Here is a 72089-nt window from a genome sequence, read left to right as displayed (position 1 = left end):
GGGTGAGGAAGGAAGAAAGAGATTTAAGGAACCCAAAGCAAAAGCAGTTGTTTAAAAGTATGCCACCACACTTTCATGTCTTTTTTTTCCCATTATTAACTGTTATGTTTAATTAGAGTTGCTTTTCACAAACATAGGTGTGAAGTTGCTTGCTGAAGCATGGGGAACTTACCAATGGCTGTACTCCTGAATAAAAAAGGAGTCTCAGTAGCCATTAACTGCCACCAGCTAGGGCTGGCATCACATTAGTTGGAACATTGAGTGGTTTGGTCTTGTGCAAGTCTTATGCAGAGAGCTGAGGTGAATAGCTCAAAAAACACTTCCTCAGCTGGGAGCCCAGGGTATGTGATATGACTCTACAATATTCCTCCATGGATATTAGCAGCAGCAGCAACCACAGCTGTATAGATCTGCAATAGTAGAAAACTGTATGAGCCAAGAAACAACAGTGAGAAACTTTGACTTCAACAACTGTTGAAAAAGTTTTAAAAATTTAACATGAGAGTAAGGTTTATATTCATATTTTATTGACTATGTTTGGGAATGGGAGGAAAGTTGGGTGGGAGAGGCTAATTACAAATATTATTTCAATTTTGAAAAAAAATTGAGATAAGTAAAATAGTCTGGAAGAGAAGTTTAAGATATTGCTCTGGTCCAAAGACCTTAAAGATTGTTAAGGCTAAAGAATATTATATTAATAAGTAAAAGAGGATGGGACAAGGATGAGAGAAAGAGGAAAAGGCATTGGAATAAAAAACAGAAGTATATAAGTTATATGTAAAAAGTATAGTAGAATGTGCTGTGGGGACAAACAGACACAAGAGTCCTAAAACCTAACTGAGGAATATACGCAGAAGCAAAGCTGTAGGGGCTGGAGGGATGGCTCAGTGCTTGATAGCACTGTCTTCTCTTTCAGAGGAGCTGAGTTCTATTCCCAGCACCCACATGCCAGCTAGGAACTCTTTGTAATTCTAATTCCATTGAATCTGAAATGCTCATCTGGGCTCCATGGGCACTGCATGGAATGTGCTATACAGACATATGGTAGACAAAACACCCAGAAGGATAAAAATAATCTCAAAGACATTTTTAAAATTTTTTTATTAATTTATTCTTGTTACATCTCAATGGTTATCCCATCCCTTGTATAATCCCATTCTTCCCTCCCTCCCATTTTCCCCTTATTCCCCTCCCCTATGACTGTTCCTGAGGGGGATTTCCTCCCCCTGTTTGTGGACAAATGGATTGAGCTGGAAATGATCATAATGAGTGAGTTAACCAAGAAGTAGAAAGACTCAAATGGTATATACTCAGTTACATCTGCATACTAGCCAAAGGGGCATGTCCCATGAAAGCCTTCACTTACCAGGAAACTGGGACAGAAGGGAGGACATCCTATTGGGACTCTAGATGAGAGATGCATGGGAGAATAGCAAAGTAGAAGGATCCAGAGAGTCCTAGAAACCTACAAGAAGAACATTATGATAGGCAGATTTGGGCCCAGGGGTCCCGCTCAAACTAAGGCACCAGCCAAGGACAATACAGGCAGTAAACTTTAAACTCAAAGACATTTTAAAGCAAAACAATCAATATATATAATATTGGACATATACACATACATATGTACATACACACGCACACACACACACACACACACACACACACACACACACACACACACACTAACATATGAAAGAGTGCAGCAGGAGAGATGACTCCACAGGTAACAATGCTTGCTGCTTCTGCAGAAACAAGGTTTCCATTCTCAGTGCCCACATGGTAGCTCATAACCTTCGGTAAATCCAGCTCCACGATATTCACTGCCCTCTTCTGAGCTCTGTAGGCAACATATGTGATGCATTTAAACACATGCAGGCAAAACGCTCAGACACACTAAATAAAAATAAATGAAAGTCTTAAACTAATATGAAATAAGGAACAAAAATAACACAGATAAAATTGCTGACTTAGTTGTGCTGAGTTGTAACGTGAGGTTCTCAGACCCCTATGGCTGAGAGTTTCACATTACATGTATGTATACCAGGCTGTTCTTGGTGTCATGTAAGAACAAGTAGGGGGAGCCATACATATTTGCAGCCTCCCTATTCTATAATGAACAGACGTGTGGGGGAAAAAAGATCATAAATTCTTCCTGGTGGCTCCTTCTGACTCCGCACTCCACCTTGACCTCTTCTGTTCCTATAGGTCTGGTGGGCATTAGGAACTGCACTTCTTGTGCAGTTTCTACTATTGTCCCCAGACTGTTTAATTTGACTGGTATGGCACTTACTCAAAAGGATTTACAGCACCCTCACTGTTCCAGCCTGCTTTCCTGCAGCAATCTCCTTGAGCTTCAAACGTTCATTTGCAGACCTTGTCTCCTGAAAAAATGGAGTTTATTATGTATCCCTTTGATTTTCCCTGAGTTTCAGTGGTAAGGCTTCTGAAACCCACCATATCACTCAGAAGCCTTTGGTGTATTTTTATCATACATACTCCTGCTTACACCCAGAAGCTAATGCTGACACAAATGATTTTATATATACCTTCTTAAAAGGGATTATGATATGGCTGCTCCCCCCTTTTCATTTTATTTTATTTTTTGGACAGGATCTTGTTACGTAGCCTTGGCTAGCCTGAAGCTCACTATGCAAACCAGGCTGTCACTATACTCCCAGGGATCCACTTGCCTCTGGCTTCTGAGTGTTGCAATCAAAGTAGTGTGCCACAGGGACACTGTCACTTTCTAAACAGCTGGTGGGAGAGAGCTCTTTGCTATTTCATTTTTAAATTAAAACATTTCTAGTGTAATTTATTCATATTTCATCCCAATTGTTATCTTCCCATTCTTACCCTCCCTCCCTATTCTCCTCCCCTAGACTGCTGACAGAAGGGGACCTCTTTCCCCTCCCTACCATATGACTACAGCCTATCAGGTCTCATTTGGATAGCCTTCTTCTCCTTCCTCTGTGTGCCACCCGGCCTCCCCATCAAGGGGAAGTGATCAAATCAGAGGCACCAGCGTACATGTCAGAGGCAGTCTCCACTTTCCCCACAGTCGTGAAGAGTGAGCTGTCCACTGGCTGGATCTGAACAGAGGGTCTAGGTTCACTGCATGCATTCTCCTTGGTTGGTGCAACAGTTTGTGCAGGCCCCCCTGGGTCCAGATCCTCCAGCCTTGTAGGGTTCCTGACCCTTCTGGATCTTTCCATCTCCCCATTCTTCCATACCACTCTCACCTGGAGTCCAGCAGTGAGTCCCAGCATCTGTCCCAATCCCCCACTATGTTAGGCTAACATCCACTTATAAGTGAGTATATACCATGTGTGTCTTTCTGGGTCTGTGTTACTTCACTAGTTCCATCTATTTGCCTGCAAATTTCAAGATTTCCTTGTTTTCAATAGTAGCTGAGTATTATTCCATTGGTAAATATACCACAGTTTCTTTATCCTTTCTTCAGTTGAGGGATATCTAGATTGTTTCCAGATTCTGGTTATTACAAATAAGCCGCTATGAACATAGTTGAGCAAATGCCCTTGTTGTATGGTGGAGCCTCTTTCTGGGATATGCCCAGGAGTGGTATAGCTGGGTCTTGAGGGTAGCACTATTCCCAATTTTCTAAGAAAGCGCCAGGTTGATTTCCAAAGTGGTTGTACAAGTTTGACCTTGTACCAGCAATGGAGGAGTGTTCCCCTTTCTCCACATTCTCACCAGCATGTGCTATCACTTGAGTTTTTGATCTTAGCCATTCTGACAGCTCTAAGATGGAACCTCAGAGTCATTTTGATTTGCATTTTCCTTATGATTAAGCACTTTGAGAATTTCTTTAAATATTTTTAAGCAATTCGATATTCCTCTGTTGGGAATTCTCTGTTTAGCTCTGTACCCCATTTTGTAATTGGGTTATTTGGTTTGGTGGTGTTTAATTTCTTGGGTTTTTCATATATTTTGGATATTAGCCCTTTGTCAGATGTAGGGTTGGTGAAGGCTGTAGGCTGTAGATTTGTTCTGTTGACAGTGTCCTTTGCATTACAGAAGCTTTTCAGTTTCATGAGGTCCCATTTACTAATTGTTGATCTTAGAGCCTGAGCTGTTGCTGTTCTGTTCAGGAAATTGTCTCCTGTTCCATGAGTTCAACTATTTCTTCTAACAGATTTAGTGTGTCTGATTTTATGTTGAGGTCTTTAATCCACTTGGACTTAGTTTTGTGCAGGGTGATAAATAAGGATCTATTTGCTATTTCAATAATGGCCTCTGTAGTTCTGAGAAGGAGGCCTCAGAGGCTCTATTTTGCCTTCCAGCATGATTAAAACCGAGTTGTTACCTTGACACTCATATCATCCTAGTGTAAATGTCCAGTGGTTTCAGAAACGTTTAGTTTTTTCCCTGGTTTTAACCAGTTCCATTTCATGAAACAAGGCACAACTTTTGACAAAAAAAAAAAAAAAAAAAAAAAAAAAAAAAAAAAAAAAAAAAAAAAATCAAAAGTCATATGGAACTGAAGCAATGAAAGTAAGGCTATTAAATATATTTAATCCACTGTACTAGTATGAGGTCAAAAATGCTACCCAAGGTCCCCTTTTGAAATATCAATTAATTCTTTGATTGCTATAATATTCTCTGTTAACTTCTTTGTGAATGTGCTAGCAGTAGCTTTCTCAGCTGCCAAGTATATGATCCTTTTCTCTTCAATGTCAAGTCAATTTTGAAATTGTACAGTCAACTAGATGGTAAAATTTCTTTACAGCTTATCATTTTCACATCTAAAATTGTTAATGATCATAAAACGGGATTATTGGATTGGTTTGTGTGATTGGAGACTGGATAGTCTAGTGATGGCTGCCAGCATGTTGGAGAGTCAGAGAAACTTGTAGCTGCTCAATCAAGTGCTAGTCCTCTCAAAGAAGAGGGACCAATGATTCTGTCTCCATTGAGGGATGAAGTTCAGAAAGCTACCTGATGAGTCTTTGGTATGAGCCCATCAGGGGATTATAAATCCAGGATCAGATGTCCCACAGGGGCAATGGCAGCATTGGTAGATACACCAGAAGAATAGAGCCTGTATGGGTTGGTTTCTTTCCACTTTTGCTACACACACACACACACACACACACACACACACACACACACACACACACCCTATTATTGGGGCGTGCCACCTGCATGGGTTGTCAGTTCTCTCACAGACACATCTAGAGGTGTGGTTTACTAATGGTCTAGGCATCATTTGCTTGGATCAAGCTGAAGGCAAGATTAACCATTACAACTTCTCTTAGTCTACAAAACTTCCCATTGTCTTTAGCAGCCAGACTCTTAAACCATATTCCTTACCACTTACATTTTAGGCTTTAACCATATCCGATATGTTATCTTTTCCAAATTCATTCTGATGTAATTTTGTCACCTTTCCTCATGTTGCAAGAATGAATGCCCACCAACATTTAGAGAAGTCTAAATACCTCAGAAGCCATATTGTGACTGGATGGCATTTCTAATGGCTATTTTGAAATCAGTACATACTTATTGTTTCTGTTTAATTGGCATCTATTCATTGTGTGTGATCTAGGTTTATTAAAGATAGTTTTATTCATGTATATATTTACTTATCTTTTTAATGTGATATTGCAGTTCCCTCTGTCTGACATCAATACAATGCACATGGTATAATTATCATGTTAAATTTAATGTTCTCTATTTTCCCCCTACCCTATTTTCCTATAGTAGACTGGAGAAAACTTAGTATTGCAGTGCTCAAAATTATGAAACTAGTTAGAAGTTGCCAGACATAATATGATTGGATGTGTAGCTCTAACTCATCTTGTAGAATTACTGTAAACCCTTTAAAAGTTACGAATCCCACCCCAAATTGTGTTTCCTAATGTTTAAGAAAAGTCTTTAAATTCTGTTAACTAAACTGTATGAATCAAATCTCAGTTGTCTGTGTAGCTTTTCTAAACACAAGTTCTTCTCTCCACTCTTTCCATGGAAAAGCACAATTTTGTTCTGAGAGATTAAAGTGGATCTCTGTGCATGATCCTTGAGGAAGTTCTAAATCTGGCTTGTTCCATTCTAGTGAATCAACTTAAGCACAACGTACTTGAGGACAGAGATCAGCCAGCATATTTTGTCTTTTATTCCCACTGAGTCATGCTGTGTATAACAAAGGCCACATGGCTTTCTACACAGATCCTTGTCCCTCTCTAGCACACAAAAGAAAAGTAGAATGCAGATTCCAACTGTGGTTTTATTACTTACATGTACTTGGTACTGAGATTACTAACAGAATTCATGTTCAGACATTCAAGCAACCAGAAAAAGAAGAGATTGCTACACTGGAACAATTATGTTTTTCCCCCTCTTTGATTTAAACTTTTAAAAAAAGAAAGATTTATTTATTATGTGTACAGTGCTTTGCCTGCATGTACACCTACAGGCCAGAAGAGGGCATCAGATCACATTATAGATGATTGTGAGCCACTGTGGTTGCTGGGAATTGAACTCAAGACCTCTGGAAGAATAGTCAGTGCTCTTAACTTCTGAGCCATCTCCATAGCTCTGATTTAAACTTTTAGTGAAACTTGTTAGCTAAACTAGTTTCGGAGCTGGAGAGTTAGTTCTATGGTTAAGAGAACTCATTTCTCTTGAAGAGCACCAGCGTTCCACTCCCAATAGCTCCCATGGTAGCTCATGACTATCTATAGCTCCAATTCTAAGATCATTCATGTTTCAAGAGATCTGATGCATGCACTTGGTTCACTTATGCACAGACAAAATATTCATACACATAAAATAAAATGTAAAAATAAATTTAAAAGTAAGTTTTAAATGAGTATGTGTATGTGTGAATAAGTCAAAAGCATACTTTAGTAATAAAATTATAATGAAATTTAAAGGTATAGTTAGAATTTAAATCTTGCCAAAGTAATAGCTTTTAATCTGGAAAAAAAGCTGTAATCTCTTTCCTGACAATACTGTGACTAGGTACATCCACACGGTATTGAACCTATTAAACATAGTTTTAGTGTATATCTTTTAAGCCAACAAATCAATCCTGTATAAATTTTATCAATAATCTCCAGTTTCCACGGCTTCTGGTAACGATAGTGAAGGATTTGTTAATAAAAACTCTCTCAAATAGCAATTATAAAATGTAAATAAAATATTAAATAAAATATTAAATAAAACTCTAGCTATCAGGGGCTAGAGAGGCAGCTCAATGAATAAAGCCAGATGACTTGAATGTGATCTGCAGAACTCAGGCAAAGTAGAAAACTCACTGCACAAAATCAACCTCCACATATGCACCATGACATACCCCCTCACACAGAATAACAATAAAGAAATAAACAAATTTCTGTTTTAAAAAAATAAGAGTAAAACTCTTCAAGGGTACTGTAAGGACTCTGGATACAGAGAGATCTCTGAGAAGAACTGAGATTTGTCTCTGCTACTTTTATCCAAAGCATTCCCCTTACTCCCACTCCCTTCAGACTGCTATGACAAACTAGCGTAGGGTAGGTGGATTAGAAACAATAAAACTAAAATATCTTGTGATTCTAGGAATCATGAAGTTCCAGATCAATGGGCATAGAGGTTAGGTGTCTGGTCAAAGGCCGCCTCCTTGCTCCTAGATAAAGATCTTTTTGCCTTCCTGACACACCTTCCAAACATCTCGCCTCCAATTACCTTCCTGGGGACTAGATTTCAACATCTTACTGTGAGGAGAAAACAATTTATAGCACACGGATGTAATGAGAAAAACTCTTCAGCGTTGTTTTCTTGGCTCATGGTAGCAAAGAGTGAATCTAAGAAATCATAATGTAAAAGGAATTTAGAAAGCAAGGGACACAAGAGTAAAACATCACAGAGGAATGTAGGCTCTGCTCAGCCTGCTGCCTAGCCAGTCATGCAGAGCAGAGAGTAAGCAAAGGACAGACTAGAGCAAAGCCAACCATGGAAGCCTTTGCTGCAGCAGATGGCTTTCTCTGAGCTAATTTCATTGTTGGCATTTCTCAGACCAGGTGCTTGTCAAGTGGCAGATAATTGTGGAAACCAAAGAAAGCAGGCCAAAGCTGGCTAACAACTAAAAATATAAAGGAGATTTTCCAAAATGTCCACAGGAAAAGTGGGTCTCCACTGTAGAATAAGCTTTTTGTCCAAATCCCTAAACACATGCAATCCAGGAGCTAGCACATTAGAACTGCTGGAACATAAATTTGAAGCGACGGCAAGTACTGATGCAACAGGAAAGCTGCAGTACGCAGTGTGCTCTAAACAACTTAAGTCTGCCTGACAAGAATGTGGTCCAAATGAATACGGACTTGGTTCTCCATATTTTATCTACCATGTCCAATTCCAACTGTATATCACTGGACCTACACAGAAACAAGGAATTGTGAGCCAATTCAAAGATTAAAAAGTAGTACATGGAAATTGACTTGAGATCAAAACAAACTACTTAGCATACATTTTCCAATAAAATGAAAATATTCATAGATGTATCCAAAGAATTAAATATGTGTGCTAACAGAAGTGGTGTTTCAGGACAAACTCTACTGAAATCACCTGGTTACATTTTGTCTTAGTTTTATTTCTGCTGGTGTGGTAATTGACAAAAGCAATTTAAGGACATATGAGTTTATTTTGGCTCACAATCCAAATTACAAGCCTGTTATTCGGGGTAAGTCGGGATGGCAAGAATGAAGCTGCTGGTCGCATCCACAGTCAACAGCATGAATGCATGTATGTTTGGGCTCAGTTCACTTTCTCCACTCTCTTTTTGTTTGTTTGTTTGTTTGTTTGTTTTTGTTTTTAGAGACAGGGTTTCTCTATGCTATCTTGGCTGTCCTGGACTCACTTTGTAAACCAGGTTGGCTTCAAACTCACAGCAATCCACCTGTCTCTGCCTCCAAGTACTAAGATTAAAGGCATGCTCCACCACACCCGGCTTACTTTCTCCACTCTAATGCAGTTCAGGATGGCTTGCTTAGGAATGGGACCATCCACAATACTAAGGTCTTCCTACCTCAATAATGCAGTGAAGATAATCTCCCATTTACCCACCCACACACTAACCTGGCAATCCCTCATTGATACTTCCTCCCCCAGATGATCCCAGATTGTTTCAAATTATGAATTAAAATTAACAATCACAATTTTACAACTTGACAACTTGACACACAAAAACATACCATAATTTAAACAATACCCTCCATCCTTATAAGCCTATGACCACCTTAAGATATAAAAGAATACATTACAGTCTCACTCAATCATTCCCATAGTTTTACAAAAATTTAAAAGTAAGTTTCTCAACTATTATTCTTGAAATTAAAAAAAAATCTATAATGGCACAGAACAGATATTTTATTCCCAAATGTAAGAACTAGGACATAAAATCATCACAGAAAAACAAAACTAAACTCCTGTGGGATAAATACCAAATCCTGAAACTCCATGTCCAATATCTGGGGTCATGATACAATCAGTTGGGCTCCACAATGCTTTAGCATCTCTACCCTACACCTTCTGTGATAGGCATAGTGGAGCTCCACTCCACAGCTACAGGGTGTTTCACTTGTTTGTTTGGTTTTTATTTTTGTTTGTTTTGTTTTTGTTGGTGGTTTTGTTTGCTTCTTTTTGTTAGTGACCCACAGTCTCAGGATCTCTGATATCCTGGAGCCTGTACACAACTGAGGTTTTTGTTAGGGTTCAGAAATAGCTATATACTGACCACTTGAGCAGCACACTAGATCAATGGAAGTTTATTGAACACTGAACAAAGACTGGTCAGGCAGGGACACAATCTGGGTTTGGGAAACAGACAGTGATGGCAGTCCATGTCTAAGACAGATTTTTTTTGTTAAATAAGAAAAACCATAACTAGGTAGCAATCAGGTAACCAGGTGGGAAGCAGGAAGGGGGCAGCATTAGATCATTTTGACTAGATAAACATAATCAGTTTTGTTCTGAGGGCATTGTATCTAGGTAGCTAGACAAAGCATTTTAAGCTGATTGGCTAGGATATAGTCTTAGAGACTTTCCATTTTCCCACCATTCTAGAAGAACGGAACATAGCAGGATATTGTGGTTTTGTTTAAGTAGAATGTATGTCATTAATTCAAGCAGAACATTTAACACATATTGGATTGTAAGGAAAAAGCTATTCAAGTTCTCAGGCAGGCAGAGCCTGAGAACCCGAACTTAATTTCACCTTATGAGCAAAATGGAGACTTAAAAACAAAGTGGCTCCTGTTATGCTAAAAACGAAAGCAGGTATTAACAGAGGAGCTACAGTTATGCCAAGAACTACAGCAGATCTGCAGGGGAGGGGGCTCTATAGAGTTTAAGCAGGTTACAACTTTTAGTTTCACAAATTTACTAAACAACCCTTTACTTTTTTTTTTTTTTTACCCAGGGATTTCCAACCCTGCCAAACAGTGTCTGGCTTCAGCTACTCTTTTCAACTTTAAAAACTTTTTAAACTCCATAACTTTTTAATTCCTGCATCTTGTATGCCTTCAAACACTAGCATGAACAATTATCATACTGCCAAGTTCTGCTTCCCGGGATGGACCAGCCAACCTGTATCTTAAGATTAGAAACCATTCTGCCACAATGTCAAAATAAGTTCATTCCTATTTCCCGCAAAACTTGAATTGATCAGGACGTTGTGTGTGAAGGTCAGAAGACAACTTAGGGAAGTTGGTTCCAGCCTACCATGTTGGTATCAGGAATAGAAATAAGGTGGTCATGCTTAGCAAAAGGCACACTAACTACTACCATGTTGCAAGCCCTTGCCAGCATTTCTGCCAAAACAGAAGCATACACCTTGAATACAAGTAGTTTGTAAATTCAATGTTTAATAAAATTATTTTAAAAACCAAATATTTTAACTTATAAAACCACACTCAAATGGCTTTCTATAGCCTCTTTTATCTGTGTATAAATGTATTTTTTCTTCTTCACAAATTCAAAAAATTCTACTGGAATTTTTCCATTAAATCAAATTTTTTCTGTTTTTTTGGGGAGGCACTTAAATCAGATTAAATCCCATACTAAGGATCTCAAAGCAGCAAATATTAAATAATTTTCAATTAATTTAACAGATAGAAGCATCCTTCCTGAACACTCAGAATAAACATTCTCAAAAAGAAGTGGGATGAGACACATTTTGTTCAGAGCAGAACCCCACATATGTAATGGTCAGCTTAAATAGGCATAAGATTGAGATGAAAAATGGCTGCCTTGGGGTCTCTCATAATGAGGAAAGACACCATGGCCACAGCAACTCTTACAAAGCAAATAATGTAATTGGGCTGGCTTGCAGGTTAGAGGTTTCGTCCATTATCACCTTGGCAGGAAGCACAGAGGCACACAGACAGACATGGTGCTGGAGAGGCAGGCAGCAGGAAAAGAATGAGACCCTGGGCCTGGCTTGAGCATCTGAGACTTCAAGGTCTACACCCTGTGGCACACTTTCTTCAACAGAGTTACACCTACGCCTACAAGATCTTTCATAATGCTAATTCCTGTGAGTCTATGGGGGTCATTTTCATTCAAACCATCAAACTCAGGTGATAAAACACATTATAAATGTTATTAAACACTAAAAAACAATGTTGAAATCCTCCTGAGAAATAACTTATTAGTGAGAGATTTTTCTGGTAGTCTCCATATAACTCATGTGTTTGTCAATGTCAAGCCCAGAGCTTAAAACTAGAGCATATGGAGGTAAGCCTCAAGAGCACATAAGAATCCTTTTCTCATTTCTTATCCACGTTTTTATCATGACACTTCTTTATAGAATATTTCACTTGAAACATTTTTGCATTCCTCATGAATAAATATCACAGTCAGCAAATAATAACTAACTCTCAGAGCTTTCACATAGAGCTGCCTTCTGTGAAGGACTGTAAACCACACCATCAATGGATCAAGAGGTGCCTTGTGCCTTGTAGAGCGTCTGCAGTTTGTAATGCTGTCAAATCTGCTCTTCCCACAGTATTGGAAGCTAAGTTTTCTATTTTACCCATAAAAATAAGCAAACAATCGAATAAGTCAGGTTTGATGATGAGTCTCAGCTCAGAAACTGAACTACCAGATTTAATCCCAGTACAATTAATCGTAAGTGTAAAGAATTGCCAATTAGAGTACATGATCTCAAGCCTTAAAGAAGACAGTTTGGACATTTCCAGTGATAACTACCATAATTAAATCTGTTAAGTTTGGTGTGTAAGGAATAACATTTAAATATCTTAAGTCAAAATGATTATGAAGTGACAGAGCTATACATTTGCGTACTTGAAGCAATTATCAAAGAGTCCACAGATAATTAAGCCGTAACGTCTTTACACTTAAAATAACTTTTAAGGATCAAGGGATATAGCTCAGTTTGTAGAACACTTGTTTGTGGTTCGGAGCCCACGTCCTGCTTCTTCCGCGGGAGCATCCAGGCACCATAGATGCTGGACTCGACGGAATGAAGCTTAGTTGGGCTGGTGGGTTAGGAGGATCTTGGTTCAGTGCTGAGTGCCTGAGGAAGGGAGAAAGCCTCCCTCTGATAGACTCTTTCAATGACATACAGCTCCGTTTATTGAGGGGCCTAAGGACTATATAAACCTTGGGAAATGAGCTGGGGTTTGGGGGTGAGTGTACACCATTGACAGGGGCTGAGGTGCTGGGAATGCCTCATTTGAATGGAGAGGAACTCCAGGTGCTAGCTTGACACATCCTTATGGGGAAACCTGAAACCTGGTCACCAGACTATATGACTGCCTTAAGGGTGGCAGAAGTGGGTGTCACAAGACTACATGCACCCAGACATAGAGTCCCAGAACAAGGAGGGAGCGGTCTTTACTTCTGCCAGTCTCAAGATGAGATTTTCGAGGTTTGCAAACATCTTGACCTCACTCGTGCTCCAGACCGGTTTCCCCGGTTGCATTGTGCACCTGCCCCACACTTGCTTAGCAGGCAAGAAACTGGAGTGTATGGTGCATACTGTAATCCCAACAACTGGGAGATGGAGGCAAAAGCATCAGGAGTTCAAGGTTTTCCTCATCTACACAGAGAGTTTGAGAGTAACCTGGGATAACATGACACTCTGTATGAAAAGAAAAAAAAATCACATATTAACAGTATGTTGTTTTTACCTGTTGTATATACAATTATTTATGTAATTGTGAAAGGATCCATTAAAAAACTAGCTAAAGTAGAACTGGGCTGGAAAGATGATTCAACATTAACACTGACTGCTACACCAGCCTAATGACGAGAATTTGAAATCCTACCACCCTTGTAAATCCTGAATACGTCAGCCTGCTTATAATTCCCATGCTTACTTGGAAGGTTTGGATTCCTAGGAATAGACAGATGTCCTTATTTGTATGTTCTAAGCTTAACTGAGAGACTCTGCTTCAATGAAGGAGAGGGATACAGGAAAAAGTCCTGAAGTCAGCCTCTTGTCTCACATACACGTGCGCACACACACACACACACATACACACACACCCATACTCTCACAGAAATTCAAACATACAGATATACATGTGTGCAAACCACACAGACACAAACTAAAAATTAGCAAAAGGGAATCTATTCATAGAATATTGAAAAGTGAATTAGGAAGGACAGATGTTTAATATTACCAATTAGGAAAGAAAATCAAAGGTAACAACAGGAATAATTTGTAAATGAACTAGCAGAGTTTAAAATGCAGAAAATACTTAAAAGCCAAAAAAATACTAAATATTGGCTCTCTAGACAGTATTGATAGACTGATACAGCATATTTGAAAGGGGATTTGGCAATATGTTTTAAAGTTAACTTTTAAAAAATTACTCATTTTTAGTATTATTGTGTATATACTGTGCATGTGTGTGAGCATGATTCTGCATGTGCCACAGTGCATAATTTGAGGTCAGACAACATTTGGAAGTCAGTTCTCTTCCTATCATGGAACCTGGAAATTGAATTCAGGTTGCTGTGTTTGCCCTCAAACACCTCCCGTCTCAACCATGTTGCCAGTCCTAAAGTTAGCTTTAATTAAAAGAATGGATTCAGCTCTCTACCATTTCATAACAAATAGGCAAAATATCTCAGTCTGTACATAGTTTAAAATCCTGGGGATGTAAAGATGGTTCCATGGTTAAACATACATAATGCACTTGGCTAGAAATTGAGTTTGTTTCCCAATCTCATATTACGCAGCAGTTCATAACTGCCTATAACTCAGCTCCAAGGGGTCTGACATCTCTGCCTTCCATATGCACCTGCGCACAAGCACACACACACACACACACACACACACACACACACACACATTTAACTGAAAATTACAAAGCTTTTTTTTTTTTTTTTTTTGTCTTTTTTAAGATTTGGCTTCATAGTTTAATGTGGTAAACACTTCCAAGAGCTTTCCCTTTCAAAATTTTTAAATTTAAATGTTTTTAAATTATAATGAATACTACACGTTTACTTTGGCACTAGGAATTTATGCATATTACATGTTATTGAAGGTTTGGAGCATTTGAAAAAAGTAGAACTTAATATGATCATTATTCAACTAATACCAGGGTTATGTTGAGATGTTTTATGTTTCAAATCTTTTACATTCTTTTTTTTTTTTTTTTTTTAGTTATTGGCACAGTAACAACATTCTTTCCAATGATATTCTATTTCCTTAGTTTTTCATAACCTATTTGCCATTTCTTGAACTTTTTTACTTTTACACAAACATTTGGGGATTTTTGTTTGGTTGGTTGGTTGTTTTTTAGTTACGTGACATAGAACCGAGGATGCCTCTTCAGCCACTGAAGTCCTGCGATTACAGACACAGTGTAAAATGGCTCTTTCATTTGTTCGTGTTTGATAGTAACACTAGCTTATGTGGATTTGTACTCTGTGTTGAAGATATATGTCTGAGTTTGGTTTCTATTTCTGTGGTAAAATACTGTGATCCAGAACAAGTTGGGGAGGAAAGAGCATATTTGGCTTATGCGTCTCAATCCCTATCTATCATGAAGAGAAGTAAAAACAGGAACTCAAGGAGAAACTTGGAAGCAGAAACCCAAGCCAAGGCCATGAAGGAATATTCTTTATTGCTTGCTTCCCATGGCTTGCTCAGCCTGATTTCTTATAACTTAGGACCATCTGCCCAGGTTGTCACTGCCCACCATGGGCTGGGCTGTCCCACACCAATCAAGAAATGTCCAGCACAGCATTCATAGGGCCTGCACAAGTGCAACCCAGATGAGGCCCTAGTACTGAGATGGGTAAATTGATATACTCCGGTGCCCAACCAAAAAGCAATTTCCAATTGACAACTACTAACAAAGGAAAATTTTTTTCTCCAAGTTTCTTCTTCACTGTGTATATGAAACAAAACAAAAGCAAAAACAAAACACCCAAAAGCAGACATCATTGCCCAGCAGTAGGTGGCCAACAACACAAAAACAAGCTCAAAAGTATTTTTAGAGATTTTCTCTCTTATGTATTATGACTTCGAATTTTGTCTTTTTATGAGTTGCATATGTGTGTGCACATGCACTCTCATGTGCATATGTTTGTGTTTTTGTGCTTTTTGTTTTACCTTTTTCTGTTTCTGTTTGTCTTATTTTATTCCTGTTTATGTCCTTTTTATTTGCCTTTTTGTTTTCTTAAGAGAGAGATAATGGTGGGGACGTGGTGAGGATCTTAGAGGAGATATGAGAGGAAAAACCGTCATAAGAATATTTTGGATGAGATAAACTTTATTTTTAATAAAAAACCAAACCAAACCAAACCAAAACAACAACAACAAAAAGGAAGGAAGGAAGGAAAAGTGAAAAGGAAAGAAAATGCCTCCATAGCCTTGCCTAGGTCAACCCAATAGAGACATTTCCTCAGTTAAGGTTCCTTGTCCCAGTGCCTCAGTTTGTGTGGCAAGTTGACAACCCTAACCAGCACAGTGTACAATACACCTTTTTTAAATTCCTTACTCTGTGAGCGTGATCAAATAATTATTATCTCTATTGTTTTAAGGTGTTTGTTTTATAACATTACATATTCTTTTTTTTTTTTTTTTTTTCAAGATAGGGTCTCTTTGTGTAGCCTTGATTGTCCTGGCCTTGCTTTGTAGACCAGGCTGGCCTTCAACTCACAGCGATCTGCCTGTCTCTGCCTCCCAAGTGCTCGGATTAAAGGCATGCGCCACCATCAACATTAAATATTCTATGTGTACTTTGCTCAGTATGTTCCTTCAGATTTTTTTGTACCACGAGTGCATTTTGAAAGTCAGTTGCCCAGGAGAGGATTTTTCTTTTTCTAACTTTCATTGTGAAAATTAATTTTTTGCTGAAAAATTTAAGTTAGAATATAATTATATTATTTCCTTCCTTCTCTATCTCCTCTCAAAGCACTCCCATGCTGCTCTAGTCACTCTCTTTCTCTCAAAATAATGGCCTAGTTTTTCATTATTAGTGTTCTAAATATATATTTATAAATTTATAAATGCAACTTGGTGAGTCCACTTAGTGTTGCTTGTACGTGTATGAATTTAAAGCTGACCACTTTGTATTAAATAACAAATTAAACTGCTTATCCCTGGGGTGAACTACTTGTTCATCTCTCATGGCTGTCATTACTTGCCAACAGATTCTTTGTCTAGGGGACAAGAGATATCCCTCTTTCATTTTAGCATGTCTATTGATATTATCATTACTTGAATCTTGTTTAGGCAGCCATGTTGTTGAGGTATCATTGATGTAGCCTCTTTCTCATTTCCAGGAGAACTAATCTCACAGCAGGCTTCCTCATCCTCTGGCAATAACGGTACACATGGTAAGATATGACCATGGGTGTAATAAGCACAAATGCTTTTGTGGTCACCAGTAGGTGTCTGGTTGGATTTAACGCCTATTATGTAGAAGAAAGACCTACAAAGATAAATATGACTTTCTTTTTCTTTCTTTCTTTCTTTTTTTCTTTCTTTCTTTCTTTTTTGGATCTTCTATCTTATATAGCTACCAAAGGTACACAAATACACATGCATGTGCATAAAGAACTGTATTAAAGCTTTGCAGTATTAGGAAGGTGCGAGGACCACTGTCTTGATTTGATGAATGCCACTACCCAATTGCTGTTAAATAAGTATTAGCATCATATTTCAAAGCTCCATGCTTTGTTATAAATGTGGGTGGAGGTAAAGTCTTCATAGATTTTTGCTAAATCCTTTGGTGAGTGTTTAATGAACTGAATGTAAGTATGATTATAAATAATATCACTAGTACTTATTTCTTTGCCTATAATTTTCTCACAGATTCATTTCATAAAACTAATAAAAGAACTCCATTCATATTTTATTGACTTTATTTTTAGTACCTATAAATCTAAAAGAAATAAGTCACCATCATTTGTCTACTGTCATATCTGTAAGATCTAAAGAAGGTGACACATAAGCATGTACGCATTTTTGAAGATAAGTCAAATAAAATATGGTACAGCAAATTGACAATACGTTATAAAGTAGTAGTTTCTAGTTAATTTTCTTTGTATGTTTGTTGGTTTCTAGAAGAGAAATTGAAGGAAACAGATCCTAAATCTTCTGGTCATTTTGGAGATTGATTACTCTGAAGCATCTACAATAAATTTTTCTTTTTGTTTTTAAGCCCAGTTATATTAGCTGTGCTATGGTGATTTCAAGGACACAATAAAAACAACTGCATATGGGTCTTTTTAATTCACTATTGGCACTGTCTTCAAGAATTTTACAACCTCCATAGGAAGTTAGGGTATGAAAACCACAAAATATTAAGTTCAAGAATAGTTTATATAAACAGCTCAAAAATAGCAAGAGGCTTTCCAGAAGCTCCTGTTTCATATCTGCCCACAGCTTGTTGCCCATAACTTTGTCCCATGGTCATGGCTAGCTACAAAGGCAGCTGCAAGTAGAAATTACATCTGTGTTGTCTGCAGAGGATGTCAAGTGCAAATTTAGTTAAATGATTACTGGACTGAGCTATCTATGTTATACATTATTAAAGTATATGTGCTATAACAAACAACCAGCCACAACTTCTCAGATGTAAAGCCTCCCTTTAGCCATCTGTTGTCAATGATAACAGCATCATTCATTAAGCCCTTATGTGTACCAAAAGGTATACTGAGCAGATTATTAATTGTTCTATAATTCTGAGTCAGGTTTCCTACAATCATTTTATAGAAAGGAAAGCTGACATACAAAGAAGTAAAGTTCCTTCTTCCTCAAGTTCAATATCCAGAACACCAAAAGCAGAGACAATTTTTTGTGTTTTATAATATACTCTTAGTTGTAAGTTATTCTTTTACTTAATCCCTTACATAGCTTCTTTTGATGTTTTATTATTTGAATTTTAAATGGATTCCATTTATTTGCTTATTTAACTTGCATTATTATTTAAACCATCCATGCTGTACCATAATTGTGGACCAGATAACTTTCTGAAGCATAATTTATGAAGATGATTTAGCACGTGTCTATCATATGGTACTAGTTGCTCATAAACATCTCACCTTTCCTGATTTCCAAAAAGAGTACTATTCCATGTCTTTTAGAAACCATCTCTGCCTTAATGCTACAAAGTTTCAGAATTTTTCTTTAAAAAGTGTTTGTTATCGCCTGTATTATCTTTACAATGGAAACAACTTTCCAAGGGTTTAAAAAATAATATATGCTAATATTTTTTCATATAATGTTTAATAGAAATCATAGTGAAAATGATTTTGAGAAAAGTAATCAAGTGACAATAACCTGGAATATAACATGGGTAAAGAAGAAGCAGATCTTCCAACTCCTTAGACCCTCATCTGCACCTAAGGAAAAGTACAGAGCTCAGCACCAGAAGTCTATTTGATTTATAGGTGGATTTTGTTGAAGTAAATATAATTCTAGTAAATTACTCTAAGAACAATGTAAGAACATCAAAAATACATATATTGCCTGAGTAGTGCAGGCCACTCCTGGGTAAATCATGAAATAGCACAGTCTCTGATAAAGTTCCTCCCACATTCAGTAAACAGATTCTGCACATGCAATTGAAGATGGGAAGAAATGCCAGCTTTGGACAATGTTGATTGAATACAGTAAACGTGATTCCAGTGCTGGCTCTCGACTGGCCCAACTAGGCCTTGGGCTAATCAGGCTACACAAAATAATCCACAATGATAGTTGAGAATATTGCAATGTTGGTTAGTATTTAATGAAAAATGGTGTACTAAGCGTTTGAACAATGATAACTATGATTACATAAAGATACTGTGAGACTGATGCACCTGTCAATGAAATCTGCTCAGCACAAAAACCAACCATTCTTTGTTGCACATTCTTTGGTCACAGCCCCCTTCATTCTCACAGCTAGCAATATACTTTAAAATATTTTTAATCATGCTCTCATATGCTCTCATTTTAACAGACACCATTTAGATCATCCACGATCATCATTCACCTTCTCAATGTCTTCAACTTCACAGCATCTTCAAATTTCCTTCGGCATGCAAGGTCACCCACTCAGAGGCTTCACAGATAATGATACAAATATTTATGGGGGTAAGAGTAAGGGCATTTTCTTCATTATAGAGAAACATATTGGACAAGTGGTCTCACTGATGTCAACATAACATCTGACTTGTCTTTACATCACTCTAACACAGCACAATCACTTTGCGGTGCTTCTAGACCACACCAGGCAAGCATGTAAAAGTACGTCAATAAAAGTATTTACTGTGTGAGAGATACTTTTGTAGGTGATGGAAAATATAACATTGAATAAAATAATATTCATATTCCCACAATCCTTAGCTTTGGTTTGGTAAAGCAAAGAAAAGCTAAAAAATTAGAATTGGGTGACAGTAACAGCTAAGAGTACAAAATACAGAGTGTTCTGGACTGCTACAGAAGAGGCCTTTTTATAAAAAGTGACATTTGATTGGAGACCACAGAGAACTACAGAAGTAGAAGATGTCCACAAAGAACTCTTCAGAAAACACAAATGAGAAGGCCAAAGGTTCCAAGGCTGGAATATGTTTTGAAACTCTTTGGAGAAAAAACACTCCTTCAAAAAAGGAGTGGCCAAATGTATCGACCACTGCTGATAAGTTAGTAAGGTTCAGTGTCTCCAAATTGTCATTTGTTTTATCATGATGGGTTTGACCATGTTTTGATAGAGTTGGGGAAACAAATGCTTTAATTGAAGTTATCTGTGGTTATCCATGTGCCTTATAATCCACCCAACTGCATCTCTGAACACTGAAGAATATTCATTTAGAACTCTAAAGTCTGACTCCATGCAGTGGAAAATAGTACCAAACGTATATTACCATTGGCTTACCTAAATTGCTTTTGTTTAATTGCTTCAGTTTTATTAAAAGACTAGCAAATTTATAAAATATATTAACATAAGCCAGGCATGTTCCAATTTCTGTGGCAAACAGTATAGACAAAATAGTTTGGAAAACACTGTTGTTTTAATTTCTTAGCCCATTTCCTCATGGTGCTAACAAAGATCAAATATCAAAAGCTCAAAATCAGAGGTTGGTAATTGAGATTCCTTTCTTGAAAATGAGACATTTCTACACATTCATTCTCTTGAGACTAACGAACATTACTAAGTAGTCTCTTTTAAGTGTGAGTCCTGTTAGTGATATTAGGTGTGAAAACATTGTTGCTCTATAACTTATTCTAGACTATAAACCATACAATATTTGCTAGATTTTTTGGGAGGAGGGGGGAGCAGCCAGATGTGGTACTTGTAGTTACGCCTTTAAAGCACTTGGAGGTTGAGGAGGAGAATAGAGACAGTTGGCTCTCTGAGTTCAAGGCCATCCCAGTCTACAGAGTGAGTTCCAGGACAGCCAGGGTTACACAGAGAAACACTGCTCCCCCACAGGAACAAATACTAAGATTATATAAAATACTGAAAGTCATTATTCACGGAGTGTAAAACAGTCTATAAAGTATTCGACCCCTGCTCCTACCAGGTTATTTATAAAACACAATGTCTAAATAAAAATGATTCTATATATTTCTCTCACATTGTGCTCTTAAGATTTTTCTCATGTCCTTACTAAAAAAAGTGATAGTAATGGGTGATATGGACAAGTAGTTGGAGAACACGGTTTAAAAAGGAAAAGAGAACATTGCCAGATTGAGTTCACAGTCTGAAGCTGTAGTCTGAGAACAGCAACTTCCTTGTGCATAGCTTGTTCTAGGCAACTGTTGGGACTTAAAGTTGTTAGATTTTGCTCTTGTGTGTCATCTATTGCTACGTGCCAACTTCATTCTTGTTAAGGATAGTTTCTTAAGCATGCTGCAGACATATGGTTATATAGTTCATTACCTTCTGTTTAAAACCCATCAGTCTTGGTTCGAAGGATGTGTTCTCTCTGGAGTTACAATGTGTACTCTTGAGTTTTAATATGATAATCTGTGCTAAGAATTTCTTGGTTTGATTCCAGATTAAAACTAAACAAAACAGCCAATCAAACAGCCTTTACTAAACTGGAAGTAATAGTATACAGAAAATGGAACTATTTGAGGAATAATTGGCAAATGGCTAGTTCCTGACTGCCTTACTCTGAATATGTGATTTAAAGAAAGAGCTTGGTGGTTCAAACTGGGAAACCAGGAGACATTCCTTGGAAACTGTCCTGGCTTTGAAATAATGTATAACTTTGTTAAAATACTTTATTTACTATACAAACAATAAAATATCTTCATATCTTCTAGCATATAGAAATCTCAAATCATTTAAGAAAACAAACAACAATAGGAAGTTATCAGACTTTGGTTTATTGTAAAATTTAGCAAAGTTTTTCATATAATCCCTGACCCCTCGCTCTGAAAACAAAAGCAGAAACAATTATTGCTTATTCTTTCCCCTCTACTTTGTCTGTGCTACTGTGAGAGAAGGGAGAAAGATTATTACAATAAATAAAACAGAGATGTAACAGAGAAAAATAAATCAGTCTAGATGAGAAATATTAGGAGCAACAGAAATATGATTAAGCCGTTTAAAAAATAAGCCTCTTTAAAAAGGTTGCCTTATTAAAACAAATCACACCAAAAATATAGCAGCAGAGAAGAAGGATACATACAAGTTAATTGCACACAAGTCCCATGCAAAAAACTGGACCATTAGCCAAGGCAGTAGTACTCAGAATCCAACTTGGGATGCTTGTGCAGAGCCTGTGAGTCCTCTATGATGGAGCTGTCACTGAACTGATCCAAGTCCGAAGGGGTCTGATGACCTGGTACATCATCTGCCAAAGTGTCCAGGTAGCTCCCTACTGAGATGCCATCCAGCCCGTCGCTGCCATCATGGAGACTGTTGTAGCTACCACGTAAGGAGGTACTCTGACTCTCCAGCAAGCTACAGAGGCTGCCACTGAGACTGCTGCCTCGACTGGTTATGGTGGCCTTTTCCTCAATCATCCACTTGATGGACTCGATGCTCTCATTGATGAGGAGCAATTGGCGCATGAGCCTTACATCAGTGGCTCTGAGGTTAACCTGTGTCAGAGAAGAAGAGAAGAAAGACATGACAGTTATGCTATGTTCTAGAAAAACATCTCAAATTAGCTCATATCCTACGTACTGTAGTTCACAATTTTAAGTTTACAAGATAAAAGAAAATGTTCTTGTTTCACTCTCTTTGGAAATTGTTGACTCCTCGTAGAAGTCAGAATCAAGAACTCACTTCCTGACATATGCACTGGGATCCTAACCAGCCAATGAAATGCAATCTCCATTGTATTCCCCAGTTACGCTCTCTGAACACACCCATCAAATGGCAAGTTCTCTGTTAAAAAAATGCATTCTTTTTCTGGATTGATCTATGACTTGTCTGTGATAATATGGTGCTGAATGTAACAATAAGGAAAGTGAAGAAATGAAGCAATCCTCATTGGTTTTATAGAAACCTCTGCTTATTAAATAACACACCAGGCCACATGAAAGAACAGCATCCACTAGAAAAATCTATTTACCCTGTACTACAGGCATTATCACTTTCTTCTTTTACAGAGAACTGAAATCCACAGGAAGAAAAAGTTAAGAATAAGTAGAGACCAACAATCCTTCTGACTGCATCTAATAACAAATGATAGTTTGCTTCTAAGGAGAGCCAAACTTGGCAGCAGAGACCTGTCTGGCCACAAGAGGGCCTACTTACACTCATTACAGTTTTGAAAATAAATTCCCACTCTTCCACTTAGGATAGTAACCCCAAAAGCTGGCCATGCCAAATCTCTCTTTAAGACATAGAACTAATTCAGAAATGTAAGTCTCTAGACTTATTAAAGGTATTCATTCTTAAGCTACTCAAACGACAAAAAAGGAGTCTATTGTCACCAGAAATCTGCTTTCATCCCAAAGGACTTCCTGCTGAGGAGTTAATCCATAACTGAAGGTGAACTTTAGATTGAGTGAATGTGTGAACAAACGGGGCAGGATAAAATCTCTACCAGAGAGCAGCTGAGGTCAATGCTCTGTGAGTACAGGACGTCTGCCTCTGTGTTCTGGGCTCAGTCCTAAGAGACAGCCAGTCAAGAGATACAGAGAAGACAGAGAAGAAAGAAAAAAGTTCCACTCTAAAGTACAATGTTCAAGAAATAATGAAAATATAAATGGAAATACAAGAATTACAAAGTACACTTTTTAAAAAGCTTGAATTCACTCAGATATTAAAGCAACTTCTGCAACTTCTTAGCAAAAGCTTAAAGAATAGATCACATAGACAATAACAGGTTAAAATTAGTTTCCTCTATCGTATTCTCAAGCAGAAAGGTATGAACTCAGTAAGTGTCCAACCTTTGTTTATTTCTTATTATGCTACTTCAGTGACCATGAACTTGCAATGACTATGACCAAGATGGAGGCTTTCTGAAAGTCTTTGTATTCAAACTCACCCACATACTGTATGAGTCATGAGGACAGAGTTCAGATTACAAGTAGTACAAATATTTACAAATATCAGCAATGCACATAGGTCCATTGATGAACACAGAAAATCAGTGAGTTAAACTTCTACAAAATTCTTCAATAAGTCCTTAAAGCTGAAGAAATCTCCCATGCCATTACAGGCATGGGGCAAGATGAATATGATCATTTTCCAACCACTCCCCACATGGACAATAGATGCCCATTTCCACATGCCTGCTTTGCCCAATGAAAATAGCCCAACTGGGTTGAGCTCTGAGCATCCACCAATGGACCAACACTACTCTTCATTTTTCCAAAGCCTCCTCATATTTCCAAGTGGATTGTTCCCAGCTTACTGACTCTAGTCTCCACAAAGCTTCTATAGTACTTCATGTTTCTATCTTACAATGTTGCTGAATTTTGTGCTGTTGCATACTGTGACTGATTTGTGATATATATGAAAAATATATGCATGTATATATTGGTCTTCTCAATTAAGTAATAAATCCCTTAAAGAAGCCTTCTTACTGTTCTTCTAGATTATAAAGAAGTCTTCTATATGATATCATAAGCACTTTGAAAGAATTTTGTCATATATTAAGAATTTTGACATGTCAGCCCTTAAGATATTAACAAACTCACACTTCCAGAAACTACCTCATTTGAGGGTCAATATATACTAAGAATACATTTTTCTGTCAGCAATTTTGGTCTTGTATAGTGGTTGCATCTAACAGACTTTTTTTTTTTTTTCATTTTATTGAGCAATAAGAATGAAAAGGAAGTAGGCTATGCAGAAACAAAAGCTTCCTTTGGCCATGAGATTACTTAAGTAAGGAAATCTGTTTCTAAAAGCAAAACATTCAGTGGCTGTTGAGTCATGGTTGGGGAGGGGTGTGAAGGTAATGTGGGTAGAACCTGTTGATGCAGATAGTGATTATAGATCTAAGTGTCCTTCAGGACAGTAAACAGTGTTTGCTCAATTGCTGAGTGTGCTGGTTTCTGTGACTGGCTGCTGGTCTGTTCTACGAGTTCTCATCTGTCACTCGGGGCTTTCTTCCAGAACTAATGTGTGGTTATGATATTGATGAAGCCTGGGAGAATGAGCAATCCACCAAGAACTGAATCACACTATGTTTTTCCTGTCTCCAGTGGCTGCCCCACCTTTTTCATGCTATGATTCATCTTAGTCCTTGTGATGGCTGCACCAAGAACAAAGTAGCTTTACCACAGTGGCAGGAACCTATGGTTCTCTCAGCTGGGGTTTATAAGACCTGTAAGTTTACTCTGAGGACAATGAGAGTTGGGGCCCTCCTCGATCTCAGAGGCTCATTACTACAACCGTGGAGAAACTGTTCCTAATTAAACAAGCCCAGTCTTCAAGCCCAACTAGACTGAGTTTTATGGTTACTGTTTCCTGCATAATATTTATGACTTGTTGGAATCGATTTGCGTATTACTTGTGCGTAAATGAGTTCCCGAATACAAGAAACCTTGCCTTATCACCATTGCTTGCTAAAACCTAACAGAGTGCTTATCACACTCAGTCAAGGTCTGTACAATGACTGGATGCTAGTTATGCTCCAGATTGAATCCCTGGTCAGAAGCCCGGAGCATTGTGTGGGCTGGTGGTATAAAATGTGAAAGGATGAAGTCTTTTTATTAATTTATTCATATTACATCTCAATTGTTATCCCATCCCTTGTATCCTCTCATTCCTCCCTCCCTCCCATTCTCTCCTTACTCCCCTCCCCTATGACTGTGACTGAGGGGGACTTTCTCTCCCTGTATATGTTCATAGGGTATCAAGTCTCTTCTTGGTAGCCTGTTAGTCTTCCTCTGAGTGCCAGAATGGGGAAATAGAAGAATCCAGAGGGTCCTAGAAACCTACAAGAAGAACATTATAATGGCTGGATCTGGGCCCAGGGGTCCTGATCAAACTATGGCACTAGCCAAGGACAATACATGCAGTAAACTTCAAACCCCTACCCAGATCTAGCCAATGGATAGGACATTCTCCACAGTTGAGTGGAGCGTGGGGACTGACTTTCACACAAACTCTGGTGCCCCTTATAGTCCTGTTTCTCTTCATTCCCAGGAGTAGCTGCTACAGTCTCTCCCTGGCTTAAATACACAGAGTATAAGATAACATCCCAAAGGGAAGCGGACTTCAAGCTGTGAGTCACAGCACACATAGAGATTTTGTTTGCTCAGGGGTGGTAACTTGTTCTAGCACAGCCCAGGTGTTCTGTAAACACCCAGTGAAAGTAATTGAACCAAGAGACCAAACAAGCTCCACATCTCCTTCCCCAGTACAAGTGTCCGGACTGACTGATTCAAAGCCATGTCAGTATCCTCTCCGTCTGGCCTCACTCTCCACTCCCTGTTCCAATCTTTTCAATTCCTGCTGTGTGGTTGGCCTTTGTGCTGAGTCTCCCAACCTTCAGGTTTGTGCCAAAAGGCCTTTGGCCTCTGGGGAAAGTGCTGAAACTTCATGTCATCTCAGACAGGTGATGGACTAGGTTTATATAGCATTTAAAATAAAGAATCCAGAAAGAGCAATGATTCCTAAAAACTCATTTTCAGGATTTTTTCCCAAGCAATCCTTTTTAAAACCATTTTTTTTGTTGTTGTTGTTTTGTTTTTTTGTTTTTTTTATTAATTTATTCTTGTTACATCTCAATGTTTATCCCATCCCCTGTATCCTCCCATTCCTCCCCCCCCCATTTTCCCATTATTCCCCTCCCCTGTGACTGTTCCTGAGGGGGATTACCTCCCCCTGTATATTCTCATAGGTTATCAAGTCTCTTCTTGGCAACCTGCTGTCCTTCCTCTGAGTGCCACCAGGTCTCCCCCTCCAGGGGACATGGTCAAATGGGAGGCAACAGAGTACGTGAGAAAGTCAGATCACCCTCTCCACTCAACTGTGGAGAATATTCTGACCATTGGCTAGATCTGGGAAGGGGTTTAAAACAACTCTGAGATTCCATCTTATACCCATCAGAATGGCTAAGATCAAAAATTCAAGTGACACCACATGCTGGCGAGGATGTGGGGAGAGAGGAACACTCCTTCATTGCTGGTGGGAATGCAAACTAGTACAGCCACTTTGGAAATCTATCTGGTGCTATCTCAGAAAAATGGGAATAGGGCTTCCTCAAGACCCAGCTATTCCACTCCTTGGAATATACCCAGAAGATGCTCCAGCGCACAACAAGAAAATTTGCTCAACCATGTTCGTAGCAGCCTTATTCATAATAGCCAGAACATGGAAACAGCCTAAGTGTCCCTCAGTAGAAGAGTGGATAAAGAAACTGTGGTACATATACACTATGGAATACTACTCAGCTATTAAAAACAAGGAATTCCCGAAATTTGTGGATAAATGGATTGAGCTAGAAATGATCATAATGAGTGAGTTAACCCAGAAGCAGAAAGAATCAAATGGTATATACTCACTTCTATCTGCATACTAGCCCAAGGGGCATGTCCCACGAAAGCCTTCACTTACCAGGAAACTGGGACAGAGGGGAGGGCATCCTATTGGGACTCTAAATGAGAGACGCATGGGAGAATAGCAAAATAAAAAGATACAGAGGGTCCTAGAAACCTACAAGTAGAACAATATGATAGGCAGATTTGGGCCCAGGGGTCCCGCTCAAACTAAGGCACCAGCCAAGGACAATATAGGAGGTAAACTTTAAAACCATTTTTAAAAAATACATTATTTATTTATTTACGTGTCTGTGCAGAGGGTGAGGGTGTACAGGTGTCCTAGGCGTGAGTGCGAGTCATCTGAGAATCAGTTCTCTTTCCACCATATGGGTCTCAGGCATCAAAGTCAGGTCACTGGGCTTGGCAGAAAGCATAGTTCCTGACATTGACCAGAATCATCTCACTGACCCCACACAGTCCTTTTTGTATGAAGGAATGCAACAGCCGTAAATTAGCAGGATGGAATCTGAGGAAGAATACAGTCAAATTTTCAATTAACCAAGGAATTGAGGGAGCTGGAGAGATAGTTGCGTGACAGAGAGAACCGGCTGCTTTCCTACAGGGCTAGAGTTAAATTTCTAGCATCCACAGGATGACTTACAAACATCTCTAACTGCAATTCAAGGAGATGCGAAGGCACTAGGCCTATGCATTATGCACAGATACACATGCAGGCAAAACTCCCACACACATAAACAAAACTAAATGTTTTTTAAATCAGAGCATTGACACTAAGGTGTCGTATGAGGAACACAGTAAAAGATCCGTGTCCACCCTTGGCACCATCTATCTATGATCTGTGGATAAACGAGATTGCTGTGTAGGGCTCCGATTCCCCAAACCTAAGGAGGCTCATGAGGGTCCACTCAGCTCTCTATGAGCCACAAGACTTGACAAGAATGGCAAAGCGAGTTCCAGGAAACACAGAGGAGCTGTGATCACCAAGACTAAATTCAGCTTAAGAACACACCTTTGAGCCGGGCATGGTGGCGCACGCCTTTAATCCCAGCACTCGGGAGGCAGAGGCAGGCGGATTGCTGTGAGTTCGAGGCCAGCCTGGTCTACAAAGTGAGTCCAGGATGGCCAAGGCTACACAGAGAAACCCTGTCTCGAAAAAACAAAACAAAACAAAAAAAACAAAAACAAAAAAACTACACCTTTGGTACTTGTCTCTGTTTCCTACTGAGGTTTCATTTCAGGTGTTACTTTATGAGGAAGCATTACTGCCTTTTTTTTTTTTTTCCCCCAAATCCCAGGTTTTCTTTCCATTCTCACATGTTGTTTTTATTCTTTGAGGCTGTGTGATTGCTATGTCACTTTTGCTATAGGGAAATGATAAGGAGACAGAAAATTTCTGCCCTATAGCTTCAGCATGAAGTGCAGCTAGAAAACAACTTGCAGTTAAAAATGGAAATTCAAAGTCAACACGGATTTTAATTAGCCTAACAGAAATTGTATGATAATAATAATTTGGATTCTACCACTTAATCACATTTAAGTTCCTGGGCAAACATATTGGTTTTTTATTTGTTATTATTTTGTGAGTGTGTTTGTATGGTGTGTGTATATATGCACATGTTTACCATATGGTCTTGTCAAACTCAAGGACTAAGTAAGGTACATCTCATAAAGTGCTCTGTTTTCACCCTTTCATATACTAACATCAAGTTGAATAAACAAATAAAGCATGTTCCTACTGTAAAAGCCACGATATAAATCGCAAATATTCTGAAAGCTATACTATGAATTAAGAAATGCTTTTTGCAAGTCCATCATGAAGTTCATGGGACAAAAAAAAAAAAAAGAAAGATTAGATGTGCCTTCTTTGGAGAGGTATTTTGATTCAATTCGATTTTTATTTATTCACTTTACATGCCAATCGTAGGCTCTTCCCTCCTTTCTTTCTGGTCCCACCATCTCTCCTTCTTCCTCCATCCCCTCTCTCCTATCCCTCAAAAAACAAGCGCCCCACCACCAGCCCACCCCAGCACATAAGAGTCCCATCAGGACTGAGTGTGTCCTCTTCCTTGTGTGATGTTATGTAAGCTCGCCTCCTAATTTCCAGCGAGAAGAAACAATAACCATCTGTTTCTCTCTTTTTCCCTCTCCATTTACAGTTGGAGAAAGTATTTGATTGTGGGCAACCCTCTTTTATAGTCATATTTATCTCCCATTTTCTTACCATACTTATTTTTACATATATTTAAATTTTAAGTATGAACTGAAAGGATATTGGAAAGTTGCCTGGAATATTGCTTTTTCAGCAGCTTATGTTTGTTTATTGTTTCAGGATTTCCATTACTGTAGTAAAACTCCACTACCAAAATATCTTGGGGAGAGAAGGATTTATTTCACCTTACACTTTCATATGACAGTCCATTAAAAAAGAAAGTCAGGTCAGTAATATGGAGACAGGAACTGAATCAGAGGCTGTGGAAGAGTGCTGCTCACTGGCTTGCTCCTCATGGGTTCTTCCTCCTTATACGCCCCAGGGCCACCTCCCCAAGGATGGAACCACTTACAATGGGCTGGGTCCACCTACATCAATATGATGACGCCATTTTTTTTTAAATTGTGGTTCCCTTGTCCAAAATTACTCTAGTTTATTTTATTATGTAGCCTCCTGGCATTCAATTCTGTTCCTTCTTCAAATTCACCACATAACCATTTGATGATCACAGGAGATTTTCTGCCTACTCATGCTTAGATGATCCAGATGTTTTATTAATAATGGTATTATATAGCATTTCTATCTATCTGCCATTCTTGGCAGATCCATGAGGACATTGCTGTCTCTCTGTCATCTGGGAAGACACTATATAAGATTTCTATTAACTGACTTTTGTTTAGAACCTTCTGGAGAAAAGCCTGTGACCACACACATCATTTTTATTAGGATCAAAATTTAGAGCATAATTTGTTTCTAACTAAAAAAAAATGGGTTCAGTTTTATTTTGCCATCCTTCACTTATGTTGTTCACTGGTAGAACTGAACAGCTTGTTCTTCTCTCAAAGCCTTACAGCTGGGTAATTTCCCTAATGACCATATTACTGACAAAAGCACTGATGACACAGAAAGCTGAGTTTGATCATTTAAAAAAGGTCCATGTGATTTTGCTTATCTTTCTTATCCCATCATGTATATTCTAACATACTGAAAGTCAACTTTACCAATTCATGTCTGAAGCATCACTGAGGCTAATGCAGCAGACTGAAAATTGCCCGAGCCAAGATTCATTTTGAGTGAGTTAGCAAACATATTCTGCATTCACAATAGAAAAGCTGATTCACACAAAACATAGATCAGAAGTATGACCACTAACATAAATAATTTACATATCCATTTTTCCAAGTTAGACCTTAAAGCAGTATTTCCAGATGAGGTTTAAATAAGTGTTGTGCTTTTCTGTTGTCTGTAGTGACCAGCATTATGATCTAAGAGGAAGATGCAGGGTGGTATAATGCCATGTGTCCAACAGCCAAATCACTAGCCAATACATACACTTATTTACTGGGTTGCCCAGTTCCTATATGCTGGCTAGTGTTATGTCAATTTGTCACAAGCTAGAGTTATATGAAAGTAGGGAACCTCAACTGAGAAATTAAGATCCTGTTGTAAGGCATTTTCTTAATTAGTGATTGATGGGGAAGAGCCCAGCCCATTGTGGGCGGTTCAATCCTTAGGCTGACAGTCCTTGGTTCTATAAAGAAGACTGAGTGCATACCTCCATGGCCTCTGCAACATGGAAATGTAAGCCTGTAAGCCAAATAAACCTTTTCCTCCTCAAGTTGCTTTGGTCTTGGTGCTTCATCAGAGCATCAGAGCGGTAAGACATCCTACCACTATGTTGAAATAACTGAGATAATCAATTTATGAAGTGTTAAGTTTATTTTGGCTTGTGTTTTCACATATCACACATTGAGCATGTGACAGAATAATACCTCGGGAGCGGGGGGGGGGGGGGGAGGCAGGGTTGAAATGCATATGAAGGAGACCCATTTAACCCACAGTGGATGAGAAACAGTGAGAAACAGGCTGGGATCCCACTACCTATACATAGAGCCCAGTGACTCAACTTCCTTCTAGAAGACTTGCACATCTTAAATATTTTGCCACCTCCGAGTTCTGTCACAAGTCAGGAATCAAGCCTTGGACACATGGGTCTTTGGAAGGCGTTTAAGACCCAGACTCTGCCATATAAATTGGGATAATATGAAAAATGTGTGATACACTTTCAGTAACATATAAGGTAGCTTTGCTATAAACTCTTGATAGCCGACTGATTCTCAAAGAATGTCTTACCCGTTCTTGCTGAACACTTGGATGTGTGCAACCTACACAGATAGAATTGCTCCCATTTCACTGACTCTTTTCCCAACAATTATTTATCCTTAAATACAGCAGTTATCTGTGGCTAGACTTTCTCATATAGTACAAATTATATTCATTAAAAGTAAAACCTATGTAAGCCTGGCTATGTTACTGGTCTATCAATGATGTTAGCAATTTCTTTGGTGAACTGTAGGACTCCTTTTGAATACACAGAGATTTTATTTTCCCTTTCACTGTTAGTTGAGTAACAGGGACATTTCAAAATGTATTTATTTTGTATTTTATATGCAGAATTTGTTTCTTGTCTGCATGCACACCAGTGTACCACTTGCATGCTGGGTACGTGCAGCATTAGAGATGGTTGTAAGCTTCTGTGGTGGGTTCTGGGAGTTGAACAATGTCTTCTGTAAAAGCAACCAGTGTTTGTAATTGTTGATATTTGAAAGTTTAGTCTTAAGAATTAAAATCATCTCTCACCTTTTAAAGTCTAGAATCAATTAATTAAAATCCAGGGATTTATTTATACTGTTTTCCACTTTCTGTGTATGAACTCATCTATAATGGATAGTTTCAAGTTAACAATATGATGTCAGCAAACACGGTTGATAAGGTGTCTAGAAAGTCTTATGGACAGTGTTTTCATCTCAGATACAAGCAAAAAGAAAAGTTTACTTATGAGAATTTCACAGAAGTACTGAATTTATATCATGTCCACTCTTTGCATCCAACTCCTTCGGCGTCCCTGCCCCTACCTTCTCAAAATCATGCTTTCTTATTCTTTAATTATTGGTGGTATACCTATACACACACACACACACACACACACACACACACACACACACACACACACACACAAACACACACACACACACTACAACCTCCTAACTCCATTTAGTGTTAATGTTGTCATATGTACTTCTGTTAGGGGCCAGCCACTTGGGATTGGATAACCTACCAGGGGGCTCACCCATGGGGAAAGCTTCTTCTTCCTGTCTCCACAGCCACTAACTGCCTGAAGCTCTTCATCATTTTTTTTTTTTTTTTTTTTTTAGGTCTTACTTAGGTAACCATATTTTCATATTTCATGGTGCGGCTTCCCTCTCATGCATAGAAGACACTCACTTCAAGACCGTAATTGAAAGTAAAATGCAGTAAAATCATGAGGAAGTGCTTGAGAACTTGCTACCTTTGAGTATAGTGTTGATTTGTAGGCTTACCTACGTAGCTACAGTTTTAACAGTGATTCTGAGAAGAAGTTCCCAAAGCTTCTGCAAGGTTAATAAGCAGCTCATGCATGCCAGTAGGTGTTGGTTTTAGAGCCACTGGGAAGATATAAAGGCTTTACTTAATCTATTGTAATCTGTGATAACTATATTTAGACTCTTTCATTTTATACCTCAGGGCTTTTACTTCTCTATGTATGATTTAATAACAGAGTGTATAGTTTTATTTCCCATTAGACAGAACTTGTGATAAATGTAAAACATAGTGAAAGTGTTCATGTCAAGGATGCCAAGGTAGTACAAGGCGATAATCCAGGCATTTGGGAGGCTGAAGCAGGATGATGGTGCCACCTGGGCTATGTAGCAAGACACTGTCTCAAATACAAGAAGTTTCTTATGGAAGTGGCCAAGTTCTATATCATGTCTGTTCAGACATGAAGTAGATGGGACAGGATAATTAAAGTGCTGAAATTCAGTTGAGCATTTCCATTTCCATTTTTGTACTGTGATGATTCGGTGGCTATATTTCTAAAATATGTTCAACACTTCTGTGTCTTGATATGTAGAATCAAATAAATCCAGGAAATGGGTGGTCATTACATTACCATTATAATCAATATGTTGCGTGGTGCAGAGTTTTTCAAGAATGCATTTAGGGTTGTCAAAAAAAACAGAGCTATAATCTTCTATTTTATACTTAACCTTTTTATAATAACATTTCAATAGTAACATTTATTTCTTTTATAATGTTATGTATATGAATGCTTTACCTGTATGTATTTCTGTGTACCATGTGCATGCCTGGTGCCCACTGAGCTCAGAAGAGGCTGTCAGATCCCCTAAGGCTAGAGTTAAAAACAACTGTGAGCCAGTAACTATGTGAATACTGGGAACTGAACCCAGATCCTCTCCAAGAGGAACAAGGGCTCTTAACCACTGAACCAGCTCTCCAGGTACCTATTTAATTTTTTAATGTCATCCATCTTTATATCTTTTGGTCTCAGTCCTAATATCCTTTACATCTTCCGTATCCTACCAACTCTATTCTCAGTCTGATAATGGTATCCAAGTCATGCATGCTGGAGTAACTTTTGCTTTTCACATATCTGTTGAATAAGAGACAAGGAAATTTCCAGGAAAACTTTGAGTCTAGTTAAAAAAAAAAAAAAAAAAAAAAAAAAAAAAAAAAAAAAAGGGGAAAAAAAAAAAAAAAAAAAAGCCTCGCCACCAACAACAAACAGTAATTAAGTAAAATTGAGAAAACATCTTCTGCAACAGATTGAGGTGAATAGGCCCTGATGCTAGGAAAAGGCTCTCCAACAGTGGGGGCAGGTGTGAATTGTCAACATGACACAATCCAGACTCAGCTCGGAGATGGCCCTCACGCATGGGGAGGATTGCCCTGATTAAGATAACTGAGGTGGGAAGACCTGCCCATTGTGATGACATCATTCCCTGACCTGTAGAACTTGGACTGTATAAAGAAAAGACTGTGAGCTGAGTCACAACATGCATTTGTTGCTCTGTGCTTCTTGACAGCAGTGAGCCAGATCCAGCATGCTGCTGTTCTTGTGATGGAACAACCTGGAACTATGCATGAGCAAAATAAACTCTTTCTCCCTCAAGCTGCTTTTTTTTTTTTCAGTGTATTTTATCACTGCAACAGAAAAACAAAGGCAGCAGGCTTTGATATGTACACGGGCTTCCTCCTAAGAAAGTTGCTAAAATATAGACTCTGCTTACTAGTTCCATCATGCTGCATTTCAAACAAGGTCTCACTTCATACTAACGCATAGGAAGCCTGTAAAGTACATCTCCATTAGTCTATCTCCTGACTTACAGCCTTCGGTAATCCTTGTCATTCACTATAGATCAGGCCGGCTGCCTGGTTTCTAAAGAGTTACAACGCTTACAAAGAACGTGGCTTCTCCTTGAAGAAGCCTCTTGCTAGCTGTGCACAGCCCTGTTCTGAGATCCACATAGTATCTGAGCTCCAGGCAACAGCTGGCCAGCGGGAAAAAGCTGACCACCACCACCACCACCACCACCACCACCACCACCACCACCACCACCACCAGCATCTCCACCACCATCCCAGCCCCTTCCTCCTGTACCTCAGTGAGCCTAGAGGCAGATTCTTCCAAAATCAAGCTCTGAGATGACTCCAGCCCCCACTCCCATCTGTGCCTTGCACTTTGATGGGTGTCTGTGAGAATCTCTGAGCCAGGGACATCCAATTAAAATGTTCCCAGACTCACAGAAACTCTGAAACAGTTTGCTTTTTGATGCTTCTGAATTTGGGGAGCATCACTAATAACAGGCACTAATAAATGGGCCATACTTGGTTCATTAAGAGCCCAGAGGTCTTTGAGCTGTTGTATAATTTGGGAGAATGGCAGACTACTCTGTCTATGGAATGCTGTTTTAATATCTAACAGTTGGGTTCTTAATGAACAAGTAAGTGGCTAGGTATTTGTTGGTGAAAGCAAAGACTATTCTAGGTAAGGCAAAGCCAATATTTAAGTAGCTATCTGGATTTCCCACAGGGCAAACTTTCTTCACCAGAGAACGCTATTTCTTACAGTGAGGAGTGGTAGTGGGAGAAATGCTTTATAATTAGTGACACACTAGATACACTCAATGGAGATTGCTCACATATTAATAGTTTTGAGGATAAATAAAAAGTTAATAATTATCCTAATTATCTGACCTAAACTTATATCATAATATTCAGATACAATGTGAAGAGTTTGGAACAAACTAAAAGATGAACATAGTGACATTATTGCAGTTTCAATATTTAGTTTTCTTCAGTTGTGATTTTTCTTTTTGAGATGGTTCATTTAAGTTGAAAGTACACTTCAAGTTGCTCTCAAAGGGGAAGAAATATGGGAGGAACGTATGATGGGATAAGAGTTCCCTGTTGAGCAGCTTACGATACACCAAACTTTTTCCATGTTAATTCATTTTTTTTACAATGGGTCCCTGTAGAATGATCCTTTTGCACAGGGAATGTAACTGAACCATTGGTATTTCACTGGGCCACTTATTTTCAACCATTGTTAGTGATTTGGCCCCCTCTGACATCCTTTATGGCACGTGAGCCTTACTTAGCCTTGTCTTATTTTCCATATAGTGCCCAACACTGACTAAGTATTTTCACTTGGGGACTTCAGGCTGGACTCTCCAAATGGGAGCAGTGATCTCAGCACTGGGCAGAGGCGATGATTGGAAGGGCAGCCAGTAAACCACACCTGGAGTATTCCCACCCTCACTGCAGTGCCTTGACTCTGCTCTCGTGATTTATGCAGTCTCAGCTTTTAAGAAAGGTTTGGGGAATATTAAAAATGTATATCATTTGTCATAAAATTCCTATGCCATACACTTAGGTAGCTGCCTTAAATATCAATTTGTCAATAACTATGTCAACACCTCCCCACACACAAACAAACACACACACACACACACACACACACACACACACACACAATTGCTGAAGCTGACTATTCTCATCATGGTTTCAGTCTGACAAGTTACAAACTGGTCTTCACCACGAGGGAAAAAAAAATTGAACAAACTTCAGGTCAACAACATTTTTAGAATAACCAGAGAAGTGAGGTCACAAGGCAAACTGCAGCCTGGGACACAGGTCAATGAAATCATTGTGTACAGAAACAGAAGTCCAGAAGTAGAAGACCTCAAGCTAGGACCGAAGTCAGAGCAATGTTTTAAAGGACAATCTGTGAGTTGCTGGTGGCCCAGTGGCCCCGACATGTGAGTTAAGAATGGTCTCAAGACCTCCACACTTCACAGTTTCACCTTCAGGAGTCCTGCCGCTTTCTCATGATCTCCTGGGTTTCCAGCAGGAGAAGAACACTCCAAAGTACACACTTCAGACCTCTCTGGTCTCCTTAAGCAGGACTCACCTTAAAGCAGAGACTAACAGTGTTAGATCTTTCCTAAGAAATAGCCTAGTTAAGAGAAAGAAACCATTCAACTCCTCCTCATGACAGAACACTCTGCCGTCGCCTGCCATCCCAGCAATCCTACTGAAAGTGCAGGTGGATCTCTGTGAGTTCGAGGCCAGCCTGATCTACAAAGCGAGGCCAGGACAGCCAAGGCTACACAGAGAAACCCTGTCTCGAAACGCCCCTCCAAAAAAAAAAAAAAAAAAAAAAAAAAAAATCCAAAAAGACTGAAAGTGCTTCAGGCTTCTGATCCTAGTAAACACTGTCTAAGAAAGGTGAGGGATAATAGAGTGGACAAAGGAAATCTCAGTCACTGACCCCCACAGCTAGGAAAAAACATTGAACAGAGCCTGACTCATGCCCCACTTAGAGGACTCCAAACTCAGCTCCTTTTTCATTCCCAGGAGCCACACAAAGCCAAAGAAAGGTCTAGAAACAGTACAGAAGAGCACAAAACCAAGTGAACAAGGTTAAGAAACTGCTTCTTTTGCAAACTATTTAAACAAGAGAAATCTGAACTAAAGTACCTAAGTCCTGGGCGTGGAGGCAGGTGGTGGGGGTAGGAAAAATCTATATTACCAGAGGGAATTGCATAGCCACAGCATTACTCTTAACCAATGAAGGAGAATCAGGCTGAAGTGCACTGACCGGAAAGGCTTTCAGAGTCCAGGTTGAGACAGCCAGCCTCTTCTGCAACCCACTGGCCATATACCACTTAGCCGACTTTGGTTTTTGAAAGGAATAGCATGGCGTGCCTGGTTGAATTGCCCAAAAGAGCAACTTTTTATTTTGTTTTAAGAGACTGGGTGTCTCTGTGTAGCCTTGGCTGTCCTAGACTCAGTTTGTAGACCAGGCTGGCCTCAAACTCACAGAGATCCTCCTGCCTCTACCTCCTGAGTGCTGGGATTACAGGCGTGCACTGCCACCACCACCCAGCAAAAAGGCAAATTTCAAAAGAGCTATAAACAAGCTTAACATTAGTATTGTGGAGACATTTGAGTGTGTGACACTCTTTAATACCCACAGAGGTAACTGAGACTGTCAGCCCCAACTGAAGAAGGTCACAATCAAGAAATAATCCTTAACACCTTATTTTTTGTTCTCTATGGCTATCAGAAAAGATGAAAATAAATTACTACTATTATTTTTACCATACATCTAGACTTCCTTGTAAATAGACTTCTGAATCTAAACATCAAAATCTGTTTTATGAGAATGATTAAAATTTCAAAATACTCTCAGTGATATGCTAAAATAGCTTAAGGGTATGGCCTGATTATCTGTGGGGATATTATTTCTCACTATCAATTTTTCTCAGACATAAGTTATAGGTGAACTTGGAAATTTGTGTCTCAAAGATGTGCAAATATATGACTTCTGCTGGGTAGCAAAAAAAAAAAAAAAAAAAAAACATCGGTAATCTCAAAATCTTCAGTTTTACTGTTTCAAGGGACATTTGACAGTTGTATCTCTAAATTAGGAATTTGGACTTCTGATTTTTCCTGAGAAAATATACAGCACATTTCTCTAATTTGATTTTCCAACTAAATGCCATATCAGTTTTTACATGTTCCTTCTAAGTTTCATATGAAAGTCAAATTTACAAGTTGCTGCTGGCACAGTCAGAACCTGCTGCAAAGAAGCACTCTAAGCTCTCCCCTACCTTTAGATCTTCTCATATGGAATTGCTTAAGATGCTCCTGGACTCAGAAAAGCAATAGAAGCCTTCCCCCTGGAGTAGGTTTCTTGTGGGCGGGTGTTTTTGTTTGTTTGTTTGGATGTTTGGTTTTGGTTTGTTTGCTTTATTGTTTCCAATCCTGACTCCGTAGTTCTGTGTTTTATTTGACTCTGTGATCACACCATGTCTGTTTCACAACTAGATAATGGCAGGGTTTAATTACGTAATTGAGTATGCCTCAAAAAGAAAACGTGTGTAAACAGCTACTTCGGTAGCTACTGAACATCGAGGCCAGGAAGAATCTCCCACTCTCTATATCTTTGGGGGCACGCTGGCAGTCTGGTCTCATCACAGGATAACTTGATGGTCCCTGTGGGAAGACAGAAATCTGTTCAGGAAGTCTCGGGGTAATAGAGGATAGGGCCAGTTGCTTTCTGTTGTCTGCTTGTCAATTTGCTAACATCTGTGAAGAAAACATTCCTTTTCAACTAAAGTAAAAAATAACTCTTTAAAACTGGTGGTCTATGTTTTCTAATGTCAGCTGCCCAAGACCATGGAACTGAGATTGCAAGTCCTGTAGGTGGGTGTGGTAACTGAGAACAATTTTTGCTACTCACTAAGAAAATTAGTGCTAGACATGCAGGACTAGCAAGATGGATTAGTGGGTAAATTCCCTTGGTACATAGACCTGACCTGAGTTCACACCCAGAAGGCATATAATAGCGTACAATATGCATGCATACACACACACACACACACACACACATACACATACCATATAATAATAATAATAATAATAATAATAATAATAATAATAATAATAATAATAAAATAATAATAATAATAATAATTTTGAAAGACTATGAGGGGCCTGGAGAGATAGCTCAGTGTTTAAAAACACTGGTTGCTGTTCCAGAAGGCCTGAGCTCCCTTTCCAGCACCCTCATGGCAGCTCACAATCCAGACGCAGGAGATCAAAGGCTGTCTTCTGACCTACACAAGCACCAGACATACATATAGGCAGAACACTTGTACACATAAATTAAAAAAAAAACCTTTTTAAAAAAGTGTCCTAATTTCAAAGTATAGATATATATTGTTTTCAAGTACATAAGGGAGTATTTTAATCAAATAACTAAATCTACTCCAAGAACCTTTCTGATTTCCCCTGCTAGATATAAGCCAAAATTCAAGGGGTAGAATTTAAAAATGTCTTTTGTCATCCACCTCTTCTTGCGTTCCCTGCAAGGGCTCTGGGTGAATGGCCCTTCATGAAGAAAGCTAGACAGCAGCCAAAAAACAATCATGCTGTGACCCAACAAAAATGTTTACAAATAACAGCAGAGCTAGATGGAGGAACTGGGTTTCCCAAATCCCAGCTGCAAGGAATTAAAAGGAGGAGGAAGAGGAAGAGGAGGAGGAGGAGAAGGAAGAGGAGGAGGAGCAGGAGGAGGAGGAGGACAGAGGAGGAGATGCTTTCTGAAGAACTTTTCCTCTAGACCACTGGAACTCTGCCCCTTGGAGTCTTCCTTCATCTACCCTGTCCATCCCAATGGCCACCCTCATTGAGCTGTTGAAAGAAAAGGCTTGTTGTATGTCTCTATTTCCTGTTCTTTGCCTTTTTTGAAGAAACATGTTCTTTGAGGGTATCAGCTGATAGCTCCCCAAAGGAATCTGATGAGAACTCACACAGACACAGGTAGTTTCAGCATAGCATAGACAACGTGAGGAAGCAGAAATATACAAAGTATGACAGTGGCATAGCAAGTGCCCATTAAGTTTGTGTCCCTAGGCCTTCAATTCATTGTTAATCTTAATTTATTCATTCCTTCTGTTTTGTTCATTATCAAAATTTATTTCAATTGCCCGGCACAGGATTTCACTGAATTTAATACTTCAAGAATAACTAAGTAAACTCGTAATTGGGGCAAGAACAAGGTGGCTTGCCAGAGGAAGAAGTAGGTTGCTTTTATTTCTTTTGTATTTATGTCTGAATATCTGCCCTAAGAATACAATGAAAATCCCAGACCAAAGTACCTTACTTCACACCCAGCACAGGAGACCAGAAGGAATGAAGTAGAAAACTTCCCACATAGGTCCATGCAAGCTAGGCAATCTGCAATATGTCCAGCTGTCTCCTCAGTTCTGCGTAGTTCAGTCTAGGTGCTGTGTCTGTGCAGATGTCATCAGATTGCATGGGATAAGGGTTTAGTCTCACTTCTAACACTGGTCTCCCATGCTTCTGACTAACCAGCTAGGTACCAACCAGGTTCTTGTGATTCTGCTTCTTGGTTAACAGTTTGCTAGTGCCTCCCACAGAACTCAGTGCAACGTCTTCCTTAGACTTCCCAGCTTTTTATAAAAGATACCACCAAGGAGGCAATGGTAAGTAATAAGGTTCACAAAGCGTCCATGACCTTTCAGGTGCTCCACTCTCCAGGAGGCACCACAGGCTGACTGAAACCTGTCCTTTTGTGTTTTCATGGAGACTTCAGTGTATAGGCTTGCTCAGTTACTATCACTGACCAATGTAACCTGCATCTCTTTACTGGTCCCAGAGTTGGGGTTATGGTCTGAGGTACCAATCATGTAATGATGCTTTGGTCTTCCTGTGGTGACCAGTTCCTATGCTGAAGCCACCAGGGGGCTGGTAGCCTTCAGTCACCTCACCACCTTATGAAAGATGTTTTTTTTTTTTTTTTTTTTTTTTACTTTGGAGATTGCAAGGATTTTAGGAGATTTATGCCAGAATGCATAAAGGGAGAGCAGTCAGATTTCACAACATCATGTGGTGATTCAGCATCTAGCACGGACTAAGTGTTGTGACAATCCCACAGTAACTTTCATTAGCTGCTGACATATTTCTACAAATAGCTTAATGGCACCTAAAGTGCCACCACAGAACATCAGTGACCTAAGTCATATGTTCCTACTTCATCATATATATATATTTAAATGAGCCTTTTGCATGGTACCATTTTGAACAGTTATTATTCTAAATAATTCTTACTTATTCTAAATGAATTTGGAACCACCGAAATAGCCGTAACCCAAATATATTATTTCGTTCTAACTTAGTTTTCTTCAAGAATTTCACTTTTAAAAACTAGAATTTCATTTTTGAACATTAAAACAAGTTTGGGACATGTAAGGGTTTGCTCACTTTTGAATATGAAATGATGTGCCATGTGCATATACAAACAGATCCCTTTCCAGCATAAATGGTATGGAAATAAATGTAAAATAGAAGTGACAGTCACTTTGCTCTTTATCTATTGCTGTGATGCTTTTTAACCCAAACATCTCCTGATAGTGTGGTTGAGGGCCTTGCTAAGAGCCCATAACCTTGATGTTAGTTTTGTTGCAAATAGTAGCACAACCTCCACTTAGACCACCTAGCCTTCGCATGCTCTTGTTGTCCTGCTTGATAGTGAGGATACTGAAGATCATTTCCAAAGTTACCTCCAGCCCTAACTGATGTGGATCTCATAAACAAAACAAAACAAAATGAAACAAAAAAACCCAACTCATTAGAAGTTCATGACCCCTGTAGAGTCTGCAAAGAAAAGAAAAGGATTCTTCACTTGCTCCCTAAGGCAACAGAATGACCTGCCATTGATTCCTGAAGAAACTGCACTGGAAAAGAGTTTATCCATAAATAACAATTTCGCAAGATATCAAATTCTTTAGGCAGGAAAAGCAGAAGCACCAGTGACCATCATGCACAGACACATGCACTGTTCCCAGTGTAGGACACAGACAGAGCAGGGGACACAACACGTGGTGATGTGTGCAGGGGAGTAGACTCACCGTTGTTGGGCGGAAGAAGTCATGAGTTGAGGATGAAGAAATAACCACTTGCCCAGAGATGCAACAATCCATCTCTGCTTAAATGCTGGCCATCCAACTGGCAGAGCTAGGATGTAGAGTGTGGTGAAAGGGAAGTGTAAAAGTAAGGTGGTGGGGTGTCATGGAGGGCCTGTGGTGGGGAAGGTGCTGACAGCAGATTACAGGGAGATGCTCAGAGCATTTTCCTACATAGTTCCTGATCAGAGATTTGACTCTGCTGGGCTGCAAGCTGCTAAGTAAACTCCCTCGGAAATCAAAGTCCACTGTGCAGGGCCTTATGAACATCTCAAGCCTATTCTTTCTCATGGGTAAGAATGCACTGATAACAGTAGCAGAGGATATTAGAGAAAACTGTAAGAAATGGATATAAGAACTTCTGCTTAACTTGACACAGGCTCAATTGATTTAATCATGTCTCTATAGAAGAAATGCTGACTCTTTAAGTACTGTCTTCTAAACTGCATGTAATTACCTCATTCTCCTGAGTTCAAAGTGACAGGTCCACTCTGGAGGAATTGTGATGGGAATAGAAAGAGGGTTAATTTGCACATGTGAAGCACTAGTAGGTGGCTTCCCTTTCCTCAGCTAGAGTCAGCAGGCTGCTTTCCATTGCTCAGTGAGAGTTTTTTAATTAACTTATTTACTTTTCACCCTGATCCCAGCTTCCCCTCCCTCCTCTCCTCCCTGACCCGCCACCCCCCATCCCCCATCCCCGCCACCCCTCACCCCTCATCCTTCTGTTCTTCAAAGGATGCATCTCAGAGTTTTAAGACCAGGGCAAAGTGCTTGTGGAGTATGACACTGAAAGGCCTAGAACACTGACACCAAATTCTTATTCTGATCTCCATTTCCTCCCCATAAACTCAGTTCTTAAATTCTTATAGAAAATTTGTCTTCCTCTTGGGTTTTGAGTTGTTCTTCCTTGAGGAGGAGGGATGTTCTTAAGTTTCTCCAACTTACGGGTTCTTTCTTTCTTTCTTTCTTTCTTTCTTTCTTTCTTCCTTTCTTTTTTTCTTTCATAGACACAAAATAGTCACGTGACTTCGAAATACAGTAAAACTCATTGTTCCCAATTTTAATTTCCAAACACCCTTTAAGTTTTTTTCATTTTTGAAAAATATTCTTCGTTGAGCACTATGGCATATGCCTATACCCCAGCTACTTAATAGGTTAAGGCCAGAGATGCTGATTTGAGAACTGCCTGAACACCCCAGCAAAATCTAGTTTCAAACAAAAAAGTACACATAAGATTTCCTCTTAAAGTAGCATCCTTACAGCAGTCTAATGAAACAGATACAGAAAACTTCGTTGTTGTTGTTGTTGTTGTCTTGTTTAATGATCAGAGGTGAGTTTAGGAATACATTTTCCTTTGGGGGACAAAGTAAGTTTCTATGCTGAAGCTCTGTTAGAAGCCATGGGTCACAGAGTGCTCTGCAAACTTCAGTAATTGTTAATTCGCCAATCTCTACCTTTAAGTATCTCAATGCTCTTAGACATATTTAAAGTCCTAGCCTGATGTGAGGTTTCCTCAGGAAGCACAGCTGTTACAGCTCGTGAAGTTGTTCAAGGTTTTTGGATGAATGGACCTACAGGGATGTTTATGTAATAATTATAATTAAGAGATTACATTTTTTACTTAACCAACTCACTAGAAAAATATTATTATATTAAAGATAAGACTTATGATCTTTATCAAGCAGCAAAAGCCCTAAAATGTTTCTGTTGCTTTATGCCTTGGAAACCACAACTATCTTTATGCGTAGAAATTAACTAGAATAAGAGGCTTTAATTTCTGTTTGAATTTGACAAGAGAGAGCTTTACAGACATTACTTAACTATGGAAATTACTAATGTATCATATTCTAATAATTTTACTAAGGCATTGTTTCCACATTTTGTATTTTGCATAAATACTTCCTTGAAATCTAAACAGAATTAAGGAGCAATAAATATATTTTTACTTTGGATTCCATGATTTGCTATTATATTATTATTATTGTTATTATTATTAATTATTGCTAAGCCCTTATGAATTTCCTAATGTAGTGGGGTGAAACAGAACCTCAGACAGCTTGATATCATGTTAAGACAAACAAGCTTAGTTTTGACTTCAAAGGGCATGTTAGAATACCATTCTCCCATTAAGTAACTTCATGTCTGTCACTGGACAGGTTTCTTAATAGTTTTTCTACATCAGCTTTCTAATCCAGAAATCGATGGATTTCCCAGTGTTTGGTGCTGGAATTGAATGAGATACTGTATGTATCCTGTGTTCAACAGAATCTAGCTGCCCCCTTTACTTTGAAATAGGTCAAACTACTAAGTTGCCGATGTGTGGGATCAGGTAACTCACAGCTCTAATGTATACAAGGACTACAATTAATAATCCAATACGGCATACTGGAAGTTTGCTATAAGAGTAGATTTTAAATATCTTACCACAAAATTTTCTTAAAAGGTAGCATATGAGTTATGTTAATTTGCATCACTACAGAGTCGCTTAAACCATATAAGTGCAGCATCGTGTTCACCTTAAATGTAAGCAAACATTATTACGGCTTAAATTTTTTCAACACTTGCCACATTCGAGGACGTTAGAATATATTTGTTTGGTTGGTTGGTTTTTGGGGGTTTGGTCTGGTTGTTGCCCAAATGAGCAGACTCATGTACCCTAAAAAGTTTGTAACCTTTCCTAAAAACGTATTCCTCTTTGACCAACAAAAAGCCAACACACCTGGGCAAGACAAGTGGCATAGGCGTGGCTAAGGTTCTCAGGCTGTTGGGACAGAGAGGTCCTTGGGAAAGGAAGCAGTTAGAGACCAGAAGAGGATTCTGGGAAGGAGAGATGAGAGTGGAAGAAACTAAAGAAGCAGGCTGCCATGAGTAGGTGCAGAAAGAAACACATTGCTGGAGTGGATGGAGGATTTGGCCCAGATGATGAACATTCACGAGTGTTTGGGATTATGGATGGGAGGTAGCTTGATAGACATTATTAGAAGCAGATGGCATGGGACTGGGGCAAGGAAATATGGGAGGTAGTTTAGAGGACTAATATCTGCCCTGCCCCAGGTGAACCAAGGCCATTTTAAAATATAACAGGTATCTGTGTTTTTATTGATTAAGAATGGTTTAGAAAATACCATCGAAGTAATTATAGCCTAATAATAAACATTTATGAGACCCCATCTTTAAATTAACAGCAACATTTGTTTGCTTGCTTACAGACTGGCTGGCCTGAAACTTTGTGTAGACCAAGCTGCTATTCTGTGATTAGAGGCCTACACCACCACACGTGACATGAAAATGAAAGTGCAGAATTTTATTTCTGATAAAAATTTTGTTGCTTATTTGATCCAAAGTGTTATTTAAACATTCACCTTAGTATAGTCCAATCAACTTGGCACCCTCACACTTTATAGGCAGAGGAACTTGACAAGCAGAGGCAGGTGGATCTCTATGAGTTTGAGGCCTGCCTCGTCTACATAGAGAGATACAGGCCTGCTAGTCTATAGCGTGCAACCCTATTAAAAAAAAAAATGAAAGTAGAAAGGAAAGGGGAAGTAAAGAAGGAGAGAGGAAAGAAGAGGGGGGAAACGAAACTGAGCAAAACAAATAATAATAAACATATCCAATCCGTATTACTTAAGTGCCTATAATTTTCATTTATAACACTTAAACCTAAATGTCTGGTACCAGCGATATTACATTGCTCTGCATGTTTATGTTTGGAGCTGGTTGATAAATTTCCCAAGTGATTATTCCAATGCAACAATGAAAAGATAGCCCACAGATAGGCATAAAAATTGTAGATTCCTAGTGATAAAGAAACCAGAGATAATGGTGGAGTTGAAACGTGAACAAACTCAGGATTGATGATACACTGGAAAGGTAGCTTAAATTCTTCCAACATATTAGAGGGAAACCTTAATATTGCATAAAGACAATATTGTCTCAAAAAGAAACAACTTGACAACTTGGGTATAGAGCATTCATGCACAATTCTACCCTGTCAAACATGAGACCAGGCTTGGTTTAAAGGAAATTCAACAAACAAGAAGCAAGACTCAGTCCTCATAGCTTACTGATACAAAGGGGGCAATAACAAAGGCTTTTACAACTACTGATTCAAAAAAAGGTGGCTGAGAATGCAAATACACTTCTGCTTTCTATTCTTGGCCTCTAATATTGCTAATTTCTGAAAATTACTGCTGCCAGATTAAATGTCTGGCAAATAGCTGTCCTAGCAGTACAAATTAGCATATATTCAATGTTAATTCATCGCCTCTAGTTTAGAAGGACCACAGATGAGGATGATAAAAGCAGATGCCTGACATATGGCAACAGATGGGTCAACACATTTTTAAAGAGCTGCTGGGAATAGAATGATTCACTTTTCTCAATTCACATCAAAAAAGGTGAAAGGAGGGGAGCAGAAGCAATCCAAGTAAGATGGGCTTAATAGGCTTCTAATTTTCCTACAGTTTATATGTCCTGCAAAACTATGGGGCTTGCAGTTTGCTAGTGTGTTTCATGACACAGCATTGGTCTTAACCAGGTAGAAATATTCATTAACAAATACCAGACAACTATAAATAAGAACTTTCTACATTGCAGATATGTCAATTGGTGGCAGGAATTATTAGAGCAGATGGTATGTGATGAATTCATCAGGACACGTCCAGACCTCAGTCCCTAATTCCATGTATTTGATTCTTGCTCATGTGATTACCTAGCCTCCTGTGACCTGGGATACTCACCATTTGCAATTTTATACTTATGCATGCCTGTTACTATAATACAGACACAGGAAAGTTTAATGTTTAAAACTCTCACTCAAATATAACACTGTAGAGACACAGGTAGAAGTCAGCCCAGAGAAGTAACATTAAATTACTTTTCTGAAGTAAGGGAAATTTCCCCTATTGCTTGGAGATGGTTCCACAGTAGCGGAAAAGGGAGTAAGAGTGCTCACACAGTGAAAATAAATGGCTGGATTTTGTGAGATAGCCTTCTTCATCACATAGTTAGCCATGATGTCAAATTATATGCTTTCTCTTAGCTATAAGTTTTTAAAGTGATGTTTTGTTAGGTGGATTTGATTTCTCTCTGCTAGGTCAAATTAAAACAAACAGACAACAGCGACAACTCTTACACAAAATCCTTATAGAATTTCCAAAATTAAAGCAAAGCATCCACACCTCCCCTACGTTTGAACACAGGAACGAAAAGGCAAAGTACAGCAACAAAAGCTCACCTTTCACACAACTGCTCAGGAGAATATGAGATGCTTTTACGGCAATTAAGGTCTTGGCAAACACAGCTTCACAATCTAATCTGTATTGCATCTCGGCTCCTCTGACATCGGTAAAGCCACCTGCTTTCTGTGGTCAGCGTCTCTCCTCTTGTTCCGGAACATGATTACAAACTGGATGTGGAACTTGTCTCTTAATGTTTTGACTGCACTGCTTCTGTACAGCAATCGGACTGTGATTCTCATTGCCATTTTTTCCCCCTAGTAACAGCAGGATCAGCTTGCTGGGCTGATTTTGCAATTATCCGAGTCCGCTGCTGGGGAAGTAGGGCACAGGAGCACCTGCAGTGATGTGCTGAATTCTGCAAGGAGGTGAAGTTCCCTCTTGTGCACCTCCAGCTCAGGGCAGACATAGGGAGAGTTCTGCCAGCCATGCACCGCACAGGCAATGAAGGGCTGTGTTCTTTTCCTATTGGTTTTGCTTTATAATCTCATAGAGAAAATTTTAATTTCCAAGGTAGCTTTCATACAGACAGAGATATATCCCCAATAACAATAAACAACAGTACAGACAATACAGACACAAAAACAAGTAGTGTTTAGGCAGTGTTAGTGTCACACATTACAACTAATTCTTCAAGGCATTTCCTTTCACCTAACCTTAATGAAGTCCCTAAATTGTAGATATTATCTTCAAATTGCAACTTGGTCAAAATCATTCTGCTAGGTATCAGTGGGGGTGAGATTCAGGCCTAGTTCTTAGCAGCTCTAAAGCTTAAGCTACTACTCCTCCCCATGAAGAAACTCTGAAATCAGCTTGCATGTACTCCCTTACAGAGATCAATTCAATCCGACAATAGAAAACTCCACCAAGAATTTGAAAATTATGTAAAACCAGTGACATAGATTGATATAGATATATATTCTTTGGGCTAGGAATTTCTTGAACATAACATGAAATGTAGAAAGTATTCATCAAATTAAAATCTAAGAAACAAGTTAAATATGCGGCATTGTAGGGCTGCACACAGAAAAGAAACTTTCAGGTAATACAATGACGGCTAAGACAGCCATAATAGAGTAGTCTGTGAGATGGCTCATAGCTTTTCAGCACTGACTGCTCTTCCAGAGAACCCTGGTTCAGCTCGCAGCACCCACAGAGTGGCCTACAGCCATCTGTAACTCTAGCTCCAGACCATCCTGACTGCCTCCTGACCTCTATAGCCCCCAGGCACACAAGTGGTGTACAGTCGTACATGTAGGCAAAACACTCGCACACTGTTTTTAAAGGACAGTGACATGGGGAAAACTTAAAAACAATATCAAGCAAAAAGCTGGGCTCCCATAAAAATAAAGATAGAAAGGATATCTTCTACAATAAAAACAACTGCAGAAGAAAACACCCAAATAAAATTAAAATGCCACCAATACAATAATGCAGCCTAGGAAGTGTAATAATCATCTTTTTGCTCCTACTGTTAGCGTAGAATTATGGATCTATCTCATCAAGGTGAGCAAAACATTTAATTTTTCCTATAGAAAACTTCAATATGGAACTAACCCAGGCAATTTTAATTTATTGAGATTGTATTATGAAACCACAAAACCATTATGATAGTGGGATTATGGTAATAGGAAGAAAACAAATATTTTTTAAATATTTATATCATATACAAGTTTAATAGTCCACCTTTTTAAAATTCTTATTCCAAAAATATGCTGTTATTTTTTAGTTTACTGCATATTTTATTCCTCAGTAATCAAGTGCTTTCTTGATTATGGCTAGCTCAAACGTATGTCTTTTAAAGATACTAGACATAAAATGCATAGAAACTATTTGTTTCTGAAAGAATATAAGAAATTGAGCAAGCATGAAAAATCACCCCTACCTGCATTCTATAACTTCTATAAAATAGCAACTATAATTGGTCCTTATTAATTACTCAGCCATACTCAAACTCCTTAGTTTGGCATTCTCTTATTTAGGCTTATTCTGTTTTCAGGTTCTGGCTATTATGAATAAGGCCGCTATGAACATGGTTGAGCATATGTCCCTGTTGTGTGCTGGAGCATCTTCTGGGTATATTCCAAGGAGTGGAATAGCTGGGTCTTGAGGAAGCCCTATTCCCAGTTTTCTGAGAAATCACCAGATAGCTTTCCAAAGTGGTTGTACAAGTTTGCATTCCCGCCAGCACTGAAGGAGTGTTCCTCTCTCTCCACATCCCCACATGTAGGATTATTCTACTTTTTTACTAATCTCATTTTCACTAACTCTTAACACACAGTCGCACAACTGTTGTGATCATTCTGGTTTGCTCAAGTGACTTAACCAATCACACCTCTCTTAATCAGCTAGTACCCTTCTAATCGCCTCCTTACGGGGCAAATCTGTCCTATTGTTAATCTATTCCCCCAGTGCTGAATTCGTGGACTCTGCTAAATTCTAAAGCTGAATAAATTGCATGTGGTTTGAGGTACGAGAGAATATGTTATCTACTGAGAGATCAAAAAAGGAACAAAATCAAAACTGAAAAACTAAATATAACGTATTTGATTGTTTGTCCCTCAGGATAGTAAGTCAGAGTTAAGTACATGAAATGTGGGAGCTAAGATTGAAAGGGAGAGATGAACCAGGCTAAGGGAACTGAGCAGATGATAAAAGGCTAGAACACCAGAAGAGTCTGAGGAATGGATATGGGGCTCCAGTTAGGAGTTAAGATACAAGACTGCAGAGATGGCTCAGTGGTTAAGAGCATTTGCTGTTCTTCTAGAGTACCCAGGTTCAAATCCCAGCATACACATGGCAGTTCACAACTGTCTGTAACTCTAGTTCCAGAGGAGCCAATACCTTGACATAGATATATACGCAGGCAAAACATGAATGTACATAAAACAACAATAAATAAATGTTAAAAAGAATTTAAAAAGGAATAAAGATACAAATGCGTAGCTCCTGAACCCATCAGCATATAAACAGTTATGTAATTACAATTTTCTTTAGAAAACAATAAAAATATACTTATTACAAATATCTTTAAGATTCAACAAGAATTTTTAATACCATAGGAATTAAATTATTTAATAGTAACCCCATGTCTTATCACCAGATTCACTTGTAAGTAACCTAAAATCCTTATCCCCAGTGTTATCTGTACTCCTGACGAGGCTTATCACAAGAATCAATATTGCTGGCACCTAAAAATATGTGCCGTGTCTACTTCATGCCTTTTTCTGAAATATTTCCTGAGACTGAAATGTGGAGCCCCACCTAGAGAACATGTTTGCATTGCTAAGTGGTATGCATGTGAGTTTTCATCAGTGTCTGGTCCAAGAAGAAGTGAAGATTTGGAAATATGTGTATTCACTATAGATTTGTATGAAGAGTACTTAGCTGGAACACACAGATCCCTAACTGGGACAAAACTAACTCATGTAGAAGGTCACAGAGGAGGCAAGTAGATTCTTGCTGGACTCATTTTCAAGAGTGCGTCACTCTGACAGTTTGGCTTTACTTTCTTTGCTCTCACATGAGCTGGTATATCGAGCAGCACCAAATACTCCACACACAGGGTAACGAAAACGCAGGTAGACAATAAGATTTTTCAAGTTGTTCCACCTTATTGCAACAAAACCAAGTTAGTGATTAAAACAAAAAAACAAAAAACGAAAAACAAATAGTAACAGTGCATTCCTCTGTAAGAACTGGGTGAAATCCAAATGGGATCCATTTGTCTCCGAGACTGAATGCAAACAAACATGACCCAACACTTCATGTGGTGAAACTGCAAAACATTCCCAGTAGTGATGCTGGACTCTTGGAATCAGAATGTAAATGGAAATGCATTTCCTTTATTTATATTGGCCAGGCTCTGACAGACACCTGGAACAACCAGTTTTGGAAGTGGGAAAGCTGGCCCGTCTTTATCAGTGTGAACTCACTCCATTTCTGAATCTTCATTTCCAAACCAACAATGCAAGCATTTGATATTGCTGCTAGGAGCGTTAATTAATGAGGAATGGTTATGAGCAAGCGTTATAGTGCAGATGATAATCCCTTTGGCCCACTTGATTACTGGTGCCAATGAAGATGATGGTTCGATCTAACAACCAGACTCAGAACTTGTAACCTGAACCTGAATTGGTGCGGACATCTGAGAAAATCTTGTGGCAAGCGCAGCAGTGCAGGACAGAGATTTCATTTCCCTTTGGTATAAGATTTCTATGGCATGTGTGGGTTGATATGTGGTGGCTTAAGGTTCCCCAGGTTTCTAAAAGATGGCCACTGAAGGACAGGAGATGAAGAAGAGAACTGGGAATGCGCAGATCTACTGCCACTTCCCCCCCCCCCCCCCCCCGCCACCCTAGTTTGAGTCCTGGTAATATGGCATAAAATCTGGGTTAATATTAAATCCAACGTCTACTAAAATAGAACTCCTTTATTCCTGTTCATTTTCTCTCCTGGCAAACCCACATACATAAAGCCATAAATGGCTTAATTATACAGACTTTCCCTCGCATATTTACTACAGCCATTCCCAAGCTAAGTTTTTAGAAATTTCCAAATAAGGGATAATTGACACAAGTGCAGTACAACAAGGCATACACAAAAGGCAATTTTTAAAAATGAAATAATTAAGTTATAAAGAAGAACTTAGAAAGGATAAGATTTCACTTCATTACCCAGGGTTTTCAGGGCCACAGCCTTCGGTAAACTATAATTTGTCTACTAAGAGGATGGTTTTCGAGTTAACTCAATAAATGTATGTTATATTAAATATAATCCTCCAAGTAAGACTGAACTTCACAAACTAAATGTAATGTAGTAAATGTTGAGAGGGATAGTCTTATTTGTTTCACTCCCTCCTTGACCAGCAGCTACAGGAGCAGGCAAAAAGCTATTTATAGGCACACTTACAAGACAAGTCCTACATGCCAGGAATACATGCTGTAACCATTGTATTGAGATACAGGCCACAAATGTTACATCTGTTAACTAACTGTAATTGTATAACCTGGAGGATGATGAAAGTGCTTTGAGAATTGTGGGTATGGAAAACACAAGAAAAGGTGTTTTGTGGTGAGAGTGCTGCTAACAACTTGCTTCTTTTGTTTGTTGTGTACAGCCCTCTGTGCTCCTTGCCTAACAAAACCAGCTCAGAGAATAATCATTCTGTCTAAACACAAGGTGATATTTCTCCCTTATCTTTTATTCAAACTGTAATTATTGAATACCTTCTGTAGAGCAAAATCTTCCCATTAGAGTTTCTCATGGGTCAAAGGATCTAGTGAAGAGACAACTTTCTGGGACAGAACTGTCATAAACCGAGTAGGAAGCAAACTGTGGGCATGCTGTTCGTGACACCTATGGGAGGTTCTAGACAGATCAACTTAGATCGTCCAACTCCGTGCTTCTCAACCTTCCTAATGTTGCCACCCTTCAACACAGTTCCCTTTGTTGTGGTGACCTCCAACCATAAAATTATTTCATTGCTACTTCATAATTTTAATTTTTCTACTGCTATGAGTCATAAAGTAAATACCTGATATGCAGGATATCTGAAATGTAGGATATCTGATCAACTCCTGTGGAAGTCATGACCCACAGGTTGAAAACCGCTGACTGAAATCTGGTCCCTTGTAGGCTTCTGTGAGATGGGTCTGAGCAGTGTTGTGTTACAGAAACTTCTAAGAAGTGAATCTGAATTCAGTGGGAGTGAGATATGTCAGTAATTGTTTCATTATTGTGCAAGAGCATACACCTGCCACCCATGAATGTCTGCCCTGGGGAAGTTACTCACTAAATTATTGAAAAGTATAGCAATGCAGCAATAACAGACTTGCAGTCTTTAGAGATTTAAGAGTGATTAGTGGTGTGTGTGTGTGTGTGTGTGTGTGTGTGTGTGTGTATGTACATGTGTGTGTACATGTGTGTGTGTGTTTTGGTTGTGCTGTGTAGAAAGAGGGAGAAGGAAGAAAATAAGGTGGACACAGGTAAGTTTTAGAGGATTCTGGGTAAACACAATACATTGATTTGTGCCCTTTTTTTGTTTTTATTTTTGTTTGTTTTGCAACTTTTAAGAGAAATCTAAAATATTTAAAAATAAATGGGTTTCAAATGTCTGCCGCGTATTTAGAAGTTTTCCTGTAAAAGATTTGAATTAGAAAGACTGATTTATAGGCAGGAAAATTCCATGCAGTGGTACTTCTCAGAAGGCAAAGATTGATGCCTTTGGGAAAATCAGTCTTCACACCACTTTGTAAGGACAAAAATATCCAGAAAGAAATACACAGTGACTGGTTTAGTTGTAATATTATATTATGTGATGGCCACTTTAAGTCTTTTTAATTAATATGGTTGCAGATGAACACTCACATACACAAATAGACTGATTTATCGAAACTCCTACCAGTATTATGACTCTAGGAGACCATTCAAGAAACCTAGTGTTCCTCTTTCTACCTATTCATCTTACCCATGTGAAGCTTGCTTCTGTGAATATCACCTCAAGTTTGCTAACTGTTTCAAATGTTTCAGATAGAATGTGCCCAAGCCAGTGTGCCCTCATAACATCCTGATTCCAGACTGAAGCCTGAGCCAAGGACAGTCAGAGAGTTCATACCCTAATGCTACCTAGCTCTAGGGACAGCTCCAACTCAAGTGAGGCCTGTCAAACTAAATGATTACCATGATCACTCACTTTCAGCTAAATAGGTACAAACCACACCATGCATCCATCTCTCTCTCTCTCTCTCTCTCTCTCTCTCTCTCTCTCTCTCTCTCTCTCTCTCTCTCTCTCTCTGTGTGTGTGTGTGTGTGTGTGTGTGTGTGTGTGTTCCAAACCACATGAATTCTAACCTTTTTGTCTTTTTGCCCTCAAACCTTAAAAGCTCATTACAAAGCAGGAGAGGATAACAGAATGGGAAATGTGCACTCTGTGTCCAGGCCAAGAACATCACTCCCTTCCAGCCTGTGCTCTGTCAGCATTCCTATGCACAGTAGTGGCTGAAACAGGCTGTCGGGTAAGACAGAGTGTGAGCTACAACCGAGAACAAATTCTCCAACATTCCTTCCAAGCAGGTAGAAAATAGTTATTTTTATTTCCTTATGTCTATTACCACAATCACAGAGATCAGAAGTATGTTGGAGTCTCTGGTCAAGAACCTAGTTCCAAGTGAATGGATTTGGATAGTATCAGGTAAAGGAGGCACTGTGTTCTTTGTTTTACTCTGGAAATGAAGTGCTGCTAGAACACTCTAAGCATGGAAGCTGCAAAGAGACCAAGGTATGCTTTAATTCACATGTAGCTGTAAGGAAATGACTAGGCTGTTAGGAAACACAAGCATCAAACTGATTAGTCATAGCAATGACCTAGAATTGATTATACCATAGGAGATTATACTGTTGGGATACAGGATCTAACAATGCCACATCAGGAGAACGGCAAATTCTGTAATTTGGTTAGACTTTCATCCTATGGAAGCCTTTGGCCAGAGGCTCATGAATGTCTTTTAAACAATAACATTATTTCACTATAGAAAGAACTTTTTTTGTCAATTCACTCTTTATCTGCCTATAACTCATTAAGTTTTACAGTGTGACTAAAATTTAAGTGATAAATCTAAGTGATAAAATCAAGTTAAATTGGGGAAACCCATGTGTGTTATCTCTGCAATGCAATTTTATAGTTGTATTGTCATGGCAGAGGACTAAAGTGCAGGTTCTGTTTCTTGACCATGATTCATGTACAATCCTTAAAACAAGAGTTTCTATACCCTTAATTATTTCTAATCCTCTGGTCTTGACAAGGACTATTTTTCTCTCTAAAGGCCTTTACATTATCATTTTCTGTGGGGTTAATGCTTTCCCTTACTGCTCTAGCCTGCAGAATTCAGGCTGCCGTGAGCTGCTGAGTGGAGCTGCCCTAGAGTACTTATTAATTTCACTATTGGTGACTTAGGATTGACTAGATACTGGGCACAGTTACTTTATTTATACTTTTAGACTTTGGTTTCACATTCATCTGTTTGTGATTGTCCCTGGTTCTTCCCTCTTGGAAAAAGAAAATATTTCATATCTATGATACGTGCTAGCTAGATAGATAAAGGGTTAACAGAAATAAAATGATCATAGAAGAGTACTTATTGGTTAAAGCTAGAAAAATAGCTGCATCAGTAGCTCTGAACCGTCATGAATGTAGCTGGATCTGAAGGTGCATGCCTTTATCCCCAGCAATCTGAAGGCAAAGTCGGGTGCATCTCTGCGAATTCAAGGCCAGCCTGGTCTGCATAGACAGTTATACACCAGCTAGGGCTGCGTAGTAAGACTGATGGGTTAAAAATCTCTACACACTGTTTTCAAACTTGCTGTAGATTCATGTGGAATTCCAGTTTGTATTCATTCATTCATTCATTCATTCATATCTCTCTCTCTCTCTATCTCTCTCTCTCTCTGTGTGTGTGTGTGTGTGTGTGTGTTTCTGTATGTGTTTAGCACAGAGATCAATATTGAATGATTTCCTCTATTGCTCTCCACCTTATTTGAGGGACAGGATACTGTACAGAATTTGGAGCTCACCAACTCAGCTAGACTATGGGGTCCGCAAGCCTTATGGATCCTCCTCTCTCTCACCACCCACCCAAAGGCTGAGGTTATAGGCTTTACTGCTGAGGTTTTAGGCTCAGGTCCATGTGTGTGCTCAGAAAACACTTTATGATTGTGCCACCTTCCCAGCCCCTGGCTGTGTTTCAAAGTCCCATCTAAAATCTGCCATGACTCTGCCAAACCAGAGGTCTACTCTTTGAGTAGTAAAAATATGGGGTTGAAAAAACAAAACAAAATGAAACAGGGGCCTGGCAGACAGCTTAGCTTCTAAGAGCACTCAGTGATCTTGCAGAGGTTGGTTCCCATCACTTACAGGATGGCTCACAAGTCTCTGTAACTTCAGTTCCGGTGGTTCCAAGCGACCCAATGGCTCCATCCAACACTAACAAGTGTTCAGAGACTCCAAAGACTTTCACCATGAATCTCAACACCATAGCTGTGCCTTAATACTTAAAGTCTCAATGCAGAAAAACATCTGTTAAATGTGATTCGCTTCAATGGAAGATAGGAGGTACATTTTTATGTCAGCACAGGATGGACATTCTGACTTTAAAATTCCCACACACTTTGTAGTCTTTTTAAAACAATGCAGCATGCTTTTATTATGCCACCTGAATGGAAGGTGTGGTGGTGCATTCCTTTAACTCAAGCACTTGAGAGGCTCAGGTAGTTGACTCTGGGAGTTTGAGGCCAGCCAGAGTTTAAAATAAAAAAATAAATAAATAGCAAAGAAGGAAGGAAGTTAGGTTAAAGTTAGGTTATTGGGTGAGCAAGATGGCTCAGCAGATTTGATGACCTGAGTTAAAACCCTAGGACCTACATAGTAGAAAACTGATTCCTACAAATTCCCTCTCTCTCTCTCTCTCTCTCTCTCTCTCTCTCTCTCTCTCTCTCTCTCTCTCTCTCTCTCTCTCTCTCTCTCTCTCTCTCTCTCTCTCTCTCACATCTCACCTCTCGCTCTCTCTCACACACACACACACACACACACACACACACACAATATAATTTTTAAAACAATTTTTAAAATGTCCTTTACATCTGTGTCAATAATTCCAAAGCGCATTCTTGGGTATGGGTTGGGACATTAGTTTGTGGAAGTGTCAAGGTTTTTAAGTGATATGTTTGCCTTCTATGAGCTTTTAGTAAAGCCAGGGTTGCTGCCAATCCAAGAGCCGCTCATTAAGGGAGTACATCAAGAAGACTTACTTATTGTATTAAGAATACTAACATTACATGGGCAAAAACGACAGAAGCAGCTACTGCTGGCAACTCGCTGACCTCCAATACTTTATTCCTAAATTAAACCCTTAATTTGCATGGCTGCCAGAGTCACCTGGAGGGCTCATCCTCATGAGTCACCTCCATGGCTAGGCTTCCCTTTCTCAAATGTGGCACCTGGTGCCTGCTGACATGTTGCCTTGTAATCATTCTCTGGCCAAATTATATTCTCATTTTATTTTTTCAACCATCTTGAGAACTCGTTAAAGAAAACGCCTCCACTTCCCAGCTTCTACCTAGAAGCAACTAAGTGATAAAAATCACCTTGCCTATACTGAAGTGTGCCTCAAGCAAGTGTGAACTTAATTTAATGAAACTAAAATCTGCTTTTTAGGGAATTTTAAAATTTTTGTTTGTTTATTTAAATTACAAAAGTAAAGAAGCCATTTAAAATGGAGGGGGCATAGTAAAATTCAGGAAGAAAAGGATCCATAAATGTCAAGTATAAATCTATTATCATGCTCGCTTTGGCAGCACATATACTAAAATTGGAATGATACAGAGAAGATTAGCATGGCCCCTGTGCAAGGATGACACGCAAATTCGTGAAGCGTTCCATATTGTCTCCTTGATGGGGAGGCCTGGTAGTACTCAGAGGAAGAATAGTAGGCTACCAACAAGAGACTTGATACCCTATGAGCATATACAGGGGAAGGAAGTCCCCCTCAGTCACAGTCATAGGGAAGGTGAGTAGAGGGAATACGGGAGAGAGGGAAGAATTGGAGGATACAAGGGATAGGCTAACCATTGAGATGTAAGATGAACAGATTAATAACATATTTTAAAAAAAGAAAATTCAGGACAGGAAAAAAATCTATTTTCAAGGTTTTTATTCAAAGATTTAAATTCATGTTCTGGAATCATTTGTGATTATTTCTTTCAAAAATTAGGTTTATTTATTTATTTTTTATGCGTTTGAGTGTTTTGCCTGCATGTATTCATATGGGTACAGGGAACCAAACCAGGATCCTCAGCAGAAGGAGCAAGTGCTCTTAATGGCTGAGCCATCTCTCTCTCTCTCTCTCTCTCTCTCTCTCTCTCTCTCTCTCTCTCTCTCTCTCTCTTTTAGATTGGATTAGTTGCCATTTTTAAAATTTTTTATTAATTTATTCTTGTTACATCTCAATGGTTATCCCATTCCTTGTATCCTCTCATTCTTCCCTCCCTCCCATTTTCCCCTTATTCCCCTCCCCTATGACTGTTCCTGAGGGGGATTTCCTCCCCCTATATATGCTCATGGGGTATCAAGTCTCTTCTTGGTAACCTGCTATCCTTCCTCTGAGTGCCACCAGGTCTCCCCCTCCAGGGGACATAGTCAAATATGAGGCACCAGAGTTTGTGTGAAAGTCATACCCCACTCTCCACTCAACAGTGGAGAATGTTCTGTCCATTGGCTAGATCTGGGTAGGGGTTTAAAGTTTACCACCTGTATTGTCCTTGGCTGGTGCCTTAGTTTGAGCGGGACCCCTGGGCTCAAATCTGCCTGTCATAATGTTCTACTTGTAGGTTTCTAGGATCCTCTGGATCCTTCTACTTTGCTATTCTCCCATGCTTCTCTCATCTAGAGTCCCAATAGGATGTCCTTCCCTCTGTCGCAGTTTCCTGGTAAGTGAAGGCTTTCGTGGAATATACCCAGAAGATGCTCCAGCACACAACAAGAAAATTTGCTCAACCATGTTCATAGCAGACTTATTCGTAATAGCCAGAACATGGAAACAGCCAAGGTGTCCCTCAGTTGAAGAATAGATAAAGAAACTGTGGTACATATACACTATGGAATACTACTCAGCTATTAAAAACAAGGAATTCCCGAAATTTGTGGACAAATGGATTGAGCTAGAAATGATCATAATGAGTGAGTTAACCCAGAAGCAGAAAGACTCAAATGGTATATACTCACTTATATCTGCATATGAGCCATCTCTTAAACCCTGCTTTTGTTCTTTGCATATGTATTTTTGTGTCTAGTCCAATGGCTCTGAAAACTTTATTAAAACCGAAGTTGACAACCAGTTGCAGTATGTACTGTGTTATAGCCAGAAAGTATGTCACTAACTTCAGATTTCTATGATCACAGATATTAACATCTGCAAAGTATGGCTGCAAATATGGAACAGCACCACCCTACCTGAAGACTGTAAAGTGTCTCCACCAGAAACAGCCCTGACTGGGATCCAGATTGTCATGTCCACAGTCAGTGTTTCTCCTACTCTTCAAAGTACTTTGACTTTCCAACTAACAGTCTTCTAGGAAGGTAAACTGGGGACTGTGCATTGGATCCTTTGCAACATCAATCTCCTGTGGTTTTCTAATTGCCTCCATAATCATCTTCATTTCAAGCTGACCACAGAGTAAATCCAGGAAAATGGTTTTCATCCTCAAGCCGGAAGTATGCTACAGACATTTTGAAATAATACAATAATCTTTTGAATAGCTCATAAAGAAACAATATAGTATAAACTAGATGACTGAATAGTGAAACACAATTTGGTAGAAGTGATCTGTACTTACAGGAAGGAGGTTTCAGCTATTATGAGGTTATATAATGTAATCATTTTGTTAATAACCAATAAAGTCCTCATCTTACAAGAAGATGGGCACACCTATAATCCCAGCACTCAGAAGGCAGAGGAAGTCACATCTCTGAATTCAAAGCCAGCCTGGTGTACAGAGTGAGTTCCAGGACAGCCAAGGTTACACAGAGAAACCCTGTCTCAAAAAACCAAAAACCAACCAACCAACCCAACAAACAGAAAAAGCAAAAACAAAACTAAAAACCAAAAACAAAAAACAAAAGCAACAACAAAAACAAAAAACCCCAAAATTTCAAATGAATCTCTGTAAATACTGTGGAAAGAAAGCTCGAAACAAAGGAAGTCTCTCAAACTGACTTAAAGGAACACTTATTAAGCTGGTCGGAGTGGCACACGCCTTTAATCCCAGCACTCCGGAGGCAGAGGCAGACGGATCTCTGTAAGTCCAAGGGTAGATTGGTGTACAAAGCGAGTCTAGGACAGCCAGGGCTGTTACACAGAGAAACCCTGTCTCAAAAAACCCAACCAACCAAACAAAAACACAAAAAAAACCAAGCCGTTATTATTGTATGAGTGCACGATGTGTGTGAGGGGAATGGCATGTACCATGGTGTGTGTGGGGGGGGGCGGGGGTGTGCATCAGAGAGCAACTGTTAGAGAGAGTCAGTTCCTTCCGCATATCGGTTCTAAACTCCGGTTGTCAAGCTTGGCAGCAGTGCCTTTACAAAGCGCGCCATCTCCAGGACTGCAAGATTGACTTTTGTTAAGGAGACACTTTCTTCTTGATCCCTAAGGTCAAAGGCAAGCGAGATACGCACACACAATTATTGACTGATAAATGAATTACACTCACAATGACCCCTGCCCTATATCCTGAGGCCTTGTTTTATGGGTTTCTTTTCATTTTATGAGGTACTGAGATATCACAGATTTACAAGAACTAAACTGTAATTTTAAAAGAAAATTTTGGAATACAGACCAGTGTGGAAAAAACACAGTACATAAAATCAAGTGCCATAAGTTCATATGTTGATTTTGTTCACTAATTAACTGTGTGGCCTTAGCCTGCCTTTTCAATCCATCTCTATATGCCAATAAATGGGTACTTTTCCAAAATGTAGATGAAAATACCTCCTTTGTTGTAGTCTAGCTTTAGCTAAAATTGTTATGACACACATTAAAATGAACTGAAAAGTAGTTAACAAATGCTATTGGACAGATTTTATTTATTCATCTATTTATTTTGGGGTGTGTGTGTGTGTGTGTTTTATGACAAGGTCTCACTGGGTAGACCTGGCTGTTTTGAAACAGCCTGTCTGTACCTCCCAAGTGCTGCCACCACTCACAGGCTTATTGCACAGATTTTGATTCAGAGGCCCAGTGTCTACCACCAGTTTCACAATAAATTTCAGGTGTAATTCTACATTTCTTCCTTATAGTCTCAAATTTCCTAATCTCTAAATGCAAACTAAAAGCTGTCCACATTAAAATTTTTCTTCCTATCCTCAAAACATTCTGTAATTACTTACAATTGACCTATAGTTTCAAATTATGCATGCAAATGTCTTTCTCAAAAGTTTCCTTGCATATGGCACTCTACTACTTTGGGATTCAAGAAGGAGAGAAAAAGGACTGCAGAGCTGCATGCATTCCATCTTCACAGGAAACCCCCAAGCTGTTGCTCTGCATAAGCCTAAGTGAGGTTTTCAACACCCACAAGAGGAACATAGAAACATGATGGCTTTCTTGACAAAGAAATATACTTCCACCACCTTCCAAATTTATGAAGACAGCATTTGAAAACTTCACTCAGTAGAAACTTTTATTAGAACACAAGATTTGACCTAAAGAATCTCTCCTGACATAATAGTTTTCTAAGATATCATAGAGAGAATGCAATGAAGTGGCAGTTGTCCATTTGCCTTTTCAAAAGCTAGTGCCAGAGTGCTGGAGAGAAGGTTCAACAGTTAAGAGCACTGGTTTGCTCCTTCAGAGGACCAGTGCTCAGTCCTATTACCCATATGATGGCTCACAAGTGTCCATAGTTCCAGTTCCGGTGTATAGAACACCCTTTTCTGGCCTTCAAGGACACCTGGTATGAATGGTACGAATGTAGTGCACAGACATTCATGCAGGCAAACCATTCATACATGTAAAATAAAAATAAATCTTAAAAAAAACCTGACATATCAAGATTATCATAAATTGCAAGGTATACAGTTGAGAGAAAAGGATTTTTATCAATATGGATTTTTATCCATTTGGAAAAATAGTTATCTGGGAGATATTCTTAGTTGAAAATGACCAATTAATTTAGTGCTACAAATACACATTTATGTATTTAGTTTGTGAGGGTGTACACACATGTTCCTGTGACACCACAGTGCTTGTGTGCATGTCAAAGAACAACTCATGGGAGCTAATTCTCCATATGAGTCCTCTGTATCAAGCCCAGAGTATCAGGCTCAAGAGCAAGCACCTTTACTTTCTCCAAGTCCCGCTGAGCCTTCCAATATATTTCCTCATATCGTAGTGACCCCAACCGTAAGAGGATTTCATTGCTACTTCATAACTAACTTTGCTACCGTTATGAATGGCAATGTTAATATCTGATATACAAGATAGCTGATATGCAACCCCAAATAGGGTCTCCACCCATAGGTTGAGAACTACTGCCTAGACAAAAAGGTAGCTAGCTGTCTGTAGTAGTGAGTCTGAATTTGATGTTTGGGATGCTTAATCTAAACAATCTTACTTCCCTTTCTTTTTATTTCATTCCAGAACTCATTGCTAACTAAGATGATAACTATTCAACAAATATTTGGTGTGACTAATATGCCTAATTTGAATATGTAGACTTAGTGAAATATGAGTAGTAATAAAAATCATTTGCAATGCAAATACAATGCAATACGCATATGTATGTTCAATAACACACAGAAATATTCAGATTTTTTAATATCTGGAACATTCTCAAGTGATGAGTATTTAACATATGGAGTCCTCAGTCGGGCCGTGGTGGGACACGCCTTTAAGCCCAGCACTTGAAAAACAGAGGCAGGTGGACCTCTGTGAGTTCGACGCAAGCCTGGTCTACAGAGTGAGTTCCAAGACAGCCGGGACTATACAAATAAACCTTGTCTTGAAAAAAGAAACAAACAGACAAAAAGACATGGAGTCCTTAAGCAGACCAGGTTTAGAGATTTAGCGGGGGTCTTTAGAATGGTATTTGATATTGTTTTAATAGGTCATGACCTCTGACCACTATCTTTTTGCTTGGAATTTATTACTTGGGGCCTTTCAATCACAGGTGAGACTGGAAGGAAACTTAGATGTGAACCTGACAGACTCCTTCTTCTGTAGGATGCCCTCCTCGCTCCCCCCACACCTCACCGCCACGCGCAGAGTTAGTAGAAAATGTTGGTAGTTTATGGCCATTTTCTTCAAAAGGCTTAAAAAGAGATCATTTCCACCAGTCAGCTCATCGCCGTAATGATAAACTGAAATCTGTAGAGGCCAAGACTCACACGCGCCAAGAGCTCAAGGCAAATGTATGAGTGCTTTAGTCTAAGGACATCCGGAGTAAAGGAGTCTTAAATCTACTTGACCCATTGTCCTAATCAGAGGTTAACAGAAATGGCAGAGAAAACAAGGGCCCATTGAGGACTAGAGGAAAGGGTAGGAGGTACTCATTAGCAAATCCCTGGGCTAGGGGGGTCACCTGCTCTCCAGGATCTAAACAGTGAAACAAGCCATTCATAAGCACACCAAGGGCGAGGAGTCATTGTTTTCAGGGCCAGCTGTGAAGAATCTACTCAACAGTGGCCTTGGGACAGCTGCAGCTGCTGCATCAAGAGGAAGGTGAAGAAGAGCAAACTAAGGAGGCAGGCTGCATAGGACCCTGCCGCGCCACCTCCCGGCCAGCTGGGAGGCATTTCTGCGCTAAGTTGCACAGGACGAAACCACCCTTTGAACCTAGGCAAAGCATAAACCTCTCTCAGAAGGCCCCGACCCTCACAGTTAACTGCGGGCCTTCAGCAGCCTGGTGCTTGAGAATCTGCGGCTGTCAGTTGCAGAGTGGCGCTCAGTGAGTGGCGCTAGGAGAAAGTAGAGTGGAGCTGACTGAGCTTCCAGGGCACCTCGTGACCGAGCAAAATCCTCAAGGTTCAAGCTTAGCTGCAGCTGAGTCTAGAAGCGCGCTCCCGCTCTCATCCTCCCGGCCTCTGCCCTGCTGCTGCGCTGCCCTCTCAAGTCCCAGCCCCCCCCCCCCCCCCCCGTGTCCCCAGGTCGCCACTGATGCATCACACTCACCATCTCTTGCCTGAGGGTGTGCAGTTTGGTCTCTAACCTCTCCAGGGCGCTGGGGTGGCTACGTCTTGGAGAGCCAGAAGCAGGGGAGGATGAAGAGGAGGAGGACACAGAGGGCGCGAAGCTGCTGCAGCTGCTGCTGCTACTGCAGCTCCCACCAACCCCGCTGGGGTCCGTAGCCCCTTCCCGGGGCGCCGGCTCCTCCCCGCGCAGCGAGCGCGCTAGGCTTTCGGGCACTTTGCGCCCCAGCTTCAGCTCGATGTCTCTGAGGTCTGGCAGTGGGCCGTCTTCCATGACTCTTTGCGAGGGGCGACACTGACAGTAAAGGCAAAGGGCGCAAAGAGGCGGCGGCCTGCGGCCTTGGGAGCTCAGCGGCAGGCTCCCGGGGCCGAGCCTGGGTCCCCGCGGGCGCTCGTTCGCTCCATGCCCGGGGCGCAGGAGGCAAATCTGCACCCGGCCGCCGTTCCAGGCTCTGCCGCGCTGCAGCCAGCGAGATTAGCCAGATCTCTTCATTCCTTTCTCTCTGGCTGCTCCACCGCCAAGTTGAGTTAATTGATACTGCAAAGAAGGGCAAAAGCTAGTACGTTAGTTATACTGAGAGACACAAGAGGGAAATGGAACCTTCTCGATGAGGGAAAATTCCCATTTCAAACTGTCCATTCACATCCCTGCGCCGTTCACAGTGCCCATCTGGTATTACACCACACAGAATAGCGATGTGGCCACACTCCCGAGTCGTTTCATTTTCCAGCCATATGTCTCGAAGGATCAGACTATCTCGGACGGTCAGAAAAAAAAAAAAAAAATCGCCGGTCAATGAAAGAAGTGGGTTCGTAGTGTTTTTATGCGGTATGAATGGATATATTTAAGAAAAAGAAAAAGAAAAAGAAAAAGAGAGATGGATAGCTTAGCTGGGGTTTAAAGCCTTCCTGGTTGCGGCAGCAATGTCCTTCCCATTTAGGCCGTCTCATCCAAGTCATTGTGTTCCTCCCAGCCTCGGAAACTTTAAACTCAACTGGCAGGTGGACTAAAGCTGGGCCAGCCCTTGTACCGTATGTCACAGACTAGAAGAGCCAGCAAAATCTTCCCAATCCTGAAACTAAGGAACTGGTTTGTAAATCCTACCTACCCCATAGTAAGCTACAAAGTTAAAAGTTGTCCCGCTAAAGTTTCCTGGCAGCTACAATCTGTAAAACACATTTTTAAAGTTAGAGGGAGAATAATGGCTAAATTCTATGTCATTTTCCACCCTCAAACCTTCCTAAAAGCCAACACATTTAGCATTAGCCCAATAATTGCTCAATGGCCTGGTGTGTGTGTGTGTGTGTGTGTGTGTGTGTGTGTGTGTGTGTAGAAGTTTAAACATAGGAAATTGCTGAATCCTTTCTCTTTAATTACGGAAGAAAACCTCTGAGAATAACTAGTGAAATTACACTTGTTTTCTTTGATAATTTACCTATATTTTGCCACTATTTAAGAAGACCCACAAAGTTGTAAACTATTAACCCAAAATACTTCTACCAAGTAAATTAGTATAAAGTATATAGGTTATAAGATTGCTTGAACATTGTGTTTGAATCAATGAGAGTTGAGAGCAGTATGTCCAACCCACTGAACTATAATTTTTGGTTTCCATTGAAGTATTTTAAAATTGAGCCTTTTCCCTGGGACAAGCAGATATTGTGTCCTTGGTTCTTCTAGCCTCCTTTCCCATTTAACTTTTGCCTTCAAAATAACATAGATAAATGGAGTTCAGCATTTGTTCATAGCATTTTCTCATCTAAGAAACCTTAAAAGGAGAGAAAACATAGACCTTCTGTATGAAATATATCATGTCAAGGAAAATGTTGTTGAAATTGTTTTGTCAACAAGCCAGGACTTTGCATGTGTTAACTTCTCAAAGTGAAAAAAAAAGTTGTTAGTTAGGTGGCTCATTTCAAAGTCAAAACTACCATTTATGGAATCAAAGGGGAACAAAATTAAATCTCAGCCCTCCCAGAAAGCTGCATGTATCGTCTTAAAGCTGGCAAACCACAGGTTCATTTCATGAGGACTGTACTGTGGCATGTAATTATGGACGCCTCTCATTTGAGTCATGGACAGCTTTTTATTATAAACTGTACAAAGTCCAACCCAGAGCTGGAAGCAAAGCAAACCTCATGGGTTTGATATCTAGTTTGAATTTGGTTCAAAGAACTACTGTTAAATTATTACCAATGGAATACCTTTGCCATAACCAGGGCAGTATTGACATTAACAATAGATTCTTTAAAAGGTGTTCTCTTTTTCTTGCTTTTAAAGTAACAATGAAGGTAACTTACAACAAAACCCTTATAATAAAACGTGTATTGTAGTCAGGTGGTGGCACATGCCTTTCATCTCAGAACTCAGTAGGCAGAGGCAGGAGGATCTCTGAACTGGAGGCTAGTCTGGTCTACAGAGCAAGTTCCAGGACAGCCAGGACTACAGAGAAACTCTGTCTGAAAACAAACAAACTGCATTGTATAGAGTTCACATTCTGTTCTGGTGAAATGTAAAACAATTTTACCATTTTAAAGAAAATGTTAGCTGCATTAAATTTTTAAGTCTTCTTTATGACACCTTGAGATATATTCGTTTAAAAGAGAAATGTTTTGAATGCTGAGTATGGGGAACAACTGAGAATTATGAGATCCTTACTAGGCTACCATACAGTATGTTAGGTTAATCTTCTCTATGGCCTGATACAATGATATTTCTCACGATAACATCTCGTCTTGAGCACATTCTCTATGAAGTCTAAAGGTGTGTCTATGAGGAAACGTGTGAGAGAGCTGGCCAGTAGCTCTTGCTGTGCTGTGGGAAATGAGGCATAAGCTGTGGCAATGGGATCTGGGTGGACCATGGGTAGGGAATGGTGTCCCCAGCAGTACAGGAGGGAAACAGGGAGAAGAAAACAGAGGAGGGCGGAAGCACTCAGGACCCCCACTCTTCTAACAGCTCCTTGCCTATACCACTTATCCACGTCAATACTTTTCAAAACTCAGGGTGTTTGTACTGAAGAGCAGAGCATCAAAACATTGGGTTTGTGTGGCAGTTTTTCTGCTTTAGTAGGTTGTGGGTCTGGGGACTGCTTTAGTTCTGAGTTACCTTAGCCTTTCTTTTCTTTTCTTTCTTTCTTTTTTTTTTTTAATGCATAAGCAAACTAAGAATGGATGTTAAAAGGTGGAAATCAGAGAGAAACTGACCTTGCTCTCCTGCCGGACTGTGTTCACAGAGAAGAACAGGCGCCTCTTATTTAGTATAGAAAATCCCTGTTGGTTAATTAAATAGAAGCATTTTTGGACTCAGATGACAGGTTCTCAAAGAATGCCCTGGTCACAACAGACTGAGGTGAGGCATACTTCACACATTCCTCACTGAGAACACTTCCTGGTCAGAGCCCAGGACTTAACAGCAAAAGCAGACTCAGCGGGGCTTGACTCTGTGTGCGTTAGCACCACTCCTTAGTCTGCGGCTGACATTTCAGTTAAACAAGAAGAGTCTACCACCTTGGCTCTGACACTGACTGAGAATCTGCCCAGTTCCCAGCTCTCGCTGGCGCAGAGTTCAAGGACTCAGGCAGTCTCCACCTGAGACTCCACTCCCCACAAGTGCAAAAGAAAATTAAGCTGCCAGCCAGGTCAAATTACCAGGAAGAGTTTTAGGATGTAACAATTTAATAGGTATCCTGTTCTTTGGATCTTTTATTTAAATGCACAGAACTGCTCTGTCTGTAAATATTTTTGTTCAGCTTATAGGTGGAACAAGGAAGGTGTCCCAGCAAAGCTAAAGGATGTTGACCTTATCCATATAGAGAATTATATATCTAAGAAGGCCACTAAAGTTTTATCTGGCTTTGTTTACCTAGCAACATCATTTAGTTTACTGCCAATTTGAGCAAGTCGTACATGTGAATGCTCTAACTAGTGTCATCTATCTACTGTCTACCTACCTACCTACCTATGTTTTACCTTTTGTGTATCTGAGATGTTTTTCTCTAAATGGTACAGTGCCTTTAAAGAATACTCTTTGAAATCTAATTAATATTTATAATCAGAGCTAGCCACTTCCTGAAGAGATTTAGTGCATAATACTAAAAGTAGGTCACCAGCATCTAAGTCTCCCTATCCCCACTCTACAATCCCCAGCAAATCTCACTTTGCCTTTATTATTTGTACTAGTGCCTGATATTCTCTTTGATGCTTTGCTCAGTTTTTCCAAACTGGACTCAAATAGAGAAATCTTGTTATTTTTTTTCTCTGTAGCCATCCCAGTGTGCTTTAGAGGATAATTCTGATTCTGTGTGTAAATGTTTACAATAAGCTCCCTGAAAATATGAAAAGCACTGATTTGCAACTGTCTACAGTAGTGTAATGCTTCCATTATAACCAACCTGAGTGGGGGAAAGATGTGTTTCCCAAATTATCCCAAAATATAGGTCAATGTACAGGTCATACAAATGTAAATGATTGTGCTATTTATATATATAATAATAAATTACATATGTGTATAAGTATATTCAAGAACATAGAACAAATATTAATTAGGAAAAGGTAATGAAATTTGAGGATTTATTATATTTGTTTTCATTTACTTAACCAAAATTTATATAATTTTTAATAGCTATATTTAGCAATGGTTTTGCAAAAATCCCTGAAAAAATTTTTTGAGAAATGCAAGTTTTATTCAACACATTCAAAACAGTCTCAAAGATTAAGTAGAAGAGAAACATCATTAATTTCTGTCAAAATTTTAAATAAAGACTAAATTCACTTAACACAGTTTATATATTTTTTTTCCATTCAATACATCGGTGTTTATCACAAATTACCACAGCCTCATATCCGTACAACTTCAGAAAAATTCCATCAATGTCAAAGCTAACAGGCATCCTAGTCTCATTAAGCAGCCACACCCTTTCCCAGCTCTTAGCATGTTTTCTGTCTCTCTGTGGATTTGCCAGCTCTGACTATGCCATATAAGTAGGCTTATAAAGGAAATGCCTGGTTTTCCTCACTTAACATGGTGGGGCTTTTTTAAAATTATAATTCATTTACATTATATTTTGAATATAGTAGGCAGTCTCCTGCTCTCCCCTCCCCTTCTCTATGTGGAGAATGAGCTGTCCATTGGCTACATCTGAACAGGGGTCTAGGTTCTCTGCTTGCAATGTCCTTGGTTGCCGCATCACTTAACAACAATCTCTTGCAAACTGGTATGGGCTGGCTCCTGGACACTTAGGTTTCTTATCCTCACTTATGGGAAATCACTGAAGTCGTAGAAAGTCCAGGAGTACACCAATAGTGTGGCTTGGGAAATGTGTGCCCAGGACAGACACCAGACAGTTCAGAAAGCTCATGAAATCAGTCGCTTGTGTTTGTTTCCTTGGAATGCTATAACAAACTCACACAGAGTGGGCAGCTTAAAATAAAAACAGTTTACTGTTTTAAAGTTTTATAGGTTAAAGGTGTCATGCAATGGCCGAGTGGCCAATGTGTCCCCTGTCTTGTGTCAGCACAGTTGCAACCACTGCATTCATATGTATTGAGTCTTTCCGACATTTCTGTATCTCAAATTGCTTCTTCTTTTTTAAAAATTTTTATTTATTTTTTTATTATGTTTCTTTTTAATGTACATATTTATATTATTATACATGGATAAAATAAACTACACACAGCAGGAATAACTACAAGACAATCAGGAAGTATATAAATGTTAAATTCATATTGGGCCTATGATGCAATACGATGTCCTTAAAAGAAGAAACAAGATGTTTACTTCAAGTGTGAAATTGTTTCTTCTTTTAAGGACATCATACTGGGTCACAGGCCCATTCACCATATCCAAGTGCATCTTATCTTAATGAATTATACCTGAAATGATCTTAATTCTCACTCTGAACCCTACAAGTAAAAACTAGCCTTAATTAGCTACTGACTAACCTTGCATTCTGGATGTATGTGCAGGTGTGTGATTTGAAAAGCAGTTTGTGATACAGTGGGAATATTTTTGTGATCCTATAAAGATATACAGAATATTTGTATCTTATATCAAAGCTAAGTGCTATAATTGTGTCCTCAGAATAATAAAGCAATGGGTACTGGTCATTATTTCTATTCTATTCATATCTATATGAATCCCCAAGAACCTTTTTATACCAGAAAAATATTTTACCTCAGAAAAGCAAAAAATTGTTGTGATAATTTGAGAGAAACTAGAAGCTGTTATGACTTCCTAAGGACAGGATTTATACCCAGTCCCTACAGGTTTTTACTATGATTACTCCAAGCAATCTAGAAAACAATGCCATGAATCTTCCTCTGTGAGCATACATTTTAGATTATAACAGATGAAAAGCTCAGTGTTCTACTCATGCCAAATAAGGAGTCCATAACTACTTCTAAATTATATTCTCCTACCAACTTCAAGTTTTTTCTTTCTGTGATTTTCGTTTGTTTGATTTGTTTCTGTTTTTGTTGTCATTGCTGTTGTTTTGTCTTTTGATGTATAAGAGTGTTTTGCCTGTATGTGTGTCTGGGTACCCAAGGGGCACTGGATCCCCTGGAACTGAAGTTACTAATCACTATGTGGGTGCTGGGAGGTGATCCCGTGCTAGTCCATGCTAGATAGTTGGATCGTGACCTTTTGGCCAGGGAGACTGCTCATCTCTGTCTGATGAAGCAAATGCCAAGGGCATGGCAACTTCTCAAGGAGAAAATGTCAAGGCACCCTGACAATCCGGAAGATGAAAGGCAACTGCTAGGGGGTTGCTCAACTCCTCCTTAGTTCCTGAGATCTTTCTACACCCAGGCCACCTACGGCAGTTGACTGTGTGGTGGTTGACCCTTAACTCCATCATAACCTTTGTCTGTGTAGTTCAAACACTTCAAAGTTTATTTTAAAACATGCTAAATTCTGTTTAGATTACATCATGCAGTACCAGAAACATTTCATCTTTCTTTTGAAATTGTGACTGACTGTTGCCTCTTAAAGAGCCAACGGAGAAGACATGATTAGAAATATATGCGGAGTCACAATCTAGATATGATTTCAAAACCGGATCAGGGTCAGGCGTATGTGTGAGCACCTTCAATGGTATGGCTGCATTCTTTTGTGGGACCTCAGGTTATCTAAGGCAGATAGAGTGTAGAATTATTCATTTCTTTTGTCTGTTATCAACTCCAGACAGATTCCATAAATATTTGGATCACACATCCTTACAGGAATGGTTTAGTTGACATATAACCTGACATTACATCACTCAGAATTGAGTGTGAATAGGGATTGGGGGGAGAGGGGAGATTTCCTAGTTTACTGGAATGTAGCCTCTGTTTTACATTGAGTGTTTTTAATTGAGTGGAGAGTGGGGTATGACTTTCACACATACTCTGGTGGCTCATATTTGATCACGTCCCCTGCATGGGGAGACCTGGTGGCACTCAGAGGAAGGATAGCAGGCTACCAAGAAGAGACTTGATACTCTATGAGCATATAAAGGGGGAGGAAGTCCCCCTTAGTCACAGTCATAGGGGAGGGGAGTAAGGGGAAAATGGGAGAGAGGGAGGAATGGGAGGATACAAGGGATGGGATAATCATTGAGATGTAATAAGAATAAAT

At 39.4% G+C, this 72089-nt stretch overlaps 1 protein-coding gene and 1 non-coding gene across 2 annotated transcripts; one reads left to right on the top strand and one right to left on the bottom strand.

Moving 5' to 3' along the window:
- Positions 1–21754: 21754 nt before the first annotated feature.
- Positions 21755–65268, bottom strand: Lurap1l (leucine rich adaptor protein 1 like). The gene is made up of 2 exons (XM_051163702.1): positions 64455–65268; positions 21755–22522 (listed from the first exon to the last, which is right to left on the bottom strand). Exons 1-2 carry the CDS (start codon positions 64743–64745, stop codon positions 22148–22150), a joined length of 666 nt encoding a protein of 221 aa, XP_051019659.1. The 5' UTR covers positions 64746–65268; the 3' UTR covers positions 21755–22147.
- On the top strand, positions 58068–58174 carry LOC127208168 (U6 spliceosomal RNA). Its single transcript, XR_007833072.1, has one exon. It is a non-coding gene; the product is annotated as a U6 spliceosomal RNA (small nuclear RNA).
- Positions 65269–72089: the final 6821 nt, after the last annotated feature.

Source organism: Acomys russatus, chromosome 2 (genome assembly GCF_903995435.1).
Source record: "Acomys russatus chromosome 2, mAcoRus1.1, whole genome shotgun sequence".
Classification (NCBI taxonomy): Eukaryota; Metazoa; Chordata; class Mammalia; order Rodentia; family Muridae; genus Acomys; species Acomys russatus.
Note: the sequence above shows the minus strand (reverse complement) of the source record. Positions and strands in the feature narration are given on the sequence as shown.

Coding starts and splice junctions, on each gene's coding strand:
- Lurap1l (XM_051163702.1), bottom strand. CDS start 64,745: ATGGAAGACGGCCCACTGCCAGACCTCAGAGACATCGAGCTGAAGCTG. Junction 22,523..64,454: donor ACACCCTCAGGCAAGAGATG/GTGAGTGTGATG, acceptor TCTCTGACACAG/GTTAACCTCAGAGCCACTGA.